The 60948-nt window shown below is 44.4% G+C and overlaps 3 protein-coding genes across 6 annotated transcripts in view; 2 read left to right on the top strand and 1 right to left on the bottom strand.

Moving 5' to 3' along the window:
- Nucleotides 1-2788: 2788 nt before the first annotated feature.
- Nucleotides 2789-48020, bottom strand: CDS2 (CDP-diacylglycerol synthase 2). Its single transcript, XM_033094405.1, has 13 exons — nucleotides 47904-48020; nucleotides 19225-19361; nucleotides 17916-18012; nucleotides 17085-17182; nucleotides 15684-15823; nucleotides 14167-14225; nucleotides 13339-13421; nucleotides 9892-9979; nucleotides 9323-9391; nucleotides 8301-8453; nucleotides 6369-6488; nucleotides 5827-5930; nucleotides 2789-5564 (listed from the first exon to the last, which is right to left on the bottom strand). The coding sequence occupies exons 1-13, from the start codon at nucleotides 47958-47960 to the stop codon at nucleotides 5435-5437; spliced, it is 1335 nt and encodes a 444-aa protein (XP_032950296.1). The 5' UTR covers nucleotides 47961-48020; the 3' UTR covers nucleotides 2789-5434.
- Nucleotides 48021-51908: 3888 nt separating this feature from the next.
- PCNA (proliferating cell nuclear antigen) lies at nucleotides 51909-56633 on the top strand. Its single transcript, XM_033095512.1, has 6 exons — nucleotides 51909-52329; nucleotides 53125-53222; nucleotides 53387-53454; nucleotides 54091-54285; nucleotides 56299-56422; nucleotides 56507-56633. Exons 1-6 carry the CDS (start codon nucleotides 52109-52111, stop codon nucleotides 56584-56586), a joined length of 786 nt encoding a protein of 261 aa, XP_032951403.1. The 5' UTR covers nucleotides 51909-52108; the 3' UTR covers nucleotides 56587-56633.
- A 1991-nt stretch (nucleotides 56634-58624) lies between these two features.
- Nucleotides 58625-60948, top strand: part of TMEM230 (transmembrane protein 230) — a 10101-nt gene continuing 7777 nt past the window's right edge. Inside the window, exons 1-2 of one of the 4 annotated variants that reach the window (XM_033095305.1) lie at nucleotides 58625-58776; nucleotides 60863-60948. The exon at nucleotides 60863-60948 is cut by the window's right edge and continues 32 nt beyond it. In XM_033095305.1, the coding sequence (XP_032951196.1) occupies nucleotides 60885-60948 (64 nt within the window). In that variant the 5' untranslated portion in view covers nucleotides 58625-58776; nucleotides 60863-60884. Of the gene's footprint in view, nucleotides 58784-60862 lie in introns of those variants that run through there. The other 3 variants (XM_033095306.1, XM_033095307.1, XM_033095303.1) reach the window with 3 other exon arrangements.

Genomic DNA, 60948 nt, shown 5'->3' with positions numbered 1-60948 from the left:
ATAGAACCCCCCACTGCCCACAGAGCTGAGGCACCACTGGGCAAAGGGCCTCCTTCCATGTGGAAGGTCCGATTAGGGGCAGCAGGAAGTGGGCAAGAGCTCAGGCAAACTATTCTAAGTATGGAGAACTTCAGAATATCCTCACGTCCTCTTTCCTTTGGTCAAGCTGGCCTTCTACATGAAGTGTGCAGCACCCAGACGCTGTAGGTGGGTGTGAAAGCTGGACCGCTTCTCACAGAAGGGCAGTAATGGCTTCCCAGACCTTGCACACCCAGGCTGCGTGCAGGGCAGATGGCAGTGTAGTGGCTGAGAACCCAGTCTCTGGCATCACACCAACTTGGGTTCAAATAACCAGCTGAGTACAGCAAAAATAACTACCATTTACTGAGACTTACTATGTGCCAGGCACTATGCTAAATGCTCACGTGCATTATCTCATAAAATCCTCACAACAATCCCACAAGGGAGGTGCTGTTATCACACCCAGTTGGGCCAGAGTTGCATGTAGTAACCTGCCCAGACCTAGGGCTGTTTGAGCCGGACATCTGCCTTCTTCACCACAGCACTCAGCCTGCCACGGTGCCTCAGTGCCCTCATCTATAAACTGGGAATAACACCTAATCAAAGGTTGATTTCTGGATTAAAAGGGATAATATAGGTAAACACTTAGCACTGTGCCTGGCACATATTAAGCACTCTTACTATTACTGCGACTATTATTAATAAACACACTGGTGATAACTTACTAGCTCAAGAAAAAAAAAAAAAAAAGGAGCCTCAGTAGATAGGCATTTAGTGGAGGACGGTAGGAGAGGGGACAGGATTTTCAAATAGCCAGTGGACTTGAAACCCACTGGCCAAAAAATCTTAGACATCACATATTCTGCCCTCTGTTCTCATAATTCATCTACCTGTTCCAAAACCACCAACACTCTGGCATCCAAAGCATACCACCAAACTGCCCTCACAGCTAAGATTTCTTTGCTTTTGAAAACATGGTCCACATGCAAACAGGTGACTCTCAGACAAGAGTCAGCGTCAGGTAAGATCAACAGCCTCTACCCGCCTTTGAGCCCAGGTGAGTAGTCACTCCCGGCAGGGGTGGGGACAGAAAGATGGGGCGACTTTCAAACGATACAGGCAGTCAGCAGCTGGGACCCCGCTACTCACCAAGAATGGGACCCACCTTCTGTAGAAGACGTAGGTGAGCAGAGTCCAGGACCAAGAGGAAATGAGCCTAGAAGAGGTCTTTAAATCAGGCTTTCATCACCACTTGGTCCAAATGCCAAGGTCATGCCAAGGTCATGCCACGTGGTAGGACATGCCACATGGTAGGTCATGCCACGAGGCCCCCACTCAATAAGGGAAACCAACTCAAAAGTGGGAGCTGTTCCATCTCTTTAAAAATTGGAAGCTGGGCAACTGCGTGGAGGGTGATCAAGGGAAAAGGAAGTGTGTTTTGCCTAAGACAAGGACAGAATACGAAGCCCTGCCAAGAATCAGCCCCTTTCTTGAGGGAGCTGCTCTTTCAGAGCCCCTGCGCAGACAGCATGGTGAGAGTCCTTCCATGGTTTACTGTCTCGTGATGTGTCCACAGCAGTCACCTGGACATCCTCCTCTTAGCTCTTCCTCCCCACCCTGACTGGAAGAACAGGAGCGCAGAGTCCAAGTGAAATTGCCCCTCCCCACTCCACCCTTTGCTCAGCACATAATCCAAGGTTGGCACAGATGTGAGTTACTCCAAAAAAACAAAGGCAAACGGTACCTAACATATCAGTGACACAGGAAGAAGTTTCAGCAGTGACGTATCACATTTGGCAACGAAAAGCGACTCCCTTGGAAAGTGACCTTGGGTGGGCTTAAGGAACAGGCCACTGCTGTAGTTTTCTAAGCAGTGACACTCTTGGCCCTGAGTCATTCATATCCCCCCCGCTCCCATCCCTGTCAACATCTGGGAAGCTCCTGAGCCTGCTGGGAACTCACTGGCAGTCTGAATAGCCGAACTCAAGGATCCATTCAAATCAGCTTCTAGCCAACTCAGCAACTAGCTTAGACTCAAATCACAGGGTCTGCATCATCTCCCTTAAAACATATTTCTGGAATATTCTTGCAGAAATTAAGTCAACTTATAAGATAAGAAGCCCAGTGGGAAAAGATAAATACCATTTAAAAAGTCCACCCATGTTAAGGTTAAAAGTTACATTTCACCCCCTTCTGATACACTGGTTTCAAACATATATTACAGAATTGTACACCACTAAGAGTAAATTTTTTAAAAAATATAGTTATACTATAGCTACTGAAATGCTCAGAATATCAAACAGGCAAAAACTAATAAACACAAACATAAATGAGGTCCAGGCTGCCTCAGAGGGTTTCACTCGCAGGAGTAAAACTAAGTCTGTACTTTCATGATGCTGAGAGAGGGTAAGGGGGTGGCATGCGCACACAAAGGGACAAGAGTCAGGTGTCCTGTGAGCAGGGACAAGTAGAACTCACCAGAGAGGACGCCCAGGCTCAGCCCTCTGCAGACACTCCCTGGTTCCTGTGACGCCCTGTTCGTCACTTCCTTTATGTCACCAGTTAGGAGCTAACAGCAACTTAAGCTCTGACCTGGTGCACTGGTCAGGCCTCCTATGCTGCAGGGAGGCAGTGCTGCAAAATTTCAGGTGCACTCAAGCCATGTTCGCAAAGGCAGGGCGGGCAGGGATGATCTAGTCCTTGCCCTGGTGGGCAGACAGCAAGACGGCGTCCCGACTTCACCCTGTGACCCGGGGGAAGCTCCCTCCCCGTCTGGCCCTCAACTTCCTCACTAGCAAGGTGCTCACGACTCTCACCCGAGGAGCCTTGGAGGGCTGTTGTGAGAATGTATAGGATTCAAACAGGAAAACAAAACAAAAATCTCTAAGTCAGGCCTGCACGATATTTATGAATACAAAAACAAGTGGGAAACATAAAGCCTTGCGTGCAAGTGAGACACTGAATTCACAACAAGGGAGGGCACACAGTTTCAGTCACATTTTATTTCTCACACACACACAAAATGGATCTGAAGCAAGTTACACCATTAAGATCTGCACAGGTAGATGTTAAAATACTCTCTTGAATCCCACCTGAAAAGTGAAATACCTTCAATAAATGGAAGAAAAAAATTGTGCTATATAGACACAAGGTGGCATTGCTCTCCTGACTCCCCCACTAGGAAATTCCATTGTTCACCAGAAAGAGTGTGGGGAGATCGGAAGAAAGCAAAACCCAAGCTGACCCTCTGGCCTTCTTGTTGGCAGCTCTGCTGAGCATCGAGCTTCAGCTTCCCAGGACCCCAGGACCCCTGGGTGCCCATCAGTGACCACTTCCACAAAGGCATGTGCCAGGCACCCTGACCCCAAAGGCAGCCGTAAAGAGTGGCTCTCTGCTGTTGGATCCCAGCTGAGACTCCCTGCAACCAAGGACCCACCATATGCCCACAATGGGGTAACATGAGACAAATGAGGTGCCCTCTGTCTCTGGTTTGGGAAACCCAGTTCATTCATCAGTGAGAATGATGAATCATTAATCAACTCCACTGTTTAATTCGTTGCTGATATACTGCCTCATCCGAAGGACAAGCATTTAGAAAAGGCCCCGAAAGCACTTGCTTTTGGGTGCCCAGGACATGACTCCATACCCACAGCAGCCTCTGATGACATGAACGTGCTCAGCCAGAATCGTGGAATACTAGGATTAGATGACAGCTCGGAAAACAAGGACCCAGAGGGTGACGCGTCCTGCCTAGGGTCCCACAGCCAAGACTGAAACCCCACGCAAAAAGACCGCATTTTGTTTTTAAGGAGGACTTGAACCTGAAAAAGAAAAGCTGTGGGCTAAAACGGAAGTAAAAATTCAAAAGAAAGAAGCTGCTTCAGCGCTGCACGCCATGGGGAAGGTCATGCAGGCACTGTGAGCTGAAACGTCGAGAGGGTCAGCCCTGTGCCGGACGCTTCCGTGATCTGGACAGTGTGAGCTTTCAGGGAGGCAGGAAGGCTGCTTTAAACAGAAACGGAACAAACCAGCACCAGACTGAGGTGCTGAAGCAAGCCATTGCACCCTCACTTGGCAATGAGAAGCACTGCGGCACAGAATAACTGAACACACGTGTGCACCGAGTTCTCTCTCCTGTACCCTCTTCCCAAAGTCAACCTCACTCCTATAATTAGGAAGGGGGTGGGAGGGGAATCACAGTTTTGTTTTTTGGTGTTTTTTTTAAAAAAAAAAAGGTCCCCAGTAAAACACAAACTACATTTAACTGGTCACATTACAGAAAAAGTGTGCATTTAATCTTCAGAATGGTCAAACCTCTAATTGGGTTGGCTTTTCCAGAGTTTTAAGCAGGACCTTGTGGTTTCAGTGAAGAAGTCATTGTACAATTACAATCTATAAGAAAAGTGATGTTTAAAACACATACACAATACACACTTGCCTTAAGAGAACTATATATACAACACAGCAGCTACATGGGTGGTCGGTCAGGCAAAGGGTGCACGAGCGAGAAGCCTGCGGCTCCCTGCCTCATGGGAAGGCCCCAGAAAGCACTCGGCGGCAACCCGCCTGCAGCACAAACATGAACACCATCATCCCTGAAAAGACACAGCTAGCTGGGCTGCCCCACAGGAGCCTTCTGAGCCTAAACATGTGGAAGGGGCTCAGTTACAGTACATTCTACTGCATACACTTGAAATATTACAGTGTGTTTCTTCTGCCAGACTATTATAAATAATTTTTCGTGCTTTCTGAAGCAAATAAAAACTGAAAACTTCTTTCCATCTGTGATGAAATAAGGTGAACCCATATCGTAAAGCAGAGCTCATGTTCCACAGGATTTCATGTGGACAGAATGCTTATCTGATCGGTCAGCCTTTGTCCCTCCAGCCTAGAGAAGGCAACCCCCCTGGAGCGCGAAGGCAGGGCTTCCAGAGCAGCTTGGGTGAAAGCTCTCCAGTAGCAAAGGCGTCCAAGCCGTGCACCTCTTCCCTGCTGGCAGGGAACAAATACAAAGACAAATATGGGGGGCCCTGAACTGGTTGGACACAGATGAACAGCCACTCTCTGATGGAGCCCAGAAACATTCAGCTGATGGGAGCTAGAAGCTCCACGCAGCCACACCTGAGCTGGGCAACACTGTCTTCCAGGTTTTTAAAACGTTTAAAAAACCCAAATTTTTACCCCATGACTTCATTCCAACTCAAAGCTGTAGTTTACTCACAACCCAAAACATAAGCACATAGACTGTACGTACAACTTTTTAAAAAACCCACAGATATAAAACACTCTACAAAAAACAAAAAGACAGTGAGCTGAAGCCTTGCCATTGTCTAAGTCACAGCAGCTGGGCTTGCCTTGGAGCTCTGCCCCTCGCTCAGTCCTGCTCTGGCTCTCCCAGCCCTGCGTGGCCCTGCTAGTCCTCCGTGGCACCTGTCAGCATCCCCTTGTCGGTCAGGTGAGACTTGAGCGTGTTGAAGATGTGGAGCTGCTGGTCTGGCCGCAAGGTCATGAACTGCTGAATCAGCTTGCTCGGGTTCGGGCCCCTGGAAGGAAATGTGAAGAAACAGCTCTGATGGGGACCCAGCAATTTCTAGGGCCTGACTATCCAAGTGGCTGCCCCCACCTCTGGATGCCCTACTAACTTAACTACTGGAGGACAGAGGGGCCCCAGGGAATCCATAAACAGCAGCAATGGAAAGCTGCATTCATAATTGCTTTTCACTGAAACTGAGACGGGGCTAAAATTCTAGAATTGCACCATATTTAAAAATCCGCCAACTTGGTTCAGATGGAAAGGCACTGTACCTGATAAAACTGGCGATGTACACATTGACAAAGGTGGCCATCAGATACTGGCAGTCAAAGCGATCCATGATGCCTCCGTGACCAGGAATGGTATTGGCAAAGTCCTGTCGGAGGCACGAGAAGGACTGGTGAGCCTGGCTCCGCCAACATCAAACCCTGACCTATGGTCCCACCTCAACGTCCAGCTACTGTCCTGAGCAGCTCAGGGAAACGGAACGTGAGAAGTGGGCATTGACTCGAATGCTGAGGCTGTAATAGGACACAATCTTATGAAATTACAAAATGTTGCTTTTGAAGAAAGATGTAAGATATGATTAACAAATAAACTGAAAATCCAACTACTGGATTGTTCTAGAAACACTGTCTTTTTACTTAACCTACCAAAATTCTGAGCATGGGTGAAGAAGAGCACACATTAAAAGCCTGGCATTTTGCAGGGGGTGATGATTGATAGGGTGGGGCAGGGGGAGGAAGGCAGAAGGTGGGTGAAGAGGGTCCTGGCTGGGAGACAATGAGAGGAACAGAGAAGAGGGTTTTCCTACCTTGATTTTAAAGGCTCGTTTGAATCCACTTGCAAAGAACCCTCCAAAGGGACCGATGAGCGAGGCAAAGGTGGACAGGGCAATGCTGTGAATCTGGAAGGGGTACATCCGGACGATTTTCTGAGAAGAATAAATGGAGTAAAAGTCAAGTGCGTGCAGGCCTAGCCTTCCTACATGTTAACATAAATAACTCTTTATGCAACTGACTATATTTCCCCCAAAAAAAACATAATTAGTAAGAAGAATGATTTTTTTTTTAAAATCACTAACGCTTGGCTTAATAGAAGACATTAAGATATTCTACATTCAATCTTTTGTGATACCATGCTTCCCCCAAACTAAGCTCTGCTAGCCAGATCATCAGCTCTAATGCGTCTTTTGAAGCAAAAATTAACATAATGTAAGACCACCCGGTCTTACATTATACTATACTATATAAGACCCAGTCTTATATTATACTATATTATATTATATAAGACCTGGTATTATATTATATATATAAGATATATATATATAATATATAATATTATATATTATATTACCCAGTCTTACATCATATTAAAATAAGACCAAGTCTTATATTAATTTTTGCTCCAAAAGACACATTAGAGCTGATGGTCCAGCTAGGTCTTATTTTTGGGGAAACATGGTATGTTGTTTTGGTTGAAGTACATGAAGAAAATCCAGCCTTACACAGATATGTAGCTGAAAAAAGGAAGAGTATTTTAGTACTATCTTTTCAGATAATTATAGGCATTCTTTGACACTATACCAGAACTTGATAAGTGGTAGTTCCTTAAAAATGGTGCAATATAGAAACTGAAATCCTACCAATGACATTTTTGCACTCTTAAAATCCATTGTTCTATCTTGCACTTTGAGTGGATCTTTTACCCACGTGTGACTGAGTAACACCAGGCACTGGCCCTTTAGAAAACACTGGTTCCCTGAGTGACATCACTCTTCCAAATGTAGACACATTTCGCTCTACAATGTCAAAACATTATACATTAAAATCACCACAGATCTCATCAGCAAATCCTTTTAAGTATGAGGAAACTGTGAAGCTCATAACGGCAGGCACAAACTTTACAAAATTCTACTTTTCACTTAAAAGTCATATTTTATCATTGGTTACAATTACAGTCAGCGGCTTCCCTTAAAGTAACAGGCTCGCTTTATTCATTTTCAAGAAAGATGTCTGCCAAAGATCCAAGTCTAAGACACTATAGTTTGTCAGTTCTTTTCAGGGAAAAATTATGTTTTTATGAAAAAGCAGCTAGTTCAGTTCCTAAGTCAAACAAGTACCCACATGCTTTTCCTTTAGGTAAGCAAGTACTTCAGTATTTAGCACAAGTGTTTTATGCATACTTTCCATTTTGGTACTAAGAGTATTAGGAAAGGTGTATATCTAAGGGTCGAGATTTACTAAAATTAATAATGTTACTATTTCACCAAAGCCACTCTTAGAGGAACTGGCTAATCTTTCCTGAGGGTGTGGTGTGAAGAACCCCACGACTTAGTCTAGTTTGGTGCCACTGCCCTCACTCAAGCTAAGGTGCCAGCAGGTTTACCCATCACTGCTTCTGCACCATCGCAGCAAATGTCAACAAAATGAAAAAGGCAGATAATGTATTATTATGAAAACAGCTGTGACCTCATTGACCCCCTGAAGGATCTCAGGGTACTCCAGAGATCCCCAAAGCACACTTTGAGAAGCGCCGGTCCTAATGATTTGAAGTGGGAGGAAAGGTCGCCTCCTGCCCTCACCCTGCACTCACTTGAACAATTCCCCCTCATCCTGGGGCTTACAGCTTTGGGGAGAGAGGAAGGTCGTTTTTTGGAGGGAAAGCAGTGGTGGTGGAGAGGGGCCTCTCTCCTTGTAGTCCCTACCCCACTGAGGCTAGTTCGCCCCGTGGGAGTGGCACGTACCCAGCCAATGGCCGACTGGATCACCTCAGGAAGGTTGTACGCATGCAGGCGGAACAGGTCCGAGGGCTCACAGTCCACGGTGAAGCTGTTGGTGTCACTGTTATACTCCACAGGGCAGACAAAGCATCTGTACCCAGACATCACATAGGACAGCTGAGGACGAAGAGCAGAGGCAGGAAAGGAGACAGGTTCCGCCGTGCTTCCTGGGCAGCAGGCACCTGGTTTGGCCACGTCCCTCACAGTGCCTAGGGGGTCGGGGACTCACAGCCCAGAGGTCTCACATATACTTGCCCAAACACCCAGGTCCTACATGAATCCAGGAAAGACCTGAGGAACGTGGGCAAAGAACTCTAAGAAGTTTCTCCCCACTTGGGGGAGCCACAGTCCGTTTTTCTCAGGATCTCTAAACTGCACTAACTGGAGGCAGGTGGTCGGGGAATGGGTACAGTGAGAAGCAGGCAGCCAGGAGAAAGAAAGCGGAAGAGCAGTATGGCAGGGAACCGGCCGTGAAGGACAGCTGGACAACACTTCGAAGGGGAGAAGGCCTAGGGTCAGAGCAGGGAGTGATGCTCTTGAAAGGACTGGAGGATGGTCCACCTACGGGCAGGGCACACACAGGAGAAAACCTGGGCAGGAGTGGCATCTCTCCTCACTTGGCATATCTCACCTTACCCCTTCCTCTCCGGGGCAAATCACCCCAACCTTGAAAAATGAAATGCCTGGACAAGAACGCCACCTGCTGAGTGGTGCCATCCCTCAGCATGAGAGAAGCACAAGTGTGTACAGCCCCTGCTCCTCGACTGCCAAGACCCCAGTTGAAAACTGGCGGATGAGGGACAGCCGGTACTGCTTGTGCCAGTTACGGAGTGTGCCACGCTGGTGCCCCTCTTCAGGGCAAGGTCCCCATTCAGTAGGACAGAGTCCTCGGCCTTTGAAGACACGCTCTCTAGCCCTGGACAGGCTTTGAAGGTGGGTGTGAGGCCTCTGTCCACTCCCCGGCCCGGCCAGCAGCCACCACCTACCAGAAGGCCAAACAGCACGGTAGCAAAGAAGCCCCCGATGAAGCCTTCCCAGGTCTTCTTTGGGGACAGCTGTGGACAGAGAGCAAGTTCTTAGCAAAGGGCGTTTTGATAACTCTGGCTTTGGGAACAATGAATACTTGTTTGAAAACCTCACTGTTAACCACCTTCCCTTCTAAAATACTCCTATGCTTGGTTGGTTTCCTTGTTCCCTGCCTGATTCACCTCAGTTTCCCTTCTGTTTTAATTGGTCATTCAAATCATGTATTTATATTATAAACAGTATGCTAATTAACTAACGGCAACACTCAGATTCACATTAAAACCCTCAAAATGTGTCTATACAGTCTATAAAAGTATTTTCTTTATTAGCTATTTTCTTCCTGTGGGTAGTTATCAATGTTTTCCTTTGGCTTTTCTCTTAAAACTAATTTAGTGCCAGCCTTTCTCCAGGATGACATTGAAGACATACACACCAGCTAGATCTCCTCTGTCTCCCAAGCGGATCTACTTGTATTGAAAGCACCACCCTTCCCTTACGGTGATATTTTATGTGAGAGCAGTCCGTTTACCTTGATGAGTGGGGTCCGACCAAAGAAGAATCCAAACATATAGGCCATGATGTCATTACAGATCACACAAGAAATGGGGACAATGAACCTAGGAAATAACCCAAAGGATCAACTCTACCAAGATGATAATACCTCAAAAGTCCATACCACTCATAAATTCCAGTACCAAAATAACCTATAAAGTACTTGTTACCCATTAAGAAATAAACTTTAAAAAAGGAAATACTGAACAAGCTGTACTTAATACCTGGCACATAGCAGGCATTCAAATATTGACTGACTGACTACTGAATGAATAAAGGTGGCAGACTATAAAATGTCACTTGTTCTTTTTTGATTATAAAGTAATCTATGTACATGATAATATAAACTGTAAAGGAAAGAAAAGTTTTCCTACCCCTATCCATTCCCCAAAATAGCCATTTTTAATCATTTCTGATTTTCCTTCTTTTAATAATTGCTTCCATAATTCTACGTAATATACCAGGGATGCCAAAAAAATGTATGCAAGTGGACACTTTGGTCAATGTTGCTCAAGCAGTAGTTTGCCGTAATCAGAAGTGTCTGGACGCTGATGGTAACCACTCTGAGCACCTCTTGTAACTGCAGAAGTCAAACATGACTTGTATTCATCTTTTGTTATCAGTATATAATGAGTATTACAATTTTAAAACAGTTTTCCTCTCTTAAAATGTATATACATATTTTTAACACCCTCTGTATTTTATGTCTTTTCATAATTTACCTTTTTTTTTTTTTAACTGTTTATTACTAGCTCTAGATGAGCCCTACCTTTCCCTGGGACTACCATAAGGGCAAAATCACCATCTCTACACAGCGATTTCTTCTCTGCCTGCCCTGCTGGTCTAGTCATCGCTACCATGAAAAAGGGGGCAGTTTCCATACTTGTACCATCACCTACCTCTCCTCACTCTCCACTCTGACAATCACTTTTTATTTTTTATTTCCTCTATTACAGTGTAACACACTAGACATAAATCTCGATTTCCTGGCCTATCAACTATAGGCAAAATTTTCTGACTTCCGGTTAAGAGAGGAATTCACAGCCTCTGAATCCTCCCACTACCCCTCCCACCAGCCACACAACATTTACTTTGTCAAGACTTCCAGGACATACTCTCTACTCTACAACTATAATTTTAAGTCTTGTAAGTTGAGTCTGAAAACCAGTAACTAGAGATTTTGATGTTACTCACTGTAGACGCAAGGGGCATATCTGGCCCTAAAGATGAGGATGTAGCATGTGCTACTGTTAACAAACATCTAACGAAAACTCAGAAAGAAGGGAAGAAACTCTATGCCTCCCACTGCATTGTAATTTCTTTAATTTCAATAACACATAAGTCTAACATTTATATGAGCTAGTCTCTGTTCTAAGCACTTTACATGTATTTACTAATTTATTCCTCAGGAGGTGGGCAGTACGTACCCTCATTCTGAGATCTGGAAACAGAGGTGCAGTCTGGGGTCCCGTCCACAATATTTTAATATTTCTCTTATATACACTAAGATACGCCTTCACTTCTTTACTAAGACTATCCAACTGCTGATTTCCATCAATGCTGATAGATTTCCTGTTGAAACCATTGCATTTCTGGAATAAAATCTACTAAGTAACCAGTACAGTCGTGTACCACTTAACTACAGGGATACAGTCTGAGAAACGCATTCTTAGGCCATTGCGTCCTTGTGCGAACATCATAGAGGGCATTTGCACGAACCTATATGGTACAGTCTACCTATATGGTACAATCTAGGCTGTATGGAATAGCCTATTGCTCTGTGGGGGAGGAAAAATAATTTTCCTTCTACCCTCTGGGTTTTTGGCCAAGACATCCCTGTAATAAAAAACATATAACAGGAGAAAAGTAAAACAAAAGTTTAATAACATGTATACCAAGAAAACTGAGTAACTGGCCAAAATGGCTGAAGCCACCACTTTAACCACCATCTTCAGCTGGAGACAAAAGATGCTGGGGGTAGAGGGAGTCGGTTAGGGAAGGCTGTCAGGACAAGCAAAGTAAATAAGGGTAAGGTTGTTCTGAGATTGAAGTCCATTCTCTTCTGCATTTATAGGAGTTTGTAGAGATTAAGGTCATGCCTATCTTTCCCTTACAAATGTAAATATCTTTTACAAAGGGTAACTTCTAATTGGTTTTCAGAGCTTCTCCCATGTCTGCTGTTTCTTAAAATTAACCAGCCTAAAATAACCCTATGTCAAATAGAGATATTTTGGGGTGACAAATTCTGTTCCCTTCAAGCTCCTAGGCTACAAATCTGTACAGCATGCTACTTCACTAAATACTGTAGGCAATTACAGCACAATGCTACGTATCTGTGTAATGCATCATGCTACCACTTCACCAGGCGATAGGAATTTTCTGTTCCATTGTGACCACGATAGTTGTGGGGACAGAGTCCCAGAAAGCAGTTTCCAGGCTCTCGGCCTCACGTGGAAAGATGCTGGTTCGGGTAGTAGGTGGCCATCAGCTGCGACCAGTTAGCCATTGGCCACTGATATAACTGCCGTGGCTAAGCTAGCAAGTGTGAATTGCTGTTAGCAAGGAGGTTGGTCAGTTGGCAGAGAAGCGGACGGCAGATTGCGGATGATGTGGCTCCTGCTTCCTGAGTCTGCAACCCAGCCGCAGCTAGAATATAGTGGTATGACTCCCCTATTTATGGCTCCGTGGGGGTTCGTTTTTGGTCTCACCATGTCCTACGTTCTTATGCTGGGAGGGACCAGAGACCCCACATGACAACAGTATACGTGGTCTGTCATAGACCGAAACGTTAACTGGTACATGACTATATACATTCTTCGGACACATTGCCAGATTTCATTTGTTAAGTTTATTTAAAATGGTTTATCTATAATCATAAAATAAATCAGTATATCATTCTTGTTTCTCCTTCCCTATGCTTATCAGCTTTAGTAAGGGTTAGATAAAACTCAGGTGTTATCATTGGTCCTTTATCCAGGTGTGCATTTTTATGCAATTTTCAAAACTGTTCTATAATGGTTATCTATTCAAGTTTTGTTCTTCATGACTTTTAGTGGTTTACATTTTGCCAGGAAATCATGAAAATTGCCTGTAGGATTTCAAACTTGTGGCCATATCAGTGGCATTGTCTTTGATTCTTTTAAACATCCCCGTACCTATTAGTTTAGAACTGTGGTTCTCAAAGAGTAGGTCCTGACCAGAAACATCAGCATCACCTGGGAATGTACTAGAAATTCAAATTCTCAGGCCCCCCCCTGAGATCCACTGAAGCAGAAATTCAGGGGTGGGGCCCAGCAATCTGTGTTGAACCAGCTCGGCAAGGGATTCTGATGTAGCTCAAGGTGAGAACCGTGGGCTTAGAAGGTAAGGCACTTTTACATGAGAAACATTCACAAAATAAAAGGGGAAACCTGGCATCACTTACCAGATCATTCCTTCAAACAGGTTGTGAATAATGAGATGTGACTGGGTCACGACAATCAGTAATGTTACATGGGTCCAGCCAAACTGCAAAAGAAGGAAAAGAAACAACTTTATCTATCAGTTTACCTTGAAATAACAGTAAATACCAAAACAGAAAATTGCTGAGGCGTGGGTAGGAACGATATCTGCTTCTGCACTTGTCTTATTAGAAGTGAAAAGGTATGCAACAGGCCTCTGGAAGAAACTTTGTGCCCCAGCTACAGTCCCCAACAAAAGTTGGGACCACATGGTCCTGAGTCCTTCTGTGCTCCGCAAAGCTGGGTACTTCTCATTTTCTTAGTATTTGTTGAGTGCTTGGGGCACTCAGATAGAGGACGTGTTCAAGTTGAAGGAATGATATAGCAGGTAGCGTATCTGTGGGCAACGCCTAAAGCTTCACCTTGAGCCCTACCTGGAGCCCACCGTCAGGTCCTGTGGAGAGATCACTTAGGGTAACAGTGATTGGGCCTAGCTGGATGTCTAAGAGCTGCCAAACTTAAATGGGCCCTCTTCCTTCATGCCCTGGGATCTAGATACACACAGAACAGACTGCACTCTGGAGTTTTGATTTACTACAGAAAGGATGAGAGGCTTGTTGAGTTTCTGCAAAACTTCATTTAAGCCAAGAATTCTCTCTCTCTCTCTCTATCTCTCTCTCTCTCTCTCTCTCTCTCTCTCTCTCTCTCTCTCTCTCTCTCTCTCTCTCTCACACACACACACACACACACACACACACACACACACTCACCCATCCCCCTTCCCCCCACACACACACGCACACTTCCCTTACCATGTAGAACTGCAGGCGATAGTGCTTCTTGACCAGACTCAGCACAAACATGCAGAATCCTGGTTTGAGGAGGGAGGAGAAAGGGCAAAAGAATCACATTCTGCATTTATCTCTGTCCTAGTTATTTCCCTTATCTGTGTTACATGGTCCTTTGGCTAATTCCCTGGTAGTCGTTAACCTGTGCAGAATCCCAAAGCCAGGGAGGGGGTGGAGGGGGGAACGAGTTCTTCAGACAGCAGGCAGAAGGAAAAAATTACTCCTTCGAGACAATCAAAGGAAGGTCCTATCTTTAAATCTGGCAGACTACACTCAAGTTAGGCCACTGTTCACCAGATAAGAATGTTCCAGCTCTAGAGCATGGGCCAGCAAACAAGTCAGGCCAGCTGCTTGTTTTTATAAATAAAATGGTCCTAGAACACAGCTATGCCCACTTGTTTACATTTTGTCTGTAGTTGCTTTTGTGCTACAACGTCAGAACTGGGGAGTTGCAACAGAGACCCAGGTCCCCAAAGCCTAAAATATTATCTGGACCTTTACGTAAAAGTTTGCTGACCTTGTCCCAAGAGGTCAGGTGGAGGGGGGATCCACCAGGTATGGGCTCAAGGCCACCCTTACCTGTCTCACACGCTGACCCATACTGTGGCAAAAAGTATCTGCAGCCTCGCCCCCTTCTCCAGGAAGGAAGAGGACTTTTACCCAGAAGTGTGCTGGGCCCCTCAAAAGCAGCCCGGCCCAGAAGACAGCATGCTGCTGTCCCACACACCCCTGAGCTCTCTGTGGGGGCTGCTTTCAGGGTCTGAGTAATGCCCTCTGAATGTCCTCGATGTCAGTAGGCCCCTTGGCAGTGGACTGTGTATGTTAATAGCCAGGTGTCATTCACAAGGCTGATCAAAAACAGGTCAAACAGATTTGGGTCAGAACAGATTTCTCACGTGCCTCAAACTAGCTTTGAAGCAACAAGGAAAAACACGAGCCTGCTTAGAACTAGTGTACAGTCTGAACTGAGTTTAGATTGACCTAACACTGTACCGTGTGTCAAGTTTTAATGTGTCTGATTTAAACCTCATAGTAACTCCACAGTTTAAGCTCCCAGCCCCTCTGAAGTCACAGTCTTTTCAAACCCAAATCAGTAAAGTTCCCACCACACTGCAGCATCAGTCTCCTAAGAAGTCTCTCCTAGAGACCGACATTTGTTTTTATACATAAGTTCCTGGGTGGTTTTCTTTCAGTCACGCCACAGGATCTCTGCCAACAGGCAAATCAGGACAGGATCGTGCTCTGCTGGTCTCCAACAGAGGCTGGGACACACGGCACAGGGCACAGACTGCAGCCCCCGCACCCACAAAGCCCCCCTGTCTCACTCTCTTAGTCAAGAGTTGCTACAGTCCCTGTACGGCGGAGCCGCCAGTTCTGACCCCTGCACGGGCAGAGCGAACGTCATCAAAACTTTACATTCACCAAGAAATTCCCCAACTCCTACTCAGCAGACAAGAAGTGATGAGCTCCCCAGTGCATACCTATTAGGTAGAGAGTAAAGGAAATGAATCGGTGGTATTTGCTGAGAATCCGCAAAGGCTCCTCTCTCTGGACCAGCGTAAAAAAATAATCTGTCACTGTTTCACCATAGAAGAAGTAATTTACACACAGCAGAAAGTACCTGTAAATGAAGACAGGTCACTGCCAAAGGGAGCACAGGGGGCTGGTCCTTTACAGCAGGGCCATCAGAAAACCCCGAGGGGAGGACCAACACAGCAGTTCCCCCCAATCCTGAGACAGACCCCCTGGTACGCTGTTCTCTAGTGACACTGTAGGTGAGAAGTTTATCTAGAAACTTGTGGCAGCTTTCATCCACCCTCCATTTATCACAAACTTGGGATTTAGTTTTTGCCCTTTTGTAGTGAGTCTACACCTAACCTAAGCACACTCAAATCGTAAAACAATGCTCCAAAACACACCTCATCCTGCCTCCCAGTCTTATCTCCACTCTCCCAACAGAAACCCTGCGTGCCCATCAAGATGGTTCACTGCGGCTTTGCCACCGTCCACTTTGCTCCTGTCTTTTCCCTGCCTGGGGCATCCTCTTCACTCATCTTTCTTCACTTGCTGCTCAAATACATTTTCTTTTCTTTTTTTAAGTGTGTTTTTCCAGGACCCATCAGCTTCAAGTCAAGTAGTTGTTTCAATCTAGTTGTGGAGGACGCAGCTCACAGTGGCCCACGTGGGGTTGGAACCGGCAACCTTGTTGTTAAGAGCACCACGCTCTAACCAACTGAGCCATCTGGCTGCCCCTCAAATACCATTTCCTTCATAAAACCTTGCCCAACCTGTTATCTGCCTCCCCAGTCTGCTTTCTTCTAAGGAAGATTCCAGATTCCTGGCAACTACTAAAGAGTCCTCAAAGGCCAGCCACACAGTCTGGCCTATGAAATACTTGAGTCTCAAAGGTACTATGCAAGTGTGTGGGGACAGAGTCCCAGAGAGCAGTTTCCAGGCGCTCAGCCTCACGTGGAAAGGTGCTGGCTCGGGTAGTAGATGGCCATAAGCTATAACCAGTTAGCCATTGGCCACTGGTATAACTGCTGTGGCTGAGCTAGCAAGCGCAGATTACAGTTAGCAAAGGGTTGGTTGGCAGAGAATCGGACAGCAGATTGCGGATCGTGTGGCTCCTGCTTCCTGTGTCCCTAACCCAGCCGCCAGCGAGACTACAGTGGTATGACACCCCTATTGATGACTCCATGGGTGTTAGTTTTTGGCCTCACCATGTCCTGCGTTCTTGTGCAGGGAGCAGGACCAGAGTCCCCGTGTGACAAAGTGCATGGCCATCACTGCCCTCCCACCTACTGCCACTGTAAATATCCGCCACAAAACACTGTATCATCCAAATGCGTTAAGAGTCCCTATTCGGCCCGAGAGCTTACCAGCTGAGGGTCCTGAACCAGGGCAGGTCATAGGAGTGGTAGACATTGTAGCCAATAGTGATAATCTCGTGGAAACACTTTATCTGAACACACATCACCTGCAGGACACAAAAGAATTAGAACACTTGCTAACTCCCCAATTGTTACAATCTTTGGAAACAGAAGCTAACAGGTCGTAGGACTTCAAGAAAAACCACTGTCTTTAAGAAAAATGTCAGTCCTACAGTGATTGGGCTCTCCTCCTCTTTTCTCTCTCACACCAGCCCACATGGAATGTAGCCCTTTAAGTCACAAGGAGTAGATCCAATTTCTCACAATAAACACACGTTCCTAAAATTTCAATTAACTTTTTTATTCTAGAACCTCCCAGGACTCAATCAATTTCTTCCCCTTTTGACTTTAAATAGAAATACTTGAAAAGCCCCAACTACTGTGCTCCGAGTCAGCTGTGTCATCTGACCCCGTCCATGACAGTGAGACTAAGAGAGAAGCCCTGTGGTTTATGATTTCTTAATGAAAGGCTTAAGCCTATGCAGGAAAACAAGAAACAAAACCAAGAATCACAGTCACAGCTGGGGTCACAACACAATGGAAGTGGAAATCAGTGGAAATCACAAAATGAAGAGATCTTTAACCACATACAAATGGCGCATGCTAACAGCCCTCCAGTTGGCTGTGAAAGGTGAGAAGTCACAGATATTCTAAGAAAGGCATGTTCTGAAGAGCCTGGACCCCAAATGATTCCCAGAACCAACCCAACACGTAGCACTTCAGACGAGTGACCCTGCGGGAAAAACTGAAGGCAGCAAATAGCACGCAAATGGCACTTACAATTATCATTAAAACCATTGGTCCCAGGTAAATGATGACGAAGAAAAACGCAATCATGGCCAAAGTCAGGATGCCTCTCACCCACCAGTTCTTCCATCTAAGTTAGAGAGGAGGGAAAGAGAAAACACGTTAAAAGCCCAGAATGGCTCTTCCTTGGAGGAGAGGGCCGGAGGTCAGTGCTTTCCAGAAGCGCCTCCTTCACGCTGACAGACACAATAGCCACATGCTGGCGGGAGCAGAGCCATGAGAGCCATGGCCTCAGCCACACCAAACTCAGAGGGTGCTCCAAGGCCTACAGCAAAATACACCCAGCTTGTATCTTAATGAAGGAATCAGCCAAAAATCCCACTGGAAATGTAGCGCCCTCTACTTCTGTATCTGCTTGGATGGCTTCTACGGCTGTCTCTATCTGAAGAAAAAACTATAAACATTTTCCAGGCGGTGGACTCCTAATTGCCCTGCCCCTGCATCGTTATGGTGACAATATTACAGAATGATAATAACACCTATCACAAATATGCACCTGACACTTTTATAAGGACTTTACGTATTTATATTAATTCATTCATCTCTCAACACTCGTTACTAGCTTTTATAGATGAGGAAATGGACAGGCCATAGAGCTGTGAAGTGGTGAAGCTGGGATGTGAATCCTGGGAGTCTGGCTCCAGAGCCCATGCCCTTCCTACACAATACAACCTTTCAAAGGGACACGTGTGTGGGAGCCACCACACATAGGAACGCTTTTAGAAAATGTTTTGGGGTCTTATAGTTTGTATTTTTATTCTACCCACATAGCTGGTGTACAGGGAACAGAGTCTCAGGTCTAGAATTTTAACCCTGGATTCACCCAAGTAGAAATATTTCTCGATTCTTCTGGGATAGTTTTAAAATGTCCACAACGGATGTGTGTGAGCGAGGGAAAACTAAATGTTGAGCTGGAAGCCTGGGCTCCCCTGTGAAAAGCAGCCTACCCATCAGTCACAAACCCGAAGGACCACTGGCCGTCACGTGCTGTCAGTCTTGCCCACTACCACTCTGTCTACGCTTTCCTCCTCCTTGGACGGCCTCGCCCAGCCCAGCCCAGAGCACCCTTCAAGGGCCAGACCCTTCCAGGCTGTTTTCGCAATTGCTGTTAAGCCTAGATGACACTCAAGGGAGCCCTGGGCGGAGGCAAGGGGGAGGCCCGCCAGTAGGCGGGCCTGCCCCACACACCTTGACAGGGCTCTCTGAGGGCCCTGGGTCTCCCAGGGCGCTTGGACACAGAGCAAGGCCCCCAACAAGCACCTGCACCAGTAAGCCAAGTTACCTTGAAGACAAGTTGGAAAGGGCCCTGTTGAGGACCTCCGGGGTATCGTCCGCAGAGGTCACGAGGGGAGCAGCTTCTGCTCGGCTCTCACTGTCCGATGCAGTCTCTCCATCTACCTTTGTATCTGGCTCTGACTCCTACACGGCACAAAAACAGAAGAGGAAAAGGTAAAAAATACTGAGTAGGATACTGAGAAGTACACACCTATCACAGGAGATCTGTGGGAAAAGACCGGAACAGGGCCTGCGGACCTGGCAGAGTCAGGTGACACAACAGATGGGACTCACAGAGTCCCGACACTGTTCTGACATGTGCCAAGGTGGCCGGCTCTCTGCTGCAGGAGGGGCAGCCACCTGCCGGAGGAAGGATTAGAAACAGCCAGGTCTGCTCAAGCCCCCTGCCTTAGAGGGGAGTGGGGGAGGGGACAGTCCACAGAGGGACAAAGCACCTCTTTTTGTATCCACAGAACGCAAAAGGGGACTGTGACTGGACTTCATCCGGGCCTCATTACTGATCCTACTACTCAGAGCTTTTATTTCTTAGGGGAATTTAGCACAGTGGCTGTGTGAAGAGGTGGAGGAGAAATGAAATCACTTAGAATTACACAGTAACAATACTAATTAGTATTTGTATAGCCCTTTATTGTATTACTGGGAAGTGACATTGAACCTCGGCGCTTCTCTTGTTGAAGGAAAGAATTCAATTAAGAGACAGAATTTTGTGCAGAATAAAACAGCCCAGAAATTTATTAGTAAAATGGAGTAACATGGCGTGGGCTGACCCAAAGGAAGGAAGCAGCTTTGCCTTATATCATATAAAGGCTTTTATTTCTCTGAGTAGGATTGCCCCCCTCTCTCCCTTCCCTTATCCCTCTTTCTCCCCTCGAGGTGCCTAGTCTTCCCTTCTCTGGCTCTCTTTGATTTAGAGGCATGTGTAAACACATCCTTTACGGATACGTGTAAACCTGGAATACTGTTGGGCTAGTAAAGTACTGGTGATCCTGACAAAACGGATGTGCCCCCCTTTCTCTAACAACATATCTCTTTGATTTAGAGGTATGTGTAAGCCTGGAGTCCTGCTGGGCAGCTGCCAGGGGTCTCGACCCAGGTAGGAACCGCAGCAAGGGGCTTTCTAAACCAGGACTAAACTTCTCCTTTCTCTCTTTCTTTCATTGTTTCATTCTTTCCTTCCCTCCTTTCTTTCTGTTTGTCATCTACCTTATCACCTTGACAGTTTTTAGAGCATTTCTCATATCTGTGAACCTCAGAGCAGTTCTGGGAGGAAGGGAAGGAACAGAGGAAGATCCCTATTTACAAATGAAGAAACAGGGGCTCTAAGAAGCTCAATGGCTGGCCCCAAATCAACTATGAACGTAGGTCTTCTTTTATTTAAGCATCTTGGAATGCATTTTATTGTTCAGTAAGAAATTCAAAACAAGGTCGGCCCAGTGGCTCAGGCGGTTGGAGCTCCGTGCTCCTAACTCCAAAGGCTGCCGGTTCGATTCCCACATGGGCCAGTGGGTTCTCAACCACAAGGTTGTCGGTTGGACTCCCACAAGGGATGGTGGGCTGCGCCCCCGGCAACTAACAATGGCAACTGGGCCTGGAGCTGAGCTGCACCCTCCACAGCTAAGCTTGAAAGGACAACAACTTGATTTGGAAAAAGTCCTGGAAATACACACTGTTCCCCAATAAAGTCCTGTTCCCCTTCCCCAATAAAAAAAAATCTTTAAAAAAAAAATTCAAAACAAAGTAAACTAGAAATGGCAAAAGGATGTTTCACCGCATCTTCAAAGACTTTGTTAGGTACATGTGCAAACACAGAAACAATTACATGTTTTTTTAAGTTGAACTAACAATTTGAATTTCCCTTATATGAAGTTGAGCACCATTTCATGTTTACTGGCCCTTTGGTTATCTTTTGTGAAATGTCTGTCAAGTCACTGCCAGTTTTCTATTGAGTTTTCTGCCTTCCTTTTTATTGATTTGTAGGATTTTTTTACACATTCCAGATTTGTGTCACTGATATGTCCTCCCAGCCATCTCTAACCCCACTCCCATCCGAGTCATTCGTTCCCTCTAACACTCAGACTCCTCCCTCTGGGCACTGGCCACAATGGGGACTTAGAGGGAGATGTTTGTAATTGTCTATTGCTCCCTAAAGACAGGAACCAAGACACCTTGTTCTCATGACATCCCAAAGCCTGGCACACAGCAAAATGCTAATGGATGGAAGAATGGCGGGAGAGAGCCAGGAGTTAATTCCAGGGATGGTAAAGAGATATCAAGCTCCTGCCCTTGTGGAAACAGCTATTTCTAAATTAAATTACAACACTGGTAACACCACAAAACAGAAGGCCTAAGTAGCATGAAACTGCTGATACAAAAGGGACAGCTAGCTGTTTTTGGTAAAGGACGTATAGGACCTGAGGGAAAGAGCTACAGCTTCTGATGATGGAGTCGCTGCTCCTTACTCTGCCACAGCTGAACCAGGTGGCTCTAGACAAGTCACGTGAGTGACATCAGTGTCCTCACCTTATAAAAGGGGCCCAGAATGGGCCCTCCTTACCTGTGGGGGGGTCACTGAAGAGATACAACCAAACTCCCACCCAGCACTGTGTCCCATTCTACCACCCCAAAAAGTTCTGAAGCACAGCAACGCCTCCAGAACTATCCCTCTCCGGTTAGCCTGCACAACGACTGAGGCATTCAGAACAGATTTCCAGTCTTCACGTTATCAACATTAACACCCACACCCACCGGCAACCATCTGTACTAGGAGGTAAGGATGCTGCTGCGTGATTATCTACATCTGACCCCTAAACCAAGGGCCTTTCACATGCAAGGACCTGGGCACGACAGAGGCCTCCCGGCAGATGCTCTCGGGAGCATCTAGAAGCCACAGGGACTGAGCTGGAACACAGCAGGCGAGGCCACGTGCCTGTGTGCATGCGTGCACAAACACACACACACAGAAGGTTATTTTTAACTCATCCATCCTGTTGTCAAGGAGACTCACAAAGGCTGCCAGTTCCCTAGGCGAGGGAGGGCAGGAAGGAGCCAGGCAAAGCCCCTGCATGGGAGGGGCAGGGAGCTCTGGCTCTGTGCTGAGCCCCCCCCCGGACCTTCCAGGCCCCTTTTATGCACATTAGCCCAGCACTGTTTCCTGCAGCACCGCCATTGGTGACTCCTCTCCTTCCGAGCCAGGATGGGTGAAGTGCAGGCAGGTCTCCTGAGGCAGAAAGCAGCAGGAGACAGAGAACTGATACGAAGACACTGTGACTGTTGTTATTTCCAAGAGGTCAGGGGGCCTGGGATGAACAACTACTAGGAAATTAAGTAAACGCCCTGAAGACACAAGCCTGAAGGAGATTAGCTTCCTAGGTTTCATCTGCCTATAAGCAGGGTCGTGGGCCTCACCCCAGATCACTGAAAAAGCGTCCCCACAGCTCTTATATGGACTCCCTCTGAGCAGGAGACCAACACCTACACAGACAACCATTCTCCCGCTGGCGTGGTGGAAGCGCAAATCTCTGCTCAAGGGAAGGAAAGGGCACAGCCCAGGAACTCATGGACAGGGAGGAAGCAAATCAGACCCCTCTTTAGGCTCCTGACCCCGCCCCCAACCACCACCACCACCACCACCAGGTGTCACAGAACAGCAGGCCAAGGAAACAAAAACTTAAGAGAACCTGGAGGCCCACAGGGCTCCTCCTGACCTCATGGGCACAGACCTTGCACATGGGCCTTGCACTTGGACTCAAGTGCAAAGGACTGAGCAAAGGACTCCAAGTGCTGGTGCAGCTTCCAGAGTGGGCCCGGGAGCCCAAGTCCCTGCTCAGAAAAAATCTGTCACATGCTAGACCAAGAATCAGAGGAGCTGAGCATGTTCCCTGGTTTGCTCCTCCAGGGGAAGGTAAGACAGGCAGGTGGGAAGGAAGGCTGTCTGCAGGAGGCAGCAGCCAACCAGGGAGAGCAGGGCCCAGGGCCCGGCTCTGATGCTCAGCACCCGGCGCAGGCCTCCATCCTCCGGTCTTCCCGGTGGGGAAGGAGCCGTCCTCTCAGACGGCTGTGGGGATGATCAAATGCAACATCCATGAAGTCTACGGACACCATACAGGGACTGCAGAGCAACACCCCCACCCCTCAGCGGCCGCAGCGCCAGCACGGAGCACAGGACGAGAGCACCAGAACCTTCAACGCTCACCCAGGCACCCCGGGCGCCTCCAAAGGAGCGAGGGAAGCCTGGCAGCCATCAGACCTCGCTGGGGCCCAGGTGCTGACCAATGATGTGAGCTCCGCCATCTGCCCGCCTCGCGTCGCCTTTCACACCTTCCACTCATCCAACTGGCAGCCCCAACTCAAAGCTGATCCGCTTCCCAGAGCTACCGTGGAGGCGGAGGCCGGAAGCGCAAAGGCAGCCGCGCGGACGACTGCTCTCTGAGGGGGGACAAGCGCAACGCAATCCACTGAAGTGTAGAAAGAAACGTTACAACTTACTTCTGTTTCTCTCGTTTGCATTTTCTTTCCTGTGTGTGCTTTATAATGGGCCGATCGGTACATGTACCTTAGGAAATTTGTGCAATCCGAGGCACATGGTAAAACTTCACATACATGTCCGACACGGTGTTGTGACAGCGGCCATAGGTGTCTTGTTTCCCACTGCACTGAGCAGTCTCTGGAACATAGCAGGTACCCAAAGATTTGTTGACCCACTGAGACAAGAAATCCTACTTGACCGACCATGGACCAGAGTGTCCGCACTGCACTGAGAGTATGACGGAACCCACTCTGATTCACAGCTCCCATGCCAGGACCCAGGCACCAGCCTCCACGGTGGCCCTCGCAGCAGGACCAGGCCAGTGCCCGTTCCCACCCCCCTCCCCGCTGTGCGGTGGGTCTGGGGACGCAGCTCAGTAGCTCTGGGACCAGCACAGGACAGCAGGGAGCGGCTGCATCAAGTTGTCTCAGCCCAGCTCCCAGGCATCCCCTCCCTTCTTCCCTCCTTTTCAACCCAAGGGCCCAGATCAGAGGCTAAGTGGAGTGGACCTTGTCTCTCAGGTTCTATCTCAATCATCACCCATCCTCCTCCACGCCCTTAGCCATTTCCCAAGGGGGTTGTGGTGCTGGTGTAAACAGGAAGCAAAAGTAGTGCTTTACATGGAAGGAAAAAAGCTCTCTCCGAGGCCTCCTTCCTCTTGGTTCACTTAGACCCTTCAGAGAAAAGGCAGAAGGACTGAGGGTGACGGATACATGGAATCTCCGGGTACCGAGGCTCAGGAGAAACTCATGCTCCAAAGGCGCCCCCACCTCCTGCCCAGAAGCCAACCCCAGCACCGACTTGGCTTTTACAACAGCACAGAAGCCTTCCTTTAACAGAGGCAAGAGAGGGCAGCCAGGGAGGGCCAGAGGCAACAGGGGGTGGGGGGGAAGTTCCTCGTGGTCAAGGTCTGGCTGTTCCTGGCCTGGGAGGCGCCTGGCTCAGTCCGGAAAAGCACGCATTTGTAGAACTCATTTTGACTGTTATTCCCGAGGTGGAAATCCTCCCTCTTCCCATCCCCTCTCAGTCCTCAGGCTTTCCTGAAGGCCTGCCTTGGGCTTACAAAAGCTTGCTGGGCAGCAGCCCTTTCAGGCTCCCTTTCCGTCACCAGTTGGTATCAGGGGCCCACACTCCAACCTCAATATTTCTCAAGACTCCACAGTGACACCCACAAGTGGCCATGGTCACAAGCTTGACCAAAAAAGCGTGGCTGTGGCCAGGCTGGACAGGAGCCCTGGGCATTGTGTCATGCGGCTGCAGGCAGATGGGACTGACCCCACTCCATACCCCGTTTCTTTACCAGTTGCCAACTCAGTATTCTACCTTGCTGAGGAAAATATATTAATATTCTGTTCATGTTAGCCTAAAGGGAGCTAAAAAGTAGGGAAAGAAAATAAGGGGTATCACCCACTAGGCTTTTTCTTCTTTTTCATTTTCAAGGCAATTTCATTAAAAGGTAGTAAGTACAGTAAGTCCTCATGTAACGTCATCGATAGGTTCTTGGAACTGCAGTGAAGTGACATATAACGAAACCAATTTTACCACACGCTAATTGATATAAACAAGAGTGAAGTTCCTGCAGCATCTCATTACTGTCATGACGAAACCACGCTGAACACAACGATGTTCTTCGAGGACTGCCTCTACTCAGTGTGCCCCGGCTGCTGATGCGTCCAACAACTCTGTCCGTTGCACCAGCCTGGCATTCAAATGTGTACGTTTCATTTACTGAGTGGCTGTAACTTACACAAACTGTTTTTGGTTGTTTTGGGTTTTTTTGTATTGCTTTAAATGCAAATTACAAACCTCGTCCTGGAGGAAAGTCATCAGGCAGAGCCTAACCTTTTGCTAAATATCTGCTTGCATCTTAAGCCTTGTGGCAGCTGCCAGGGCAATTCACTCCCACTTACAGGCATGTCCCAGGGAGAGAAATTACCAGAGACAGGTTCATCCTTAGTAAGAGTGTCAGGGACCTATGTGTCCCTCTCACTGAAAAAGCCAAGTAGGTATAGGTGTATGAGTGTGTGTGTGTGGTGTTAGGATAGCAAAGATAGTATTTCTAGCTTTTTCTAATGCTAGCTCCATTTGACAAGTTCAATTGTCAGAACAAAGGATCAAGTAGGAGGAGCCCTAATCTCCTCCTATTTAGACTCAGCCCCAAGGTGGCCATACCTGGTCCTCCAAAAGGCTCACACTAATAATGTGAGCTACAGAAAATGCGTTCAGCCACCCCACATGGACTGCTGCCCTTCAAGCACCTCCACAGATAACTGCACTCTACATCAAAAAGCTCCAGAAAAAGGACAGGAAATGACGTGTGTGGCAGATTTGGCTTTTTAAAACCTAACTCTGGCTATGAACCATTTCACTTCCAGACAACAATAAGGCACTTTCCATAATCTAATTTGGGTTTCAAACTCATTAAATGTAAGGACTGCCTTATTCATCTTTGTTTACCTTGAATCCTTGCCTTGAATCTGGTAAAAGCTCAGAGTGTTCTCACTGAATTGTAATGAGATCCATTAACTTTACCTACAAGGCCGGGAATAATGAGTGCCAGAATCAGCGAGCGGAAGACAACCCTGGAGCTCCAGTGATACAAACGCGACTAATGACTAAAAGCCTCTGATTTCAGCCCTTCCCAAAGGTAAAAATGATTGAGGGGAGGGGAGCCCCCAGGGGACACCCATAAAACCCGGGGTGGTGATGAGCCGTGTTTCCAGACAGCAGCTAATGTGTTGCCAGGAATAATGAGAAAGGAGGCACAGTGAAGCCTTTTGGAGCCCTAAATGGCTCAGTCCTACCCTACAAAATGTCGAGGTCCGTGCATATTGCCACACTTTTCCCTTGAATAATGGGAAATGCTCCAAGCAGAGTCAGAACAGCTCTGTCCTTTGAGCCGACTAGACTGCATACATACAGGAAGGCCCCTTCACGCGGACACTTCACGCTACACTCATACTAAGAAACACCTGTGTTCTTCTTCCTACCATCACTATTACCTGAAATTATTCCACGTTTGTCCGTCTCCCCCCCGGAACATAAACTCCAAGAGGGAGGGACTTTTACTTTTCACTGCTATGTCGCCATGGCGGACACCACTGCCTGGCACATAGGAGGTCCTCAATAAATGTTTCTTCACAAAGGGAGGGAAGGGAGCGAAGATGACAGGTTAAAGAATAACTAAGGAATTCCCCACTTTGGAGGCTCCCCTTAGATTAAAATCGTAGGCATAACTATCACACGATAGCCAGCCATTTTGCACAAAATATCCATCTTACCATGTTTACACAGATTTGTAGGTTCCATAAGTGGAAGGAATGTGAAAGTCTTAAGAAAGCCATAAGGATGAGCCATCAAACATGCAGAATAGAGGTGGGTAAAAGAATGGAAAGAAAATCTCCAATATCTCAAGAGCTGCCGACTGCTTTCCCCGCTACCACCCCCCGCCACCCCCAGCATTCTTGCAAAAAGGAAATACAGGCATACCTCAGAGACAGTGCAGATTTGGGTCCAAACCACCACAATAAAACAAGTATAGTATCGCAATAAAGCAAGGTATGCCTGTGCATTGCCTCCTCCAGCTTGGGCTTCTACAAGCTGAGTTCCCTGCCAAGGTGAACTGCTCCAAGCAAAAACAGCCAGATGCACAGACAAAAAAGAAATTACTCACTTACTTAGTAACAAATGCAACAGTAACAGCCACTCAAACTTCACACTGTGAACAGGCTCTACCCAACTCCATCTCAGTGGAGGATTGGGGTCAATGAACGGAATAAACTATAGCAACTCAGTTGTCTGCTAATAAAGAAAAATCTGCTAATTCATAGTAAAATTTCTACAAAGCCGAAACTCAGCTGCTTCATCAATAAAAAATAGCCTTCTTTTAAATGTCTGGGGTAGCAAATCTTCTATCCAAAGATTATTGTGCAGCTCTGCAACAAGGACACTTTAACAGGACACTATCCTACATTTCCTTTGTTAAAAAACAAAATTCAGGGGGCCAGCAGGTGGCTCAGGTGGTTGGAGCACTGTGCTCCTAATGCCTGCTCCTGACTCTGAGGTCGCTGGTTCGATTCCCACATGGGCCAGTGAGCTGCGCCCTCTACAGGTAGATTGTGAACAACAGCTCTCCCTGGAGCTGGGCTGCTGTGAGCAGCTGGAGGTTGGCGTGAGCTGATGTGAGCTGACCCCGGCTGCCGTGTGCCGGCGTGAAGTGACCGGCAGCCAGCGTGAGTGGCCGTGGGCTGCTGTGTGTGCTGCCGTGGGCTACCGTGTGCTGCCATGAGCAGCCGGCAGCCGGCGAGAGCTGCCGTGAACCAACCAGCCACCGCCTGCCTCAGCCAGGGGAAGCGCAAGGCTCCTAATACCAGCATGGGCCAGGGAGCTGCGTCCTACACAACTAGGCTGAGAAACAGCGGCTTGAACCGGAGTGGGGAGGAGGTGGAAGAAGGAGGGAGAAAACAAACAAAATTCAGATGAGTACATTTTAAAGATCTTATTGGCTTTACGCAATGATTCATGAATCAATCAGGCAGCATCTAATCTAGCAGACAGAAAGAAGCACCGAGGAGCTGTACAAACTGAAAGACTTTAATAGGTAGAGCAGAGGGGAACAAATACATTATATTAATATCAGGCAAAAAAAAAAGAATCACAAAGTTACTTTGGTTATCACAAGGTCACTTTCCCTTAGGGGATGGCGGGATCTGTCGGGCAAATCACCTAATTACCGTGTTTCCCCGAAAATAAGACCTAGCCAGACCATTAGCTCTAATGTGTCTTTGTTTCTGGGAGACACAAATTCTAAGGCAAGTCTCAGTTTGGTGATGTGGGGCTTAGTATAAGTGATGCATTTTGTGCCTGTTGTCTTGTTTTTAACATCGTGAGTCTCCACTGCTTTTCATCCTGCGCAGGCCTTAGGAGCTAATGACTCAGGAGGCTGTCTGCCCCAGTGTTACAGACCCTGTGCGTTAGTGCTCAGGTTGGAATCTGGGAGTTTATCCTCCCTTACGATCAAGACACTGGCATACCTGTCTCGACCGCGTTTCCCACCTGCCTCTCTCCCAGAGAACCCTGTCAAGGGAGAGCTCAGCAGGCCGAGGCTCTTAGAACGAGGCCTCAGCTAAGAATGGACAGAGCCAGAATGGGCCACAAGTTCACAGCCTGAGATGGTCCTCGGGCCCAGGGCCCAATCAGGGACTCTGGGCAGAGACCATGGGACATCAGCCCCAGTGGTTCTCACAGCATTTACCCCGAGCATTCTGGCTGGGAGCAATGACCTCACAACCAGAAAGGCTTGAGGACGGTAAGCCAGCTAAGTACTTACACCCTGCAGGCGGGTGTTCCGGAGCCTGAGGGAGACAGGGGGTGGGAAGAAATCTATCCATAGGCTTCTACAGGCTAGGAAGAAGATGCAAGTAGCACATCACTGTGCTGCACAGTGAGGGAGGGGAGCTGTGCACACCCAGTCCGGGCCATCTGTCATGCCTGCATGCCATCTATGCCACTGCAGTTTAATTGGGGGTGGGGGCGGGGGGGTAAAGAGGATGAATGCCATGAAAGCCTCCAAACCACACAACCTCCAGAGCAATGAGCAGATGTACACAACTCATGTTCACAAAATACAAACAAAAATATTCTCAGTACTTAAGAATGGTATTATTGAAATTCGCTAAAGCTACTTTAATAATAAGTATCAATCCTGTCAACAAAAGGGGGAGTGAAAAACTAGACATAAAACCAAAAAGGCTGCCACTGACTTTCCAAAGAAGCAAGTCACTTTATCTCTGGGAGAACAGTGTCCCAAAAGCATGGGGAAAGGGGAAACCATTGTTAGCTGTGTGACCATTTAAGAAACCATGTCACCTCTAGATCTTGGCTTTTCCATCTATAAAACAGAAACAATTCCCATCTCAAGGGTATTGGGGAGATAAAATAAGGCTGTTGTTCGAGCTTTGGGTAGAGACCTATTGGGTCTTGAAATCACTTCAGTGGATCACAACCAGCAAAAAATAAAATAAAATATGGTGCCAGAAGTCAGGTAAGGGGATACGTCTGAGAGAAGGAAGTGATTAGAAGAGATGACAGGGGAGCCTTCCCAGGTACTGGTAATGTTTTGTCTAATCTGGGGGCAGGCTGCAGAGATGGGCTTACTTTATGAAACATCCCACTGTATAATTATGACATAGACACATTTCTGTTATACTTCAATAAAATTGTAACACTTCAATAAAAGTTTACATAATAGGTAGAATAAGAATCAAAACAGAAAACTTGACAATGTATCACAGATAGTAAAAGTACTGCTTCATGAAAGTTTCAAAGTAATTTATACATGCAACCTTGTATTGGGACACAGTGTAAAATGTATTTATTCCTGTGCACCAAAAAAGCCTGAAAGGCGTGAGGCAATGCAGAGAAATACCTTGTAAACTAAATTACCATACAAATGTTGGGTGGGGGGGAAAGGGCAGGAAAAAAGGGGAGACATGGCATTATTGACCGTTTACAGATGAAAAACTGGAACATAAAAACAAGCACCTGTGTGGCACAAAAGGCATTCCAAATGGCGTGCTTCTCCCATTATTCTATGTATATTTGAGACTTACCCACACCTAGTTTCCTCATTTAGAAGCCTTTTTTCATTCCATAACCCTCAGGAAGAGGGGGAAAAATTAACCAATAAAGCAAAACTTCTGCCTGAAAACTAATTCTTACTCCAGTTCAAAGAAACTAATGATGAAACTAAATGATGAAACTGACTTCAAACCTAGTGATGTAACTAAAGAACACTAAGGCAAACCGGAAACGCTGTCTTTAAACCCAGAACCACAGCACATGAGCAAGTATAAAGCTACTGCAGTCTGTGCTCCCCACCACACACAAAAAATGTTTTCCTTCAAAGTTATCAAACAACAGGTGGGATTTGGAGATGAAAGACTCAAAGAGTTGCAGCTCAGTGGTCTCGTCACTCCTCTACTCCCGGAGTTAATTTTCAGCACAGGGAATAAGTTAAACAAAAAAGTGCTGAAATCAAGGTCACTATTGATGTATATTTACATTTCAAATTTTAGTAAGTTTTGATTTTGAACTCAGTAAATGTAATTTATTTAGGACATTTCAGTAAGTTTTCATTTTGAATAAAATTTAAATTTTACTTATCTACTAATCTAATTAGGAATAGTAATTTTTATGTTTAGCATTTAAATTTTTATGAATTTAAGTTTCTACTTGACATTCTGTAGTGTGTCCAAAATTTGTGCATCTGATTCACTTAGTTTTACTGTCTTTAATTTCATACAGTCTAAACACTTCTAAACACTTTGGGATTGATTCTAAGCACATCATATGTTAATGTAGCATGGTACTTCAATACTAAAAATAAATACTGACATGCCAATATTTTCTTTTTGCTCCTCAACTCTGGTCACAACTCTGCTGAACAAATTCTTCCTGAAACCAGAGGCCTGGTTCTCAGCGCTCCACCAGTTGCCAATGTTCACAGATGACTTAGCACCACTCAATCTCCTGACAACCTCACGTGCTAGGAACAGCCAAGACTAGGAACAGCCAAGACGGAAAGATGCCAGGAGTCTCCGGCCAAGCCAGCAAGAGCTGTGCCTTTGAGATGTGCTCCTGGGACAGTCAGTTTTGCCACCCTGCCAGGAACCCCCATGATGGATCAACGGGTCTTTAAGGAATTACACAGAAGCTACAGAAATCCAAGACCAGGAGCCTGACTCCAGAGACTGCACCTGCTGAGGAGAGAGCAAGAGACAGGACCTAACCAGGATTTAGATAGTCGATTTCCACAGAACCTGGAGAAGGGAGGGAGACGAAGAATGGGTGGTGGGCCGCAGGAGTCGAGAGGGTTCCACAGAGGAGCTGGGGCTGAGCTGGGCCTCGCAGGCCTCACACCGCTGCAGCCTGCAGGGCCTGCACTGAGATGTCCCGGCTGCCAGCTTGCAGCCCCAAGGAACTCAGAGGCCCCTGTCACCACCTCCTGTATCCAGAACGGGTGCAGAATGAGGCAAGGGCTCCCCCACCTCCCAGGGCCCTGCTGGCTAACCCCGAGATGCTCACAGGTCCTCCTGTGTTAAGGGCTCTTTGGCCAAACCACAGAAGAAATATGACTGGGAGACCAGGAGGCCAGGAAGGTGGAATGGCTATGGCAAAGAGCACGAACACAGAATCAGCTCACCTGAGTTCAAATTCTAACTTGAATTTCAGGCCCTTTCGCTCATCCCCATAAATAGGAGCCAATACTTCTGATAACCCAGCCAGCCCTCTTCTAGAAATGTACGCAAGTGGTCACTGCATGGACAGGCCCTGTAATAACATCACAGCCCTGCTGAGCAGCCCTCAGGCCCCAAGTCCCCTCTAGGCTATCACAGTGACGTGTCTGTGAAAAATGGATAATCATTTAAAAAAATCCTTTCAGAACAATACCATAGTTTAGACCTCTCAACTTCTTTAACCATTAAAAAACAACAAAAGCCTCTTAAAACTCAGTAAGGAAATTGTGAACATGCCGATAGAATAGCAAAAGAGAAAGACAATTTGCCAAATACAAATAACCTGTGTACTTATTTCACCTCACTAATAATCAATGACATAAAAAATAAAACGGTCATGAGAAACCATTTTTCTCACATCAGATTGAATGAGTAGATGAAAAGAATATTCACTGTGGACTGGGCTTGGAGAACACTAGTGCACTCGGATGGTAGTCATGGAAACGTAAATAGGTACCACCTTTCTGAAAGGCCATTTGGAAACACACATTAAGAAGATGGTTCACATCTTCTCTGGTCTAGTCATTCCATGTTGAGAAAATACTCTAAGTAAGTATGTAGAGAAACACGTTATATGAGGATGTTCATTAGCATTATTTATAAGAAGAAACAAACTATATGTCCAACAAAAAAAGATTCTGCCACGATCTACTTAACAAAGAGAGGGAGGAATACCAGACGGCATTTTAAAACTTTGGGAATAAGATTTAGTGGAATATGATGACAATGTTAACAACAGTTATATTCCGGGCAGTGAAATTAAGATAAATTTTTTTATACTTTCATGTCACCTCCACATTTTCCACAAAACAAGTATTGCTTCCATAATTGAAAAAAGTACAAAATGAATATATCTAAGCCCCTCACTCCTCTGTGCCAATCCTGTTGTATACCCCATGTTTCCCCGAAAATAAGACCGGGTCTTATATTAATTTTTGCTCCAAAAGACACATTATGGCTTCTGTTCAGGGGACGTCATCCGGAAAAATCATCTAGGGCTTATTTTCCGGTTAGGTCTTATTTTCGGGGAAACATGGTAGGTTTCATATAATTTCAAATACTCTGGTTTATGACTTAAGTGAAGTTGTTTTAATCCACTTATTTATGACAATGACAAAGATAAAAAGAAAAGTTGTTTTTAGAAGTAAAATTGTTTTGATGTAAGAATGTCAGGATGTCATCATTCTGTATCTATTGTCATTGAGAAGCAGCCAGCAGCCCAGCAGCCCAGGGCAGGCTTATCTATAAGAACGTATGGAGAAGCAACTATGGCAGGGGGGTATCTAGACTGTAAATACTGAGAGTTTGTGAGCACCACTGAGCTTTCAGGTGACTCTCCCTAACCTAAACACTCTCCAAAGCCCCGTGGGGCGTTGGCGCTGGTCTTGGCGAGAGGTTCCCGGCAGACAGCGGTGATAAACCCCACAGCTGGCGCCGTGACAGTGGTCAGCCTGCCTCACAACTCTGGCATTTTCATTCCCCGGCAAAGTGTTCAAGATCAGCTCTAGGTTGGACCCCAACTCTCCTACGGATTTTAACTCATATAAAAAGGTACACCTCACGTTCAATTTGCACTTTACTCCTCTCACCTCCCCTCGCCTGGAACAACAGTATGATTATTCTGTCATTTGTTAGAAGTATGTTATTTCTTTATTTTGCTTATTAAGAGATAACCTGTATGCTACTGGCTTGTGAAATTGTTGTAGTTGCCACAGGGAACCTGTGTTAAATAAATTGCTACATAGCAAAGACAACTCAGTCTCTGAGCATAAGTTTTGCTGCCTCCCAAAACAAAACAGACACCTTTACTGGCTTCCCTCGAAGCTCTCTGGCATTGCCCTCAATGCCTTCCCATTGCAGTTTGGGACCACTGCTGACTCATTCTCTCTTCAGCCTTCCAGGCACATTCCTGCTCCTCCAGCTCAAATGTCCACCCCCACTAAGACCCTTCCTCCATCCCTGCCCAGGCAGTGCTAAATACCTCGGAATAAGGAGCGAGCCCTGGAGTCACGCAGATGAATACATGAGGCAATATGACATCCTTCAAAGCAGCCAGCAGAACCAGCCTCCGAGGTCAGCTTCCACAACCACATTACCCAGACGTACTGGTTTAATTTACGCACCTCGCTTTATTGCACTTCACAGGTGTTGTGTTTTTTACAAACTGAAGGCAAGACCCCCAACACCAGCAAAAAGATAGCTACTCACTTTATTAGGATACTCGCTTTATTGTGGTGATCTGGAATCGACCCCACAATATCTCCAAGATATGCCCGTACTGAACGCATCGAAACTAAGATTAGTGGTCAATGAAGGCTGGAAATCCTGGGCCAAATTTCCCTGAAAAGAAAGGACTGGGTAAAATCTCAAATCATTCTAGTTTTCCATCGCTTTTTGACCCCCCTGGACACTAAAAGTCTTTGTTTCCTCAACTTCAAATGGTGGCTCATTCTAGTGTTTTGGATATTTTCTGACCAATGAGAAAGGTAAGAGTCCTGTGTTAGAACATCAAACCCAATAACGAGAGAATTCTTCCTGATATCTAGGAAATAAGATGTCTACCACAGCTACTGGGACCCAAGTGGGACCCTCCACAATGATGTCATGTGTCTGGTGACAAGCCCCTAGGAGAGGCTGGTATCTTTGGAAGAAATGATTCTTTCTTAAAAGTTCTCAAAATAGCTACTCCCCAGTATTTCGACAGACCACTACGTGCAAATTGAAAAGTCTCTGTACAGAGAATTCTGTGGAACAGAGAGGCGATAGTAATGGCAACTGTTCAAGAGAAAACTGGGAGTTTGGCTGACATTCCTGTGAGAATGTCACAAAGTTCACGTGGCCGTTGGTCTCCCGAAACTATAGGAGGGAACAAACATCAGTCCAAACACAGTACACACCAATTGTAGTGGGAGATTCTATTAAAAGTAGCCAAAGATTAGCAATGAAGAGACTCCCAGGGAGTCTCACACCCAAAGCGGAGTGGGACACTATAAACCTACAGTGGAGGGAATAACAACATTCATGCCGTGGGAGTTGAGCCCGTGGAAAACACTGGCCCAAGGCAATCAGAACCCTGGCTGGCCAGCCTGCCTCCCTGAGCCTCTTCTCACATGCCGTATAATGGGGCCATTTCCCAACCTTATCCTATAGTTACTTTCCACCAAGGACCTCTTGTTTTGAAGACTACTATTATTTTGAAGACTGCGTTTATTAATAACTGATTTGTTTCTCCAGAGAGAACTGCCCCACTGCACTAGTAAGAGCCTAACCCCAGCATCCTCGTTCGGCCCTTCAGGCAGCAGGACACCTGGTTCCATGCCAGCCCTGGCAGTGTCTGTGCCACACCTCCAGCAGCTTACTGCTCCAACGGCTGGGTAACATACATTTCTGTTGCATCGGTGGGAAGAAGATACATGTGCAATGAACACATTTATCCAGTCATCCTATTAAAAGCAGCACCATTTCTGGTTATCTTCAACAGGTAATTTCTGCACGATTTTGTAAGAATTCAAGATTCTCATTTTAGGTAACAATTACTGCTCTGTCCTATCGAGAGCAAAAGATATGAATTTGATGAAGATGGACATGGTGCTGAGGACCTCGTTTTTCCTCTACTTTTGTGAAAGTGGCGCTGGACATAGTCATAGCTACCGGGATGCAGGGAGTTTCCTACATATTATTCCTTTGTTTGCCGAACACTTATGTACCACACACCAAAAGATCCTCGAGGCCTGTCCTTCAGGGTTCTCCGACTGAGGAGGCAGCTGCTTGTGTTCAATCCCCATCCCCAATCGTGCAGAACGGCCCCCCTTTTCTTTTTGTCTTGCTCTCAGTGAATCAGCCACCTGCCACCACTGGAGGAGACCCTTAACCACCACAATTGGTCTCCTTTATTCTCTGCCCTCATCTTCTTCTAGCTTTTCCTGTTTTGGAGGTCTGCTGCTAATTTTTAATAGGCTTCTTCAGGCTTTTGGAAGTGCTCAGAAACCCCTGGTGACCCCAACATCCATTCTCCTTTTCCTCCATTGTAACCCCAATGCTTAGCCAAGCACATGGCCATCTAAAAAGGGCATTTCCTAGCATCCCTTGCAGCCAGGTGAGGACATGTGACAGAATTCTGGCCAATGGGATCTAAGCAGAAATGGTGAGTGCATTTTTTAGGAAGTGTCTTTACAGGAAATGAGCAGGCCTCTTCTTTCCCCTTGCCTTCTGCTTGCTTTCTGAAATATGGATGTGATGGGTGGAATTCCAGCAGCCATTCTGTGCTAGTGGTAGAAGTCACATACTCAGGGTAGCTTCTTTCAACTCATTAAGAAGAATGAGTTGACGTCTAATGACGTCTGGATAGTGGCAGAACAGCAAAATACAAGGGACCTAAAGCCATGACACTATGAAGTTGCTGGAATGCTGACATCCAGACTTCTTTTATGTGAGGGAGATACACTTCCATTTTGTTTAAGTCAACGATCATTTCAGTCACTTCCAGTTAAAAGGGGTGTGGACTACTTTTTAGTATAGTAGCCTGAGATTTTGCTGCAATATTTAAAGAAATAGGTTATAAATACACAGCGCTAGTTATTCTGTGAGGTAATAGAGGCTAAAAAAATATCACACGTGAGAGCTTAGCAAAATCCACAAAATTGCAGATCTATGTATAAAAGTTTACTGTTAAAAAAAAAAAGTTTAGGTACTCATCACCTTCTGAGATATCACCTTCCATGAAATAATTTTTGGGCCATTTAAGGAAAATATGTGGGCAGGATAAAACCACATCTTCTCCTCATTGTACTTGACATCTATGTGGTGTTTGACACTGACCTTTTCTTTCTTCTCAAAAACATGTTCTTTCAGGCTTAGATAGCACACCTCATTCTCCTGACTCTCTCTTTGGTCTCCTACCCTCTCCGCTCCTCCACCAGCCAACTCAAACCAAACACAGTCACTTTCCAGGATCTGACGTCAACTCATCCTTCTTAACAGCAAGAGCAGAAGCCCAGAATTCACGTTACCAATCAAGAGGAACCATTTTCATCTGCCCCCCCACACACAAAACAACAAAAGTGTAGCAACTACCGGCTTCTAATGTTGTAAGATCAGCTCCGTCTCTCAAAACTCAAAACTTCCTGTTGAAGATGGCAGACAGAGCTCCTGCCTTTTGACCTCAATATCCCACTGAAATGAATGTCAATGAGTACAGGAAGGAACGAAACCGTGGCCTTAGACAGAAACGGCAGGGGACAGGGACCATCAGCAGATAGGAGAGTTCAACAAATTTCTGGATGACAAAGGTCTGAAGAACTAAGAAGGATGAAATAAAACAGAGAACGCAGCCAAGAGTGCACACTTCAGGAAGGCTCCAGGGAAAGTGGGCGCCCTCGGCTCTCTGAAACCCTGGAGAAGCTCTGGACTGAGACCTGACATATGGGATGGTAGATGAGATGTAAGGGGTTCCGCTCCCCGCCCCAACGCAAACTGACAGCAGTCAGGGGACAGAGCAAACCTATCAGGCAAACCTCGTCTAAGCACACAGAAGTCTCAGTCTAATCCCCAGCGTCAAAATGTATGATACCTGAACAAGACAGGAATCGGAAGGCCCTGTAGGAGGCGCTCTCACAGCCCATGTTGGTCAAGAAAGCCCTATAGGAAGAACTCGATGGGTCTACCAGAGCTCTATGGTTATAACAGCCCCTCCCCCCCTTAACTTCCTCTTCCCTCTTCAAAGAACTTCCATCGTCTTGGTCTGAGGGACCAAGCCATGACTCACCATGGCTGCAGGTACCAGATTGCAATCCTTTTAATTTTCCTGGAAAAAAAAAATTATTTTTGCTGATGAAATACCTAGTCGACTTTTTGTTTACGGTAGGCACATTCAGGAGAGAGGTGAGCCAAGACACTGCTGGGTGTCTCCCCCGTTCTTTCCTGTCTGAATGGGAAAGTGTATTTGGATTACCTTGTCCCCACCCCCACCCCCCTTCATTGTGTCCTTCTTCCACATTGTACTTGGAGGGGAGAGGGAAGACAGGTCACCAGATCCAGTGAGGAGACTACTGGACATCAAACTGTGAGGTGGAACTCGGAGCTGCATGCAGCGTGATGACTAGGTGGGCTTTGTGCTGCCTGCCTGCCTTGCAGCACCTGATGCATTCTGCCGGCTGGAAGAGGAGGAAACTCAATTAAGCAAGCACCCTGGGCTAAGGTTTTGCTGGGAAGATATACATCATTGTTAACACACAAACTTCACAGAATGCACATGATCCTCAACATGATGTTTTCAATGTTTACATAGGAAAAATGTGTATTTACGTCTCAAAAATCCCACATTTTTATTAAAACAATTTATGGGGAAATTTTTGAGTTACATTTCAAGTAACACTGGGAGAAGGTCAAAATCATTAAACAAATTTCACATCATTAGTCAAATCTCCAAAGGGATGTATGGTCTCCAAAGGGATGGTATTTTGAGAGTCATGTTGGCAACATCCAGTTTGTGACAATATGATGAGAAGCTTTCCTTAAAAAAAAAAAAAAAAATGGCCTGATGTCTTATAGCACCATACAAAGAACTTTTTAAGGTAACCATTTGGTTACATTCAGAATGAAGTGGTTTTCTTTCATCCTAAAACATGGTTCTCCATGGTCCAGAGGCAGAGGAAATCTTGCCCGCTCAGGAAGCTCTACATCACCACTGAAACAAAGGTGACTCAGTTACTGAGTCTGACAATCCCCGATATGGACGCCAGCATTAGGGTGACCACATAATGTAACCTCCAAACTGGAACACTAAAGAGCAAGAGTGTCACCCTACTCATCACCCATCGAGTCCACACCCATTACCAATGACTGCTTCAACCCTTCTCTTCCTTGGTGAGTAATACAGTTCATTAAGACAGCAGTTCTTGAATTGTTATCTCAGGGCCGTTTTACACTCTTAATTTACTGAGGACCTCAATTCTTGTTTACGTAAGTTCTATCTATCGATACTTGCCATTATTAGAAAATAAAACTTGAGAAATTTCTAAAATACAAGAATACACAAGTACAGTTCCTCAAAAAAAATTAAACATGGAATTACCATGTGATCCGGCAATTCCACTTCAGGGTATAAGCCCAAAATAATTGAAAGCAGAAATTCCAACAGATATTTGTACACCCAAGTTCATAGCAACATTATTCACACACTTTGGGTTGTTTGCAGTTTGGGGCTACTATAAAAAACAGTTTTCAATATCCTAGAACTTGTGTTTTAGTGAACACATACACAGATTACTACTGGGTAATCACCTAAGAATGGAACTATTAGATCCTAAGATTTGTGAATTTTTAGATTTAGTAAATATTGCCAAGCAGTTTTCCAGAGTGCTGTACCAAATTTATACTCCCACAAGCAGTAAGTGAAAGCTCCATTTGCTCCACGTATTTGCCAACGCTTAGTATTTTCAGTCTTTTTAATTTTAGTCATTCTGGTGGGTATGTAGTGATATCTTATCGTGGGTTTTAACTTGCATTTCCCTGATGACTAATGATGTTGGGCACATTTTCACGTATTTATTGACCATCTGAAGTACCTATTTTTCTATAGAGCTGTCTTTTTTATAACTTCATTCTATAGGAATTCTTTATAGATTCTGGATATGAGTCCTGTGTCAGATATAGTTTTTATAAATATCTTCTCATTGCCTGTGGCCTTCCTTTTCACTCTCTTAATAGCTCAAGAAACAAAAGGTCTTAATTTTAATGTAGCTCAGTTTATCAATTGTTTCCTTTATAGTTATTGCTTTTTAAAATATGGACTTCTAAACATCACTATACCATTATCACACCTTAAAAGTTAACAATGCCTTTATATTAAGTATTCAAATTTACCCAATAATTTCCTTTCTAAGTTTGATTGAATGAGGATCCAAATAAAGCCCAGAAATCATTAACATGCCTTAAGTCTTTTAATCTGTATAGGTTTTATCCTCCATGTCATCCCCTACACACACACACACACACACACACACACACACACACCTCTTTTTTTTTTTAAGTCAGGGAGACTGGTATCTCCTTGCCATTTCCTTTTTAAAGCAACCAGGGCATTTGTCTAGTGGTGATTTTCAATGTGTTCTTCTATTCCTTGAATTTTCTGAAAACTAGTATTTAGGACAAGTCTTGATCAGGCTCAGGTATGATTTTTGGACAAGATTCCGCCATCAGTAGTATTGCATACGTCCATCAAGAGATACACAGTATCTGGCTGTCTCTGTCACGGCAGCAGCACTGATGGCTACTGCCTCCTTCTGTTAATTCAATGGGGGTTGAAAATACTAATATTCTATTAATAATTCCATCACTCCTTTTTCATTTATTCTATAAAGAGAAACTTCTCCTAATCAACTATTTGGTAATGCTAAGGTACAATTTGTACAGGAAAGGCATGACAATGCCTCAGGACAACCCCCTTCTAAGTTCAATTTTTCAAATGAAAAAACTGAGGCAAATTAGCCACGTTATAAACCAAGCAGTCCAACTCTAAGTCTGTACTAAGCCATAATACCTCTCCTAAGATCAAGAAACAAGTATTTGTGGGGGAGAAGAGACCACACAGATAGACCCTAACCCAGTTAGGGTGGCTACAAAGTTACTGAGGAAAGGAAATATATTATTTGTACCAAAAGTTGAAAAATGTATATCCCTTTTAAAGACAACAGTTCTAAACACAGAGCTTATCTAAGGATAGCATGCATGTACAGAAAGTTTTTCCTTTTTCTTTTTTTTCACAAGGGTATTTCCTGCAGTCTGCTTACAATAGCAAAAAACTTAAATACTTCAATAAGGTACAGCCACACAACGAAATGACATACAGCCATTAAAAATTATGCTGGGTTAAAATTTTTAAAGATCTTAATGTTTAGGGCATATCCGTAAGTTAAAAAAAAAAGTTTTAAAACAGTAGTACACATAGTACAGGAATGTGCAGTATGTATAAAAAGAAAGGATACACACCAAACAGTAACAGTGGTTATCTCTGAGTGGCAGGATTAAGGTGATTTCTTTCCTTTTTGGGGCTTCTACAATTAATATCTTTTATTTTCATCTGTTTCTTTTATAATTAAAAAAAGTTTGAAATAACGTTTATAAAGAACTTAATGAACCTTTACAATTTGGGGAAATGCTTCTGACAGCATGAAAAGCTGTTTGCCCAATCAAACTACCAGATCATTCATGGTAGCCACTATTAAGCCACATGTAGCAACATGCATGGGAGAGATACCTATTTGAACAATGGTTGTTCCTTTGAATGATGGGACTGTAAATGGATTTAATTCTCATATGTACACATTTCTGTGATTTCTAGAATAAATACTAGCCTGATGAAGTGTTGAGATGGGGAAGGTTTAAAATGGACTTTGAGAAAATAATAAACAGGTAGAGCTGGGAGAAGAGTGACAAAGAAAGAGAACATTTGGGGCTGAGCAAGGGCCGAGATCCATGTCACAGGGGAACCCAAGCAGGAGGAAGGAGCTGCTTGAGAAGGCTAGAAAGAATCAAGTTTAAGAGATCTGAGGAAGGGCCAGCATGCTTCCCCCCACACACACACCGGTACTTAATAGGGTGGTTTCAGAGCTGCTAGAAGATACAAAGGACAGATGGACTGGAAGGACCTGAGAACAAATCCTGAAGGGAGAGCGTTCAAGTAGAAGGGTTCACAACAGTGCAAGTGTCAATTCCTGAACTATGGAAAATACACAAGGCAAAAGGTAAAGAATCCAGGTAACACCTGGCTAGAACCTGTGATCAAGACTTGGTGAGAGCAGAGAGACACAGGGACTAATGGATTTCAAGCTGCAGCAGCATCTCAGAGATCTGATTCTACTTGCAGAGGAGACAGGGGAAGGGAGGGTCAATATCTAGAATGACAGAGGTCAGACTCGAGACAAAGTAAGTGTGCGCTGACTGAAGAACATGCACCTAGAAATGTCCTGCAGACCCTGAAGCCACAGGACTAGCAGGACACAGACTGTGGGGAGGAGGCCCTGACAGTCACCCACTGAGGGATCCAGGGTCAATGACAGATGTCCTCATAATATCAGAGACCCAGGAGCAGAGTGTTGCCAGTAAATCTCAGGTCTCAAGGGCTCGTCCGGAAAACAGCCAGATCTTCAGAGAAGCTCCAGCTGGCCCTGTGGTGACTCTAATACAAAGGACAACAAATCAAAAGGACATCTGAATTTGGAAGGAACGGTCAGGTCCTTCTGCATGGACAGCAGCGCTCATGAGCACAACGACCTGGACCAGGGGCTGCGTCTGAGGAGGAGAACTAGACAGGAGGGACGGAGGTGCTCACAGTGTACCCTTTGCACCTGTCAGATTCTGAACCATGCATTACCTAGTCAAAATAACATAATAAAGTTTAACTTTCTTTAAAAGGTCACTCAACTTAGTGGGCCCTATGCCATCCCGTGTTGGGGCAAACAGCATAAGAACAAAGATCAGGGACTGGCAGGGTGAGCTGCCTAATGGGGACCAGGTCTGCCTTCGCAGGCACCGCACCACCACCCTAACCAGGCAACCATCATGTGACAAGGTTTGGAAGGCAAGAATTCTGCCCAATGCCAGGAACGAATTAGTATTCTTCCAAAAAGACCCTGGCAAAATTAATAGTCAAGAGTCAGGGTGTCTCTGTCCCTTTTCCATACCAGAGGCAGTATGATACACGAAAGGCTGTGCTCTCACCCCCAGCAGCCTCCAGTGCCAGTGAGGGAGGCCGGACAGGCTGTCACATGTCACAGCACAGGGAACAGGTTACGCTGTGTGCAGGCGAGTCACTCTGCAAGCCTACTGACTGGAACGCTAACAAGTTCAACACACTCCCCCTAAGTGGATCCTAGAAAAGACAGAAGAGTGTGCAAATCTGAAATATTGACACATATTTTCAAATGGTTTAAGGGACAATTATTTGCACTGTGAAATTAGTTACAAGAGTCATTTCATAAGTTCCCAGATGCAATCAGCTATAGGATTTCTTCAAAACAGTGAAGAAGAGATTTGGAGCCAAAATTGGCATAAAATCCTGGATATTTTCCTCATGAATGAGAAGACACCAGCCCTCCTTCCTCAGAACTAACAGAGATTGTATACAACAGACCCAGGATTCTGTGCATGTCCTAAGGAGAAGGTGTGTAACACTGAATGACTGACTACCATTTTTCCCCGAAAATAAGACCTAACCGAAAAATAAGCCCTAGCATGATTTTTCAGGAGGACATCCCCTATTCAGAAGCCCTAATGCATCTTTTGGAGCAATAATTAATATAAGACCCGGTCTTATTTTCGGGGAAACACGGTATTGCTAAAACAAACAGTTCTGATTCGAAGAGTCATCAACCAGAAAGCATAGTATATTCTGAGCAGCCTCACACAACAGCTCGGAGCAAGGAGCCTGCACCGCACAGGGAGTTCCTTTCCCAAGTGGCTGCGCCCAGGGCTGGGCTTCAAACTATATAGTCGTCAGTCATCCAATAACCAGGAAAACTGGACCTACTCAACTTTTTCTACCAAAATAAATTGTCTCAGAATCTCCATATTTACTACCTAAGAATTTACTTTTATTTGTATATTTGGCATTTTGAAAGATTTATTTTATTTTTGTAGCCACATAAGAAAAATAGGTGATATTTGGGCATTTTTCTACCAAAGTGAATCAGTGCAGAAGCTTTTAAAGTCTGTAAATTAATTCCGTATATTGAAGGCAGCATTATATAACATAATGACAAAAAAACAAGAATTAGAAAAGCTTCATACTATTAACCATTCTGCATCTAACCAGCTGTGTGACCTTAAGCAAGTAAACTCTCTGGGCTATGGTATCCACTTCTATAAAATAATGACCTCTAGGATCCCTCCTCTAACATCTGATGAGAGCTATTTAACATTTTCAAAAAATATAAATTATCCAGTATATGGTGATAAATGAGAACTGACTCTGGGTGGTGAACACACAATGTGATATATAGATGATGTATTACAGAATTATACACCTGAAACCTATGTAACTTTACTAACAATCGTCACCCCAATAAAGTTTAATTAAAAAGAAAATATATATATATATTTATATATATACATATACATAAATTCTTCTAATGAAAAATCACAAATTTGTGCAAACACCAAACATTCTAAACACAATTAGCTTTTTAAAAAATTAACTTTGGGCCCGCCCGATGGCCCAGGTGGTTGGAGCGCTGTCGATTCCCACATGGGCCAAGATTGTGAACTAAGACTGTGAGCTAAGATTGTGAACGACGGCTCTCCCTGGAGCCGTGGGCTGCTGTGGGCTGCTGTGTGCTTCCATGAGTTGACGGTGGGCAGCGTGAGTGGCTGGCAGCCGGCGAGAGCTGCCGAGAGCTGCTGTGAGCAGCTGACCGACAATTAACAACTGACCGCCTCAGCCAGGGGGAGCGCAAGGCTCCTAATACCAGCATGGGCCAGGGAGCTGCGTCCTACACAACTAGACTGAGAAACAACAGCCTGAACCAGAGGTGGGAGAAGGAGGCTGAAGAAGGGGGGGGGGGGGGGACTAACTTGACTCATAAATTGGGGAGTGACTGAGTTTTTAAAATAAAAGTATACTTGTTTGATCAACATAAATAAGAAACTTAAAATGGTGGGCTATCGTATGACAAATCAATCTTTCACATTCTCTAAATCTAAGAACCATAGTTAAGGCTCACTAATTTTTTAATATCCAAAGTATTTTTCAATGTAAAAAAATGTTTTTGACAGAAATAAAGCATTTCTTCTACATCTGAAGTACTTAGAGATCTTAAAATAAGATTTTATTTCAGTAGTTCACTCTTAAAATTCTATCAGAAAAACCATTTTTTAATTATTCACCACTGTCCTGAAATATATTCCAGCTAGCTAGTGCCAGGAAGGGCAGATACTCGTATACAGTGATGCTCCTTCTACGGTGCAAGCTTCACTGTGATTCTGAGCCCTGAAAAGTTCAGCAAGAAAATGAACTGAAAAGATAGATCACAGAAGGCCAAGCCCTGTCCAAACACTTTCCTTAAAATAGGAAAAGAGTACTCCAAACACTTATAACTTAAAGATTTAATCATCTTCCAAGAGCGGAAGGTGACTATTAAATTTTTTTTCCTATAACATTATACTTCAACCAGAAACAATTAACAACACGTTGTTACAATATGACTATTTCTGCACTGCTTATGTAACATGCATACTCATTTAATCCACATGAATATACTCTGATGCACATACTATTTTACCACCCCAATTTTAAAGATGGACAAACTGAAGCTTTTATACAAGTTAAGTGATTTGCTCAGTTACACAACTCAAGAGACAGAGCCCAGGCTCAAGATGGATCCAGCTGACTCTTAAACCTGTGCTCGTAACCACTGTCTTCGGTTAAAATTTAAACTCCCCTTTCTAAATGTCACAATTTCCTCTCAATATTGCTTTCATCAATCTAGAAAGGAAGTATTGGAAGGAGTAAAACTCTAATTTAAATAGCACTCCAGCATCTAAGTACAGCAGAAAACCCCAGATCCTTCACTCTAACCTCCAAAACAAAGCCCCCTGAAATGCCAACCCAATCATAAATTTTAAGATGCCAATCTTTTGGCCCATGCTTCATCTTCTTTTTCCTAAACTACATTGTAAAAACATGGTTGGGCAGGAAGAGGATCATTCCCAAAGCTTAAATTCCAAGTGTTTTAGTTTGGCAACAATGCTATGCTTTGGGGACTTTAAAATTATAAGCACGGCTCTCGGAGGAAAACATTTCCTTTATTAGAAACTGGCTTTGAAAATTCCATTCTAGGATGCTAAATATAACAAAATACCTTCCGACTTTTATAATAAACACATTCTCCAGATTATCTTGAAACTAATGATTGTCTGCTTATTTACAAGACAATTTTGCCACAGCAGTTAAGCAACTGTAACATTTTAAAGACTTTCAAATTCATTCCAGTGCTTTTAATGAATTGATCTGATACTGTTTTCTGAATTCTTCTACTATGAAATAAGAAAGTTCCCATTTTACAATTCACATCCCTAAAAAGATATCCTTGTTTTATTGTTCCTAATTTTCTTAAGTTCTAACAAGAATATTGGCAAAGCCAGAATCACAGAAGTAGGTTTTTCAAAGTATAGCATAGAATCAAGATTTTTAAAAACTCTATATACATTCACCAAAGGCAAATAAAGCACTTCCACAGTTCTTAAAATATATCTTTATTATTAAAAGTCCCATACATGGTAATTCAGAAATACAAAGTGAGGCAGCTGATTGCCTTGTTCTAGGCTAATGGACTACATCGGGCTTTTAACAGAATGCAGTAGCTGCTGTGTTTTAGGGAGCGACATGTGCTTAGTGAACCTCGCACCCCAGGCAGTCTGTCATTGTATATAAGTGGTTTAAGTGCAGTTGTAATAAAAAATTAAGGCATCTTCAGCTGGACAGCTCCTCATGTCCTCCCTACCTAAAAAACAGGATGAGAAAGTATTTAAGCGTCAGCTGGCATTTTTTCTCTGGGAGATGGATCCAAGAAGTGGGTGGGTAGGGCAGCAACTTTGTTGTACTAGGAGGAATGTTTTGGGTGAATGATAATGGGATTTTGAACAACTCTTTTGGTGTTGCTATTGACAGTGGATCATTCAAGTAGAACTCTCCATCTTGATTTTTGGAATAAAATTGGAGAAAATTTAGAGATTTCGCTCAAGTTCAGGAGTTGCTTGCAGAGACAAGATATTTTTGACATCTCTAATCTTCCCATTAAATACCCTGGTTGGGCCTGAAAGAACTGTCCCCACCCTATATATACTAGTCAGTGCGTATTCAAAGGTCTAGAGGCTACCTAGTCCTGTTTAAGGTGACAGGTCAGACTTGATGTTAATGAAACTTTGTGGGCCTAAAAGGTTTGAGAAGAGGGAGAAAAAGGACATGATAGCTAGTCAGCTGTATTTTTGAAAAGCAAACTATTTGTAATGATTAGACGTACTTATTGGTAAAAACAAAAGCACACACACACACACACACAAATAACTATGCTGTCATTCCAAGTCCACAGTATCGCAACCACTCTCCATTTTCCTCAACTTTCCTACACAAGCCTTTCACTTCAAGGAAAGGAGTCTACTGCCGCTCATCCCTCACCCCCCAACCAGCCGCATCCCCAAGATGGCCTCTGGTTTTACCCCATCAATGCCCACACTTGAAGCAAGAAACAAGCCCATCTACTGGGAGTATACCTTCCAACACTTGCCGACTGCATGAGTCTAGAGACGCCTCTGCTTAAAGCCAACGGATTTCATTTTCCAGAAGGGATTTAAATGTCCTAGGAGGCAAATCCCAGGGCCTTGTCTTGATAACCTCCCCGCCCCCGAAACAACAACAACAACAACATTTTAGTGGTGTGCGGAGAGCCGAAGTCCGGCTCAGAGGAGTCACCGGCCAGAGAAGGCTTTCAGGTCTCGACGTCTTCACACCCAGGAAGGCCTCGGGAGGTGAGGGACAGGAGGGGGACCCCCAACTAGCACTGCGAGGCAGGCAGCGTGCGTAACCCCCTGCGCGCTCCTTTCTGCGCCGCGGAGATACCACCTCCACCCGGACCCCAGAGCCGTGTCCCCGGGGTCCCCTCTTGCTGACCCCTGACGCGCGCTCCGCGGGAGCCCTGCACCCGAGGACCCTCCAAGTTGTCCAGGCCCGGTGCCGCCATCGGCCGCGACAAAGGGTCAAAGAGCCAGACGACCCCTCTGCGCGTGCCCCCCGCGACTCTCCGGGGGTCGCCGCTGCCCTGACCACGTCCACCCCGATGCCGCCGCTACCTTGTACTCTGGCGGTGCGTCCGGTTCGCGGACCGCCCTAAGCCTCAGCTCGTTCATGCTGGAGACTCTGGCGCGACGTCCCCGCGGCCGAGCAGCGCAGCCGCCGGAGCGGGCAGCTCAGCGCGGGCGCGCGCGGACTCTACTCGGCCGGCCCCGCCCCGCCTGAGCAGCTCACAGCTCCGCAGCGGCTCACGGGCCCCACTGCAGCCCACGGCCAGCCCTGGAGCTCGGCTGGACCCAGCACCGTCGCCGCCCTTTCACTAGGGCGGAGCACAATTGGCCTCTCCAGCCCCAGCCCGCTAGCTCCTTCTCTCCGGATGGCCCCCAGAGCGAACGCGCACGCGCACCGCCACCATCACGGCCCCGGAGATCCACCAATGGCGCGAATCCGCCAGGGAGGCGGGGCAGTGGGGGCAGGGCGGAGCGGAGTGGATAGGCCTGCATTGGACAGAAACGTGATGGGGCGGGAAAAGGCGTGCGCTTCCGAGGGATACTAGCCAATAGGAGCTCCGGCCTGACCGCGGATGGCCGGCGCTGGTACCTAGATCCTAGAATTAACGGGTTGCCTCACTCGGAGGCTCTAGCTTGGTTAGTGGTTGGCTTCCTGGTCTGTGCTTTGTGTCGTGGGTAGCCAGGCCTCTTCCCTCACGCATGTAAGTAGGCGCTAGTTAGGCCCTGAGTGGAAAGGCCTGAGGAGCCCAAGTGTGTCGTCACGTGATAAGGGATGTGAAACCCAAACTTAAGTCTGCGTTGCTTTGCCAAGTTGCCTCTACTACTTACTGAGCGTAAATTATGTGTTAGGTACTGAACCAAGTAATCGCTTTAATTTATGCCATTCAGTCTGCACAACGTTTGGCAGTGGGTATGATTTTCATTTTATAGATAAGATCTTCCGCGGTTTTTCACATTTGTTTTCCTTCTGGACTGTTGAAAGACCTTGTTTTTTGGACAGGAATGCTGCTTGCTTTGTTCACAGCCAGATTCCCCTATGTATCGGACACATCCTAAGTACTTGTTGAATGGATTTAAATCTTCTCGTAAAGGAAAATGATTTAACCGCGGTCTCACAGCTAGAAAATTCCCACTAAGAATCGGAACACTGATCTGTTTCTTACCAAAGCCCACACTAACCTATGTTTCTCAAGCATTGCCATCAGCTGTTCTTATTCTCTGCCTTGTAAGTGATGTAAAACATGTATGAAATGAGGTCCCTTCCTTTAAGCATATTGTAATTTAACAAGGAGAAAAACTTCCACACATAATGAGTTGCAGTTTCGTATAATCAATTTTGACCTGAACTGTGGGTTTTTGGGAAACTAGTGAGAATTCTTGATTTCTATAAGAATGTATTCCCAAGTTACAGTAATAGTGCTTCAAAGTGACAGTAAAATAGATGTGGAGGAACACAACTCGGTATGCTTTGTTTCCTGTTAACATTGCACAAATATTTGTATTTTTGTTTTGTTTTGAGAAGCAGACCACTCCCTTCAGGCCATAATTTATTTAAAGAAAACTTTGCTTTTGTGTTTTGTTTTAATGTTATTTTTAAAAGTAACATGCTGATGGTAATTTAAAAACTCTTTTAATCTGTTAAGGACTGTTGTGATAACCATTTTGACTGTCAGTGATCACTTCTTGATCTAAAGACCAGACACATCTTGGGTAAATTAAGCAAAGTTTATGACCTAAAGGACCTAGAAGGACTTCAACACAGAGAAAGCCACAAGGTCATCCTCTGAGACAGGTGGAGGTGTTAGTATTCAGATCCTCACCTGAAGGGTACATAATTGTGAAAGTTCACATCTGAGGAAGCATCACATCAGTCCTTCCAAACGCTCAGCTGTTCCTTTCAAATCCAGCCTAATATAAAAGAGGTTGGAAAACCAGTGCATGTAGATCAGTTTCAGAATGCACAGTATGTTTACTAGGGTAGATAACCCACTACAATTTAGCCTCAACAAACTTCTCATCCATTACATTCAGCCCTGCCAGGCTAACTAAACTCAGACCAAATACATTCCTGAAGTCAGGGTGTACTGTTTTGTTTTTTATTTTTTTAATTTAAATAAATTGAATACAACATTTTTAATAAAAAAATTTACAAATGGGTGACAGACACTTGGAAGAAATTACAGAGACAATAAAGTAGCACTCATCATCACCCTATACAATAGAGTATAATATTATATGGAAAAACAACAGTACCAGCAACTAAGTGGGAAACTTAGTGTGGAGAAATATTAGGAATGCCTTAGCCAGTTAATTTTGTTTATATATATATTTTTAACGTACGTACAAGAGTAATATGTGATACAAATATTTTTAAAAATCTAAAAGTTATTTCAATAATTACAAAATAGAAATTCTAAATGATAAACACTGTGATAGTCTGACAATATTTTCTTTCTTGTGTTACATAAAGTAATGTTGTCTCTTACAATTGACGGTATCTTAAATTCAATGACATAGATAAATCTAAAAGAAATGCCAGGGAAAGGCAATATTTGAAGCCATAATGGTTGAGAATATTCTAGACTTGATGAAATACATGATCTTCTGATTAAAGAACACAAAATTCCCTGAACACAATAAATAAAACTAAATCCACAACCAGATACGTGGTAGAAAAACTAAAGAATTCTATAAACCATAATAAGATATCAAATGCAACTAAAGGGAAATGCTGTAATCAAAGTGAAAGAGAAATAACAAAGCAGGGAGAGAATACATGTAATAGGGAAATGATTACTGTAACATATAAAGTGCTTATTTTAATCAATAAGAAAATATTTTAATAAAAATATACAAACAATGAAATGGTCAAGAAATATATGAAAGATGTTCAATCTGTAATACTCAATATGCAAAGTGAAATTTTCACATAAACGAGCACAGATTAAAGTCAAGATTGGTAATATCTATCGTTAGGAAAATTGAGGGAAATGAGCATACTCATAGTCTTGGCTAGAATATAAATTGCAATCCTTTAGAGGTCAATTTAGTAACATTAATCAAATACTTAATGTGTATGCAAATAATACTTCAAGGTGTTGATCTCATAAAATCACCTAAGTGCCCAAAGGTGTTTGTAAACACACACAAGAAATTGGCAAATTAGGTTACAAACATAAAATACAGGCATACCTCGTTTTATTGCTTGTGGCTTTATTGTGCTTCACAAGTGTTACAAATTAAAGGCAAAACCCGCCACCAGGAAAAATACCATGATTCTCTACTGCTATTACTCGCTTTATTGCGGTGGTCTGGAACCAAACCTGCAATATGTCCGAGGTATGCCTATATTATGCCGTTTTAAAAGGTACTTATATAGAAGACATTTATGTGGCACGAAATTATATATACAGGTACTTTATATTGCAGAAGTGTTAACGGTATGAACCTGCTTTTTTTTTAAAAAAAATGTGTATTTGTACAGAAAAAGCTAGAAAGCTGTATAGAGGAAACTATTGAGTGATGTGAGCCTTGCGTGTGTGGGGGTGGGTCTTAATAGCTGGTGGTGGGAAGCTGAGATAATTTTTTTGTAACTATACAACCCTTCATCGTTTGACTTTTAGGAGCGCGTCACTTCTATAACAGCCAAAATGTGCACATTTAAAGCAGCAGTTCTCCAGGCTACAGGCGGTTTTTCCACCCCCGTCCCCAGCATAGGTTGCACTTGTGTTTCACTTCCACGACTGGAAACTTTCTATCCTCAAAGCGGGAGGTTAAGGAAGTACCAAAAAGCTGGGACTCGACGACTCCCAGCCTGGACCTCACTGATGCCCGGGCATGTCCAGCGTTCAGTTGCTAGAGCCTGGCAAAAAGGCGGGGAGTCCGGCCCCGACTCCCTCTTGCCCAGCCCAGGAGGTGCAGCGTTCGCGCCCCGCCCCGTCCCTACATTTTCCAATGGATGTTTGGGGGCGGGCTTCGCGCAGAGCAGGCACACGATTGGCCGTAGAGTCTCTACGCCCAGGCAGTGGGCGGGTCAACGTGGTGACGTCTCCACGGGGCGCAGGGACGGAGAGCGCGCGCTAGCAGACGCGGTGGTATTAAACGGTTGCTGGCGCAGCGAGCTTGCCGTGAACTTCCTCGGTCGCCGGCTCTTACTGCTGTGTTCGCCTTCTCGCTCTCATCCCGTGAAGCCTAAACCCGCTACACTTCCTCTTTCCCTTAGCCTGTAGCCGCGTCGTTGCGACTCCGCCACCATGTTCGAGGCGCGCCTGGTCCAGGGCTCCATCCTGAAGAAGGTGCTGGAGGCGCTTAAGGACCTCATCAACGAGGCTTGCTGGGACATCAGCTCCAGCGGCGTGAACTTGCAGAGCATGGACTCATCCCATGTCTCCTTAGTGCAGCTCACCCTGCGCTCTGAGGGCTTCGACACGTACCGCTGCGACCGCAACCTGGCCATGGGTGTGAACCTCACTAGGTAAGCTTGGGGGCAGTGGGGAGCGGTGCACTCTTCCCCTCACCCCCAATTCTGGCTCTTGGCGGGAGCGCCTCTGAGCCGGGCCCTCTTTAGCTGGAGTGGGCCATCGGCGCCTTCTCATTGGCCTGCTATACCGGGAGGCGGGACCCACGGAACGCGCGGTTCCAAAAGCCCGCGCTGACAGCGGCGCGAACCGGCTTTTTCCGCGCCAAAGTCACAAAGCGGGTGGTGGCGGGAAAATGACGGGTTTCGCTGCCAAGCCAGGAAAACACTGTTCCAGAGCTCTTTGGTCATTAGGTGCCGGCGGCCTTGGATGAGAAACCGATTATGGTTGACTTTAGCCGCTTTATAACGCCCCCTAGTTGTATCCCCTTACTTAGGGACAATAGGTTATTTCCAGTCTTTTATAAAGAAAAGTAGTAGTGAGCACCCTCTTGGACTTGGAAAATCTCTCCAGGACAGTGGCTTTCAATTTTAGGTAGTTTTTAATGATCGTCGAGGCCCAATGATTTATTCACTCACTAAACGGATTTGAATTCAGAAAATACTGTTCTTTTGTTTCTATCCGGAAGTGAAATTGCTGGTGGTAGCTTTGTATTTTATAAATACTGGAAGATTGCACTCCAAAATGGCTGGACCGGTTTACACATCCTCCTGTAGTACGTTTACCTAACTTGCCAATTCATCAGACAGCCTAATGGGTCAAAATGGTAACTCCTTGTTTTAATTGCTTAGAAATCTAACGATCTTGAAAAGATGGTGTCGATTTTAAACCCTGTGTCTTCTCTGTTCTAGCATGTCCAAAATACTAAAGTGTGCCGGCAACGAAGACATCATTACACTAAGGGCTGAAGATAATGCGGACACGTTGGCATTAGTTTTTGAAGCTCCAAGTAGGTCATATTTTCCTACTGAGTTAGGCTGAAGAAAATTAAAATGCATTGTCAGTATTTCTCAAAGCTGGGAGAAGTTTAAGATAATGTTTGTGAGCTTGTAAAATTGACATCATAGTTATAAACTTCCATGCTTTTCTTTAACATTGGCTTTCTTTTGGTAGATCAAGAAAAGGTTTCAGACTATGAAATGAAGTTAATGGATTTAGATGTTGAACAACTTGGGATTCCAGTGAGTATGTTTCTGATTGAGTACACTGTACATGAGTTACATAAGATATATTAATATAATTAATTTAAAGCCTACTTCCTAACAATTATATATCTGCTGATGCATGGTGTAGAGTGGGGTTTTAGTATTTAGACTGACACATTTGTCTTTTATTAAACTACAGTACTCTAAAATAGATCATTGGTTGAATTCATTGTTGCCAAATGCATATTTGTATTTTTATTAACCTCCATGCATCTTTTTATTCCTAGAATGCTTGACTTTTGTTTAAGAGTAGATTTTAAACTATGGTGGCAGACATTTATTAAGGTTAGGTTTCGAAACATTAAAGGAGAGAAGTGTTGGAATGTTTATAATCCCTAGTACCATATTCTCTTGTTTTGGAAAGCAGATGTGCCTTCTTGCACCGTCATCATTCCTATGCCCTCTTGATTTAGTCCTGGAGGGTGATTCGGAGGGGCTTTGAGTAGTTGGAGTGTTAAGAAATCACACAATGAGTGACATTTCAACGTAATCAAAAAATCTTAAATTCTGAGTTCTTGATTAGGTGCTGATTCTTCAGAAAGTGAGGTTGCCAATTCTTTCATTTCCAGAAATTGACCTTTAAGTGTTTTTGCTTGTTTGTTTGTTTTCTAGGAACAAGAATATAGCTGTGTAGTAAAGATGCCTTCTGGTGAATTTGCACGTATATGCCGAGATCTCAGTCACATTGGAGATGCTATTGTAATTTCCTGTGCAAAGGACGGAGTGAAATTTTCTGCAAGTGGGGAACTTGGAAATGGAAATATTAAGTTGTCACAAACAAGTAATGTCGATAAAGAAGAGGAAGCTGTAAGTAATTCTTAAGTAGACAGAAAATACTTTGAAGAGAATTGTAAAACTGCTTAATATTAGGTTGTCTTAGTCTGTTTGGGCTGCTATAACAAAATGCCATAGACGAGTGGCTTATAAGCAATGGGAATTTATTTCCTAGCTCTGGAGGCTGGGAAGCTGGCAGATTCAGTGTCTAGTGAGGACCTACTTCTTAGTCCATAGACAGCAGCCTTGTCACCTGGTAGAAGAGGCAAGGGAGCTCTTTGGAGTCTCTTTTATAAGGGCACTAATCCTATTCATGAAGGCTCTATTCTCATGACCCTAAGCACCTCCCAAAGGCCCCACCTCCAAATGCGATCACATTGGGGATTTGGTTTTAACAGGAATGGTGGGAGAGACACGACAACACAAACATGCAGTCTATAGCAAGGTAATTGCTAAAATTAAAGAAAACTCTAAAGAATAATAGACAAAATGGCATTTCCAAGAAATTTGTGAGAAGTGAAAGGTACTGTTGAAATCTGCAAGTGATTTATAAGTGCCATCTACTTTCCAATTTGTGAGAAGGGAATGCAAATTCAGTGCTTCCTTTATAAACCACAGAACAATAAGTTTGTGTATCAAACCCAAGCTAGGTGGCTAACCTTTAGCTTTCTGGAGGTATTTGCTTTTACCAAATAATTGAGTATAGGATAGCAAATCAATAGAAAGATCTAGTTTGGGGTGAAAATCCAGCTGTTATGCGCTTTTATATAATCCTCATATTAACTTTTCTGTGTGATAGGCCTCTAAGAGGGCCTAGAGAACCCTCCTTAAATTAAGGTTTTCCTTAGTCAAGTGTTTTTTTAGATCCTGAGTACAAACTAATATTTGGTAATTGTACTAAAATAAAACTTCACTTACTAGCTAGCCTGTGAACACTAAAACAAGGACTATTAAAGGGCCTAATCTCACAGGATGATTAGGATTAAATACAGTAACAGTCAAAGTGCTTAACACAGTATCTGGCATATTGTAAGTTTACAGTAAATAGTAGATATTTTCTTGTCCCTTGCATGAGTAGTCAACTTTCAGTTTAAATGAAAGTAAAACTCCATTTAAATAAAGACTTAAAAAATGATATTAACAACAAAAGCCTAGGGGTGAATTCTAACTTTTAGCTGTCTCCTTAATTATATTTCACTCCCCTTTCCAACTTTGATTTTTAAAAAAAATCTCATTCATATAAACATTAAACTTGATCACATCGAAGAAAATTTTTCAATATTAAGGAATTTTTCGGTGTTCCTATTTCCTTGGTCACTTCAGAACTGTTTGAATCAAAATTTTAAAAAGGTCCATACATTGCATTGCAGTTGGTTGATACACCTTAAAATTTCTTTCAATCCATTGGTTCTCTTTCCAGTTTCTTGATTGCCCCTCCATTATAACTTGTTGAAGAAACTAGGTCATTTGTCGTTGAGTTTCCCGGAGTGTATTTTGCAAATTGTATTCCTTACATCGATTAATATGTTCCTTTACCCTGTGTTTCCTATAAACTGGTAGCTACAGCTCTAGAAGTTTGATGATACTCAGTGTGTTTTGTTTTTTGGGAGGGAAAGCAGGAATACTTACTAGATGGTCGTGTGTACCTCTAGTAGGAGTGATGAGATGTCTGGATGCCTTTTTGTGATTTTAGCACCTATAGTAATCATTGTCTAGATTCATTAAGTCATTAGGGTTTGCAGAGTTGCAATATATTAATATATTTCATTTTTTCTTCATTTATTAGCTGGTTTATTAGAAATATTTCCATAAAGAGAAGCTCTCTTACCATATAATTTGGTTATCTGGGATTCAGTTCATATAGGGAAAGGCTAGCTAAAGACTTGATTCTTTTGTTTTACTAAACTGTCTTCAGAAAATTAGTTTCATAGCACCCTCCAAAGTAAAGGTTTTTTTGTTTTGTTTTTTAAATTTATATTATGAACCAATGGGTTGCAATTCTCTTGATGTTTTTCAATATGATGAATCTTTTGTTTTCTCCCTTAGGTTACCATAGAGATGAATGAGCCAGTTCAGCTAACTTTTGCACTGAGATACCTGAACTTCTTTACAAAAGCCACTCCACTCTCTCCTACAGTAACACTCAGTATGTCTGCAGATGTACCCCTTGGTAAGATAATAAATTCATTGCATCTTGTTTTGTAGGTAGTATATGTGATACTTCTCAGTAATTAACTATGTTCCTGTCTTTCAGTTGTAGAATATAAAATTTCTGATATGGGACATTTAAAGTACTATCTGGCTCCCAAGATCGAGGATGAAGAAGGATCTTAGGCGGTCTTGAAAATCCAAGAAAATAAAACTAAGCTCTTTGAGAACTGCTTCAGAGATTCCAACATGTTCTTAAATCTCCTGTCACCAAATTTGTACTTCTGCGTACATATGTAGATAATTCCAGTATGTCCTTAAGTCTCTTCTGTCACCAAATTTGTACTTCTTTGAGTACATATGTAGATAATGTTTTCTGTAAATAAGCTTTTTTTTGGTCCATTCTTGACAGTTTGTTAAAAGGATAAAGTCCTAAGTCAAATCTGGTCTTGTTAACCTAGAATTACTTCTGACTTATATAGAAATACTACTTAGGATTTTTATATAACAAAGAATTTTGACTATTAATGCAGTTTTAAGAATTGTTTTCAATTTAAATAAAAGTTATTTGAATTTTAAACATCATAGGACAGTGCCTTCATTTGGACCATGACTGTTGCAAGTATTACAGGGAATTCACAGCTAGTGCTACCTTTGCGTGTAAATGTTTACTTTTTTAGTTTAGAGCAGTCAGACATAAATACATTAGATACAGCCATAAAAAGTAACTACAGATATAGGTGATGAAATATTTTGGGGGATTCATTTGCCAAACTTAATTTGGTATTCTAACTTGAGCTCAATAAATGAACAGGGGAGAACAAATCCTATGTATTTCATTCTTTTGTCATTTTTGTTAGCAAAAACTAACATTTTTTTATAAGCTTTTAATGTGCTCAAAGTTTTGTGGGTTTTGTAAGACTAGCATTGTTAAAGGGCAGTGTTTCTTTAGCCTAGAGAACCTTGTTCAAGTGAGAACAAGTCAAACTCTATGGTCCTAACTTCCTTTTCATAAAAGTATGGTGTTAACTTGTTTCCCTGTTGTAAATACCCTCCATCTTAGTCAGAATGTGCACATACGGGGTCTGCATGTGCTGGTACTGAGTTGCAGCCTTTTCTCCTTTTCCCGAATAAACCTTTTTGGTGATGAAATACCTGGTCGATATTATTCAGTCAACACTAGAATCTTGGAAGTTTTTTATCTATGGTAGAGCCCATATGGTTTGTGCAAAAATAATTTCTCCAGTATGAGTACTCTTATTTGAGACTTAACTCTCTTAAAGCCTGAAGATGACTTAAACTCCATGGATGTTGGGTTGGATTCAACCAAGAAAGTAAAAAGGCCCTGCAGTTGTGAAACAAAACTTTTTTAAACGATTCCAGTAATTGTGCTATAAGGTCACAAACTGGCATGCTAGTAGTTAGAATTGCTTTATTACAGTCCCTTTTACCAGTGTATTTTGTTTGGTTTCTTTGTTGTAGTACCTGGACTGAGTTCTAGTTATTGGACTTGAGAACTCATTGTATTCGTTAATAATTATTTATTACCTTCTGTGTGTCTGGGGGTGGGAAGAGATTGGCAGCAAAGGGACCTGACAGAACTTTTTGGGGCAATGAAAATGTTTTACCTAGATTAGTGATGGTTCCAAGATTATGCATTTGTCAAAACTCAATTGTACTTTGTAAATTACCTCAATCTCCTTTTCAAAAGCACGTGTGGCAAAATGTCCTTTGTGGATGGGCCTCTTACCTGGGCAAGGCCTAATTCCAAGGAGGGGAAACAATCACAAGAATGCAGGACTACTGAAGAGGGTGGCGGTTGAGTAATAACCAGCAGAGACCGGGGCGCGTACCCGCGAGATGCTGGCTGCCCTGGGCAACAGACTTGGCAGCTCCGGTCTTCCGGGAGCTCCAACGGGTTCGGGTTCGGTTCCCCCCTGCGGGCGCCACTGAGATCCCTCCTCTCGAGGGATCTCGGAAAGAAACGCAGCCGGCTTTCCCTGGGCTGACCGACCTAGGCGGGCAGGCACCTTAGAGACGCGCCCGCCCCTGTGGAGGTGCCGGCAGCAAGCGCAGGCCGTGGCGCCTCCGGAAACCCCACGGGTCAGCGCTCCATCGGCACCTCCCAACAGCTCCGATTTCTCCCGAAGGCCGTGCACACTAGCTTAGAGCAGAAAAGAGGTTTCGGGAGAACTGGACGAGACAACGTCGCTCGCGTGACGCCACTTCCGGTGCTCCGCCTCCGGTAAGCCATTTCCGGCGTTGAGCTGGTCGGGGCGGGGTGGCAGTTAGGTGAGGCGTGCCTGGAAGGCTCGGGAGTCTGCGGCCAACGGTGGGCGAGCTGTCGGTGCGCGGGCGGCCTGGCGCGGCGCGTCGGTAAGAAGTGCGTACGGCGGGGCGGGTGCAGAAGCGCCCCAGACTTACGGCGTGGTGGGGAGCGGGCTCCCCGCCAAAATCAAGCCCGGGGTCCTCGGGGTGGAGCGTTCGCCCGCCCCGGCATGGCTGGCCTCTTTGCAGAAACGGGTTTTGTGTTTTTTTCCGTCTAAATTCGCGTGGGTTCTTATTTCTCTTCCTGGTGAGGACTGACAGGCAGGGAAGTAGTGTGTGTGCAGGCGCTTAGTGTCAGGCACTATGCTAAGGGATGCTGATGCTTTAAAATGTTTTGCAACGTTCAGATGCTGAGGGAATTTGGGGCTTGCAGTAGAGCCTGTTGGGAACTTGGACTGGTACTTTGAAAACATGGGTTTACGTTTTTCCTTTCTCCTCTTGGAATTCCTACTCTTTGCCACCAATAAGCGTTCGTCTCCCCCTCTCCCTTACCCCCTGCGCCTTTTTTATCTTATGCGGGTGTGTGAATAATTAATGGCAGAGTACAGTAAACTTAAAAAGGACTAATACAAATCAGAGGTAATTAAATGCCCTCAAAACCCCCACATATAGGTAGTTAAGTTTCATAGAATTAAATTTAGGTTATCACGTAATTGTGATCGCAACACTTATAAACCTAGTATTTGATGCTGTTTGATCTCACCTTTGTTAAAAGAAGAAACAATAGGCCAAAATGGAGTCACTTTTCCTAAGCCATGTCACCAAACCAGAACTTAATAACTAACCTAATTGCAGTTTCTGCTCCCTTTTCTGCCCATAAAATCTTCCTACAACTTAACAGAGCTCCCTTTTAGCTGCTAGGTGGGGTGCTGCCTAGGCATGTTTCATGAATTGCATAATAAAGTCAATTAGATCTTCAGATTTACTTGGTTGAATTTTATTCTTTAACACTTTTTAGGAAAGCATGTAAGTTAGTATATGTGTTTTTTTTCAATACTTGATTTCTGCACCAGTATGAAATTACCAAAAAAGAACATGAGCATTTTGGAACAATTCATTTATGATGCTAGTTATTTTAGGTTGAATGCAGGCCACTTAAAAATAACTCATTGATATTCAGGATTAAGTACATATAAAGCACCTATCGCCTGACCAACACTAGGTAATTATTAACTGCTGTTATTATAATGATTATTTATAAAATATCATGCCAGAGGAAGGCCAGTCTTTACGTTCTATTTATGTTGTCCTTATTGAAATACTTAATTTTCTCTTTTAAAAGATATGTTTCACTTTTAGAAATCAAAAAGCTTCACGATCAAAATAGATTTTACTTCTTCTATTTATGTTGCAGTGATTTTGTGGAGGAAAAGTACACAAATGTTTTTTTATTTAAATATCATTTTTTAATCTTACCTACTCTCTCTTAAATTGGTGGTATACTGGTGTTTTGTTTTTTTTAATGTAGTTATATAAGTAATGCGGAAAATGAAATCATTTCTTTCACTGCTTGGATGGGGCAGAGAGGCAGGCAAATCAGAAGGCACTGGTACAGTGCTGATAGCCAGTACCTTATCCAAATTGACAAGAAGCTTTACAGATCTTTGCACTAAAAGAATGCTGTTCATCAGAGGGAAATAGGCAAAATGTTGATTGAGTGTAACCCTCTACCTTCTCCCTCCCTGGCAATGGCATCTAAGAGAATCATATGAGTATATGCTCCTCTTGTTTTTTCCTGAAGCAGGGACAGGAAGCAAAAGATAATATAGCAGAATGGTTGAAAATGTGGACTTTGATGTCTGGGAATTGGATGTAAGTCGCCATTCTCCCACCCTGTGTGACTTTGGAAAAGTTAGGAAACAGGAACGTTGTTGGTAAGATCAACATGAGTTCTGGTTCTTGGCCCATGTCTTGACTTGCGTTCTACCAGAACAAACCAGAGTTATATATAATGAGAATATTTTCACATTGTCAAAAAAATATCAGGTTCTAAGAGCAGTGGAGCATAAATTGCCAGTTTCTGGTATATCATCACAGCCCAAAACTCTTAATACGTTGCATCTGAGAGGCCTGAATTCACTGGCTAAAAAACACCGTGTTGCTTGCAGACAATAATAGTTTTCTTTGTTTTTAGACTGTAGCTGTGTCAGTGTGTTATGATGCCATCTCGTACCAACCTGGCTCCTGGAATCCCTAGTAGTAAAGTGAAATACTCAAGGC

The sequence above is a fragment of the Rhinolophus ferrumequinum genome, chromosome 23 (assembly GCF_004115265.2).
Source record: "Rhinolophus ferrumequinum isolate MPI-CBG mRhiFer1 chromosome 23, mRhiFer1_v1.p, whole genome shotgun sequence".
Taxonomy (NCBI): domain Eukaryota; kingdom Metazoa; phylum Chordata; class Mammalia; order Chiroptera; family Rhinolophidae; genus Rhinolophus; species Rhinolophus ferrumequinum.
The sequence above is the reverse complement of the archived record's forward strand: the minus strand, read 5'-3'. Positions and strand labels throughout refer to the sequence as shown.

Bases quoted from the DNA above. Each gene is read 5' to 3' on its own strand.
- PCNA (XM_033095512.1), top strand. From the start codon at position 52,109: ATGTTCGAGGCGCGCCTGGTCCAGGGCTCCATCCTGAAGAAGGTGCTG. The intron at 52,330-53,124 runs GTAAGCTTGGGG...TCTCTGTTCTAG, and splicing joins ATGGGTGTGAACCTCACTAG to CATGTCCAAAATACTAAAGT. The intron at 53,455-54,090 runs GTGAGTATGTTT...TTTGTTTTCTAG, and splicing joins TTGAACAACTTGGGATTCCA to GAACAAGAATATAGCTGTGT.
- CDS2 (XM_033094405.1), bottom strand. From the start codon at position 47,960: ATGAACGAGCTGAGGCTTAGGGCGGTCCGCGAACCGGACGCACCGCCA. The intron at 19,362-47,903 runs GTAGCGGCGGCA...TGTGCCGTGTAG, and splicing joins ACGCACCGCCAGAGTACAAG to GAGTCAGAGCCAGATACAAA. The intron at 5,565-5,826 runs GTACAGTGCCTT...ATTTCCTTCCAG, and splicing joins TACATCGCCAGTTTTATCAG to GGGCCCGAACCCGAGCAAGC.